Raw genomic sequence first — 72,089 nt, forward strand, 5'->3', positions numbered from 1 at the left:
GTCCGTCCAGCCACTCCTCCGTTTCTCCAGACACTCCTGTGTTTTTACCTGGCACGCCTGCGTTTTTTAGCACACTCCCTGAAAACGGCCAATTTCCGCCCAGAAACACCCACTTCCTGTCAATCACACTACGATCAGCAGAGCGATTGAAAAGCTTTGTTCGCCTGTGAGTAAAATTGCATAGTTTTGTGTGAAATTGCTTAGCGCATGCGCCCTGCTGTGCATACGCATGCGCAGAACTGCCGGATTTTAGCCTATTAGCAATTCTTTTAAAAATAGCAGCGAGCGAACAACTCGGAATGACCACCTATGCGCGATAACGGGGATCTTTTTAGAAAGGAGATTGGGCGTAATATATCATTTAAATACTGACCAAGGTTTTTTAACTTACCATGCCTTAGGACCTAGAATATTTCTAGTTATGCCCCTGGACCTGCTCATTGTAATGTGTTATAAAATGAACTGGAGGGCATTATAATGTTACATAATATGAACTGCGGCACTGTAATGTGGCACAGTATGAAGTGAAGGCATTATAGTGTGGCATAATATGGGTTTAGGTATGATACCCCGCCAAACAGGATACCTAATGTCATACCGACATCGGCACCCCGAGCGGTGGAAGTGCAACTAATCCCCTTGTGGGCTCGCTGCACTCGCGACACTGTGGGCTCAGTGGTGAGCTTCACTTGCCACAGGCACTATTTTACCTCTATGGTTGTTGTGGACACCCATAGAGGGGGAGTCACCTACCTCGCTGGTATACCGGAGGCGGTATGGTGCCTCCGTTGGGATCCTGACGATTGGTATGCTAAATGCATACCATAATATGAACTAGAGGGACTGTGTAAATTGGGGTACTGTGTTGCAATGTGTACTGGTGGCCCTACACTGTGAAATAATGTGAACTACGGCACTTCTATGGTTCAGAAAATGAACTAGGGCACTATTATGGGGCATAAAAGTTAGCAATTGCTGTGGAGAGGTGTCTCCCTAGAAGCATTGTGTCAAGGGCCCCTTCAAAATGCTGATATGGGGGGGCGTGGCTACACGGGACATGGAATAGTTGCTCTGTGTGGGCGCTCTCCACCATCCATATCCTGGACGTACATCCTAGAGGATTGATACCGCCAACTGTGGAGCAGTTTGCCTGGGGTTTTTAAACCTTTTCTCCTGCCCCTGAGAAATCCAACATGGCGCTGTGACTTCTGGTCCCCAGCCTTGACACCCGTCCATGTGCGTGCCTGCGGCCTCTGTGCGATGCTGTGTCCCTGCTGCTGAACCTCCGGAGAGCTGTTCGTGGCTACGTCCTGGGGTGGGAACCTGCGCTGAAGTGCAGCACCGGACATCGCTGTTGTGGAGGTCAGTGAGTCTGTCCCCTCTTGCTGATGTGCGCGCCGGAGCCTGGGGAGACCTGCTGGATTTGGCTATACTGTGACACTTGCTACACTCAGACAGGAGTGACTATCTTGCCAGCGACTATATACCTAGCTCTGAGTTGGCTCTGCCTGCAGGGCTGTTTAGGTACTTATCCTCTGCTCTACCTAGCCTTATTACTGGCTTCCTATATCACTGCCTCAGCATATATTATAAAGCACAAGTTCACTCACTGGTCATCTTCTTTATACTAGTCCTGTGCAGTACCTCCTTTCCAAAGACTCGAGTCTCCTGCTCTGAGGGGGAGGCGGTGTGATTTGCCCTTACACAGCCTCTGAGGACACTGACCCCGGACATCCTGGGGTGCAGTACCACGCTGCTGTGCGGGGCCAGGCATCACCACTGAGAGGGTCGGTGAATTTGACCCCCCCCCCCCCCCCCTTACTGGCTGTGTGCACTGGAGCCAGGGGAGACCTGGCAGACTCAGCTCCACTGGGACGCCTGCTGTACACGGGCAGGGAGTGGCGGGCTGCCATTTTATAAGTGACTCTGCACTGAGCTCTGATCTAGCTCTGCTCAGTTATCCTGGCTGCATAAGCTGTCAGCCCAGCAAACACTATATAGCAACAAGCTCCATTACTAAACATTTGCTCTGGACTAGTACTGCACCCTGTTCTCCTTTCAAAGCCTCTACTCCTATAATCTGAGGGGAAGGTACTGTGTTCTGCTTCTGCATAGTTTCTGATTTCTGATTCTGACCCGGCCTATTTGACTCTGGTGGCCATCATTGTAGTACTGGAACAACAGTCTTCTATTGGACATGCTTACCACTACCCTGCTACTCTGGTCTTGCTGTATTCCCTGATTTATTTTGCTTCAATATATCTAATTATGGTGAGAAACCACCACAAATCTGCTGTGGCCCGGCTCGCACAATTTACACATACTCCAGGGAGAAATGCTGCAACGCCGGACAGGGTGGAGATGCCTCACCCCAACCAGTCTTCGTCCTCGGTTGAAGCTTCCAATGATGTTTTGCAAAGGGTGCTGGAGGCTCTGGCGGCTAGCGAGTCTTGTCTCTCCGACAAAATCGGTCAGGTTCAAGCAGACTTAACCATAATACATCACGATATTAAAAAAGTCAGATAGCGGGTTGGTGAGGTTGAAACCCGTACTTCAACTTTAGAGGATAAAGTCTTACCGATGGGTGACACCTCCATGGATGGTCAGCTATCTGATATTAAAAGCAAAATGCTGGATATGGAGGGGAGACTTCGGAGGAACAATATTCGCTTTGTGGGGTTGCCAGAGAAGGAGGACGGTACTGACCCAGAGAAATCCCTTGAGACCTGGCTGACAAAATCCTTTGGTGCTGATTCTGTGATAAAGATAATAACTTCCACGGGTATTCCATCTTCACCGTTGAATGGGCTCACAGTATCCCTTTTCCTTCCTCTTCCTCCAGGTGCATCACCGCGCACCCTAATTGCAAAATTTCTGCATTACCATGACCGGGATGCTGTTCTGTCCTTGGTACGCACTAAAGGCCCATTGTTATGGAATGGTTCCAAAGTCTCTACGTTTCCAGACTTTGCACTGGACGTGCAGAAAGACCGCGCACAATCTATTCCAATTAAAAGGCGTCTTGGAGAACTTAATTTGCAATATGCAATGCTTTTTCCCTCTAGGCTTAGGGTAGTGGCTGATGGAGACGAAGTTCTTTGCCACTCCTCGTGAAGTTGCCCTTTGGCTGGACCGCTGGGCCCCAGCTAGAAGGGCTCTTGTGGCAGATCCTCTTTATATATAATGTTGTTACAGTTTTCTTGATACTTCTCTCTATTGATATTATCCTGGAAGGCTTGGGTGGTGTCTCCTCACTGTTCCTGTACGATGGTGGAGGACCTGCACCTTTGTCTTTTGGTCATAATATTTATTGCCTCTCTATGTTAGTTTAGTTTGGTTTTAATTTGTTTAGGGGGAATAACTTTTTGGGGATTAGGTATGCCACAGTTTGGTCAGGTATACAGGGTGGGGATGTAATTTGTTGTTTGTCTTTTTTGTTATTTGTACTGTATGTGGTGTGGTCCGTTTAAATATTTTTGGAGTTTGCATGTATGACCTGTGTAGGATACGTGGGACTGATCTTCTATATTTCACTATGTTGACGTATGGCCTTCGAGTTTTGTCCTGGAACATCCGGGGGTTAAATGATAAAGTTAAATGATCCCTTGTGCTTAGGCACTTTAAACAATATAGTGCGGACATTATCTGCCTTATGGAGACTCGCCTGGTCAGAGCAAAAGTTCTGGCTCTCAAAAAGCCATGGGTGGGATGGGCTTACCACGCCACTCATACCTCTCACTCTCAGGGTGTATCCATTCTAGTGCGAAGATCAGTTCCGTTTGTCCTTGATCAGGTACAAATAGACCAGTGGGGCCGGTATGTTTTTATGAAATGTCAGTTATACTCAATGTCCTTGCTTTTACTTGCTGTCTAAATTCCACCTCCTTTTTCCTCAGATGTTCTCAAGAAAGCAGCAGACTTTACTGCACTTTATCCTAATGTTCCTATCATGTGTATTGGCGACTTTAATAATGTCATTGACCCTGTTTTGGATAGAGTTAGTATGCTCTCTATCGCTCCCTTAGCATGACGGGGTGACTTTGCGCTCTTGTTGGAGATCTTGGGCCTGATAGATGCATGGAGAGCTCATCACCCGGACGCGCATCAGTATTCTTGTTTTTCCACTACATATTCGTCCTTTTCTAGGATAGACCAAGTCTTAACCACTAAATGTCTCCTACCATGAATAGTGAATGTCCTATATGTTACCTGGGGTATTTCGGATCACTCCCCGATAGTATTATGTTTAGATATGGGTGATGCTAGGAGTCAGTTATTTTGGAAGTTCAATTCTTTTTGGTTGACGAAAATGGGCACTGGAGCAGAGCTGGAGGAGTTATGTAGAGACTTTATGATGACAAATGAGGGCTCAAATTCCATTCATATACTGAGGGACACTTTCAAGGCATATTTACATGGCACCCTGATTAAATCAGTGGCAGTTTTAAAATCTGGCTACAAGCGACAGGAGCAGAAACTGGAGGCAACATGCAGGCAGTTGGAACTTCAGTATCTTACTGATGGTCTTGTCACTACTAAGGAGCATGCCCAAGCTGCGTGGAGCGACAGCCTGATGGATAAGGCTAAATATCGTTTGCTTTATACTCAACACTCGTACTATGCAACGGGAGACAGACCTGGTAGTTTTATGGCAAAATTGGCGGGTACTGATAGGGCCTCTACTACAGTGACTGCTATCTGCACTTGTAACAATGTAATTCATTTTACAACCCCTGACATTGTGGGATACTTTGTAGCATACTATCAGCAGCTCTACAGCTCTGGAATAACTTACAATGCCTCGGAAATGTTAACGTACTTGGCTGAGACCCCATTACCCACATTGTCCCCTGATGCAGTTGATTTTTTATATTCTCTTTTGACACTTCTTGAGTTAGAAGCTGCAATGAATTTGTTCCCTGGAGGTAAAGCTCCTGGGCTGGATGGGATACCCTTAGAACTTTATAAAAAAACATTTACCTTTTTATGTCCCTAAACTTCTAAATTTATTTTTTTACTTATTTGAACAGGGGACCCTGCCTATGGCAGAGGCCCTAATCATTGTCCACCTGAAACTGGATAAGGACCTGGAAAAAGTAGAATCTTACCGTCCAATTTCCCTGTTACTGACCGACATTAAGATTTTGGATAAAATATTAGCGACCAGGTTAAGTTCTGTAATTCTGCAGGTGATCCATGAGGAACAATCACGGTACATGCCGGGCTGATCAACCTTACCCAATCTACGACGACTCTATACTCATCTCCAGTCCCCTCGGAAGGACTCCTACTCCTCTGTTATTATGTCTTTGGATGCTGCTAAGGCATTTGATTAGGTGGAGTGGGGGTTCTTGTGGGGGGCATTGGATTGGTTCAGCATTGGACCTAATTTTAAAAAAATGGGTCCAGTTACTTTACTCTGCAACCACAGCTCGGGTTTCTGTCAATGGCTATGTCTCCTCAGTCTTTCCCCTGCGGAGAGGAATGAGACAGGGATGCCCTCTGTCTCCGATCCTCTTTGCACTTGCCATAGAGCTGTTAGCTTGTATTGTTAGATCGTCCCCACGGGTGGCGGGTTTCCAGCTGGGGGGCAGGACAGACAAAATTGTTCTTTATGCAGATGATATTCTTCTATTTATATCTGACTATTCCACTACTATGCCCCATGTTTTGGATATAATTAACACGTTTGGGAGATTTTCTGGTTTGTCTATTAATTGGGATAAGTCTTGTATCCTTCCATTTAGGGGTCTCTGTACTGCTGACCTGCCTGGGGGCTTGCCGCTTCGCTGGGTGGATTCTTTTAAATATTTGGCCATATGGGTAACTAATCAATCTTCACAATATACTGCCTTGAACATCCATCCACAATTAGACTATCTGCAATCACGTGTCAGAGTGTGGGGGAAATGGCCACTTACTGTCACTGGTAGAATTAATCTTATCAAAATGGTTGCATTGCCTTAACTGCTTTATATTCTTCAACACTCCCCTGTCTCCCTCCCCCAGAAACTATTTGCTACTATTGATGGTCTTTTATCTTCCCTAGTTTGGTCTAACCGCAGAGCTAGGATTAAATTGGATACACTGACAAGACCTTGTGACTTGGGCGGTCTCGCTCTTCCTAAATTTAGGTTATACTATCTGGCAGCTCAGTTGTCTCATCTGATACCCTGCGTTACCGACCCTAATGAGGATATGTTGATCTCCTGCCTCTTATTGACTACTCAAACAAATCTTTCCCAGTTACAGCTATTATTGAGTGACAATATCACTGTCCTTGCTATGCCACTTGTTACACAGGGTATCATGGTATGGAGGCAAGTACATCGTATGATGCAGGGGGTGGGTTGGGACCCTGACACTCCTTTAACCTACACTCGTGCCTTTCATGAATTTGTTTCTTTGCAAATGGTTCGGTGTGGGGACACTTGGGTATTTGTTCCATTGGTCACCTATATTTCTCGAGTACTTTTAAAACCTTTGAACGACTCAGAGTCGATTTTAACCTGTGCATGTCTCATTTTTACTGATATATACAACTCCGTCATGCGTGTGCGTCTCAGTTTGCTGCTGCACCACCTCTTCTACAAACATCTCCTGTTCACCTGCTCTTAAAAACCACTGGACAATCCAAGACCATTTCTACTCTTTCACTCTGAAACTCTTCCTAATCTTAGGTCCAAATGGGAAGCTGATTTAGGACCCATCACCCCAGATACTTGGGAGGAAGCTTTGGGGGCTTCTCGTACAGCTACAACTTCTGCTCGCTTCCAACAAATACATTTGTTTATCCTGCATCGTGTATATATTACTCCTATCCGCTTAGCTAGAATAGGTGGGCGTGATGACCGTAGGTGCCCGAAGTGTGCCTCATTAGATGCCACCTTCTGGCACTTGCTATGGTCTTGCCCAGTGGTATATGCCTTTTGGCAAGCTGTGATAAAGATAATAACTTCCACGGGTATTCCATCTTCACCGTTGAATGGGCTCACAGGATCCCTTTTCCTTCCTCTTCCTCCAGGTGCATCACCGCGCACCCTAATTGCAAAATTTCTGCATTACCATGACCGGGATGCTGTTCTGTCCTTGGTACGCACTAAAGGCCCATTGTTATGGAATGGTTCCAAAGTCTCTAAGTTTCCAGACTTTGCACTGGACGTGCAGAAAGACCGCGCACAATCTATTCCAATTAAAAGGCGTCTTGGAGAACTTAATTTGCAATATGCAATGCTTTTTCCCTCTAGGCTTAGGGTAGTGGCTGATGGGGAGACGAAGTTCTTTGCCACTCCTCGTGAAGTTGCCCTTTGGCTGGACCGCTGGGCCCCAGCTAGAAGGGCTCTTGTGGCAGATCCTCTTTATATATAATGTTGTTACAGTTTTCTTGATACTTCTCTCTATTGATATTATCCTGGAAGGCTTGGGTGGTGTCTCCTCACTGTTCCTGTACGATGGTGGAGGACCTGCACCTTTGTCTTTTGGTCATAATATTTATTGCCTCTCTATGTTAGTTTAGTTTGGTTTTAATTTGTTTAGGGGGAATAACTTTTTGGGGATTAGGTATGCCACAGTTTGGTCAGGTATACAGGGTGGGGTTGTAATTTGTTGTTTGTCTTTTTTGTTATTTGTACTGTATGTGGTGTGGTCCGTTTAAATATTTTTGGAGTTTGCATGTATGACCTGTGTAGGATACGTGGGACTGATCTTCTATATTTCACTATGTTGACATATGGCCTTCGAGTTTTGTCCTGGAACATCCGGGGGTTAAATGATAAAGTTAAACGATCCCTTGTGCTTAGGCACTTTAAACAATATAGTGCGGACATTATCTGCCTTATGGAGACTCGCCTGGTCAGAGCAAAAGTTCTGGCTCTCAAAAAGCCATGGGTGGGATGGGCTTACCACGCCACTCATACCTCTCACTTTCAGGGTGTATCCATTTTAGTGCGAAGATCAGTTCTGTTTGTCCTTGATCAGGTACAAATAGACCAGTGGGGCCGGTATGTTTTTATGAAATGTCAGTTATACTCAATGTCCTTGCTTTTACTTGCTGTCTAAATTTCACCTCCTTTTTCCTCAGATGTTCTCAAGAAAGCAGCAGACTTTACTGCACTTTATCCTAATGTTCCTATCATGTGTATTGGTGACTTTAATAATGTCCAGTTACTTTACTCTGCAACCACAGCTCGGGTTTCTGTCAATGGCTATGTCTCCTCAGTCTTTCCCCTGCGGAGAGGAATGAGACAGGGATGCCCTCTGTCTCCGATCCTCTTTGCACTTGCCATAGAGCTGTTAGCTTGTATTGTTAGATCGTCCCCACGGGTGGCGGGTTTCCCAGCTGGGGGGCAGGACAGACAAAATTGTTCTTAATGCAGATGATATTCTTCTATTTATATCTGACTATTCCACTACTATGCCCCATGTTTTGGATATAATTAACACGTTTGGGAGATTTTCTGGTTTGTCTATTAATTGGGATAAGTCTTGTATCCTTCCATTTAGGGGTCTCTGTACTGCCGACCTGCCTGGGGGCTTGCCGCTTCGCTGGGTGGATTCTTTTAAATATTTGGCCATATGGGTAACTAATCAATCTTCACAATATACTGCCTTGAACATCCATCCACAATTAGACTATCTGCAATCACGTGTCAGAGTGTGGGGGAAATGGCCACTTACTGTCACTGGTAGAATTAATCTTATCAAAATGGTTGCATTGCCTTAACTGCTTTATATTCTTCAACACTCCCCTGTCTCCCTCCCCCAGAAACTATTTGCTACTATTGATGGTCTTTTATCTTCCCTAGTTTGGTCTAACCGCAGAGCTAGGATTAAATTGGATACACTGACAAGACCTTGTGACTTGGGCGGTCTTGCTCTTCCTAAATTTAGGTTATATTGTCTGGCAGCTCAGTTGTCTCATCTGATACCCTGCGTTACCGACCCTAATGAGGATATGTTGATCTCCTGCCTCTTATTGACTACTCAAACAAATCTTTCCCAGTTACAGCTATTATTGAGTGACAATATCACTGTCCTTGCTATGCCACTTGTTACACAGGGTATCATGGTATGGAGGCAAGTACATCGTATGATGCAGGGGGTGGGTTGGGACCTTGACACTCCTTTAACCTACACTCGTGCCTTTCATGAATTTGTTTCTTTGCAAATGGTTCGGTGTGGGGACACTTGGGTATTTGTTCCATTGGTCACCTATATTTCTCGAGTACTTTTAAAACCTTTGAACGACTCAGAGTCGATTTTAACCTGTGCATGTCTCATTTTTACTGATATATACAACTCCGTCATGCATGTGCGTCTCAGTTTGCTGCTGCACCACCTCTTCTACAAACATCTCCTGTTCACCTGCTCTTAAAAACCACTGGACAATCCAAGACCATTTCTACTCTTTCACTCTGAAACTCTTCCTAATCTTAGGTCCAAATGGGAAGCTGATTTAGGACCCATCACCCCAGATACTTGGGAGGAAGCTTTGGGGGCTTCTGGTACAGCTACAACTTCTGCTCGCTTCCAACAAATACATTTGTTTATCCTGCATTGTGTATATATTACTCCTATCCGCTTAGCTAGAATAGGTGGGCGTGATGACCGTAGGTGCCCGAAGTGTGCCTCATTAGATGCCACCTTCTGGCACTTGCTATGGTCTTGCCCAGAGGTATATGCCTTTGGCAAGCTGTGATAAAGATAATAACTTCCACGGGTATTCCATCTGATATTTTTATACCATCTGTATGCATCCTTGCCATATTAGATGAGGAAATACTGGACGCATACTCTAGATGGTACATCTTTAACCTACGTGCTTTAGCTAAGGTACTGATAGCACGTTCCTGGATGGTGCCTACGGGCCCCAGTGTTAATCTGTGGACCCCCCTGGTGAATTCGGTTGTATCCCATGAAAAATATGTTTACATTTCTAGAAAGGCCCCTGATAAATTCTATAAACTGTAGGACAGATGGCTCTCTTCCCCGTTTCATCAGTGTCTCCATGTATCTGTAGTATAATACTGCCAGGTCCTCTTGTTGACTATATTGGTGGACATTGTGCCCCTTATTGTATGCAGCTACAGGCTACTACTTTTGTGGATGACCTTTGACTGTGTTTGTCTTCGTACCTTCACCTACTACGATATTACTATATATGTCTTCTCTACTTGTCTAATTTTGTTGGTTGATAAACTGAGACCACGCCATTGATATGTATTCTTTCTTTATGTTGTATTTTTTTCTTTATTGATTGTTTATGCGTATATAGGGGGTAATTCCAAGTTGATCGCAGCAGGATTTCTGTTAGCAATTGGGCAAAACCATGTGCACTGCAGGGGAGGCAGATATAACATGTGCAGAGAGAGTTAGATTTGGGTGGGCTATTTTGTTTCTGTGCAGGGTAAATACTGGCTGCTTTATTTTTACACTGCAAATTAGATTGCAGATTGAACACACCACACCCAAATCTAACTCTCTCTGCACATGTTAAATCTGCCTCCCCTGCAGTGCACATGGGCCCTCATTCCGAGTTGTTCGCTCGGTAAAAATCTTCGCATCGCAGCGATTTTCCGCTTAATGCGCATGCGCAATGTCCGCACTGCGACTGCGCCAAGTAAATTTGCTATGCAGTTAGGATTTTTACTCACGGCTTTTCATCGTTCTGGCGATCGTAATGTGATTGACAGGAAATGGGTGTTACTGGGCGGAAACAGGCCGTTTTATGGGCGTGTGGGAAAAAACGCTACCGTTTCCGGAAAAACCGCAGGAGTGGCCGGAGAAACGGAGGAGTGTCTGGGCGAACGCTGGGTGTGTTTGTGACGTCAAACCAGGAACGCCAAGCACTGAACTGATCGCAGATGCTGAGTAAGTCTGGAGCTACTCAGAAACTGCTACGAGGTGTGTAATCGCAATATTGCGAATAGATCGTTCGCAATTTTGAGATGCTAAGATTCACTCCCAGTAGGCGGCGGCTTAGCGTGAGCAACTCTGCTAAAATCCGCTTGCGAGCGAACAACTCGGAATGAGGGCCATGGTTTTGCCCAACTGCTAAAAAATTTCCTGCTGCGATCAACTTGGAATTACCCCCATAATACGGTTTACAATTTCTGCTTTACCATGGCATATGTTGTTGTTTGTTTGTTTTAAAACCAATAACAATTTATTGAATTTTAAAAAAAAATGCTGATATGGGGGACACAAAGTTATGGCTACGCCCCTGGCCTTAACACAAAACTATTTAACACAAAACTATTAAACAGTGGAAACACTGTATTTGGTCCTGTGCAGAGAGGGATGCTTTAAACATCCCGGGTGTCGGGATCCCGGATTTGACAGGGTCAAAATACAGATGCCGTAACTTCGACAGCCGGGATCCCGAACATTGTAAGCATAGCCACAGAGCTCTGACTACTGATGGGGGGGGGGGGGGGGGGGGGATTAGGCACCAGGGGGTGGGAGGTTAGGGTTAGTGCTGAAACACACTACCCGGCTTTTGCCGGACGGGAAAAAGCCGGACGGCTTTTTCCCATGCCGGCATTGTAGTTAACAGTGTGAGGGCTAGGGTCCCTTCACACTGCACGGCCCCGGCCCGGCTGCCGGGTTGCAGCCGGGTCTCACCACTGGAAGGTCCGGCGGCCGGGCCGTCTTTGGAGCCAGTAAACCATGTGTGTGAAGGGGAGCTTTCACACACAACAGTTTTTTCTGAAGCCGTGTCTGATGCTGCGCATGCGCACAGAATCACACACGGCTCAAAGCTGTCCTGTGTGAGCGACTCTGCCGGTTTCTCCCGGATGGCAAAAAGCCTGACAAAGTTTGTCCGGCTTTTTGCCATCCGGGAAAAACTGGAGTGTGTGTTACAGCCCTTAGGCTGCAGACAAACAGGGTTAGGCACCACCAAGGGCAGGTTAGGTTTAGGCACCAAGGGGGTCATTCCGAGTTGTTCGCTCAGTAAATTTTTTCGCATCGCAGCGATTTTCCGCTTAGTGCGCATGCGCAATGTCCGCACTGCGACTGCGCCAAGTAAATTTACTATGCAGTTAGGAATTTTACTCACGGTTTTTTCTTCGTTCTGGTGATCGTAATGTGATTGACAGGAAGTGGGTGTTTCTGGGCAGAAACAGGCCGTTTTATGGGTGTGTGCGAAAAAACGCTACCGTTTCTGGGAAAAACGCGGGAGTGGCTGAAGAAACGGAGGAGTGTCTGGGCGAACGCTGGGTGTGTTTGTGACGTCAAACCAGGAACGACAAGCACTGAATTGATCGCAGATGCCGAGTAAGTCTGGAGCTACTCAGAAACTGCTAAGAGGTGTGTGGTCGCAATTTTGAGAATCTTTCGTTCGCAATTTTAAGACGCTAAGATTCACTCCCAGTAGGCGGCGGCTTAGCGTGTGTAAAGCTGCTAAAAGCAGCTTGCGAGCGAACAACTCGGAATGAGGGCCCAAGAGCGGTGGGTTAGGGTTAGGCAGCGGGACAGGGGAGGTTAAGTTTAGGCATCACCAGAGTGAGGTTAGGCACTAAGAGGGAAGGTTAGTATTAGGCTGCGGGAAGAGAGGGTTAGGGACAGGGGTTAGAGTAGTTAAATCACCCCTGTTGGGATTTCATTCCTCGAGATGCCAGCGTAGGTATTTTGGCCGCCTGTATCCCTTCCGGCGGTTATACATTCTGAACCCTGTGGAGGTACAGAAGTATTGGTCCTTAGAACACACATATATATCCACCACGTTGGGAATTACTTTGGTTTGGACACCCGAGCTTTGCGGGATCTTATGTCATTTCCTGGCTCACCTTGCACTTCTAAAGGTAGGCGCCAGTGACGTGCGGTGGGGTGAGGCAGGTGAGGCAGAGCCTTTCCTGTCATACTTACATTTAAACCAGAGTTTTGACTGAATAAAAGATATGAAAAATACTGATAATTTGTTTGAAATATCTTCTTTGCATTATTCTAATAATTTTTATAGCCCAAACTCTGGAGTAAAAAGACTATGGCAGGGGAGGCAGTGCCTCACCTGCCTATCTTTTCCGCACCTCTCTGATCAAAACTCACCAGATTTCCAGGAGTTTATACTGCTGGACCTGTGTATAATGCCCAGATGTACCCTTTGGCTCATATATTGCGTGTAAATCTGGCTCTGGGGTTTGCCAGTGCCTCCTGAGCCATTTAGCTCACCGCACGTCCCTGGTAGGCGCCAACTATTGGCAAAGATTGCAGCAGCTGCAAAAAAATAAAAAGGTACCCTGACCCTTACCCTTCTGCTCCCTAGAATATCACATTTGTTCCATATGGACTGGCTGCAAATATCTTTTAACAAACATAAGGGAACAGAAATGTTCTTCGCCATCTGGCTTCCCCATGTCCACACTCTTTCTTCTCAAGTCAAAGACACTCTTCGTGCGGCAGTCCAACTCACAAATTGGTGCAATAAGGAAATCTCAATGAGCAAACAGCACCAATTGTGGTATTGAGGGAGAGGGAACACTGTAGCTTTGTATGGACTAAGAAGAATCAGCTACCAGTAGTATATTGCCGTAAACCCCAAAACATGCACTATATGGTCATCCCAGGGAGGTTCTCCTATGTCACCTGCATGCAGCCCGTAAACCCTGCCTCAGTGCTGCGAGTCCAGTCACTGCTGCTCCTGTGTGACAAACCACTGTGAAAATGGGGGGAAATTGAGTGACAGATTTTGTGGCAGTATGGTCTGATGGCAAATATGAAATGCTTTTGATTTAGTAAAGGTAGGCATAAAATTCCACCTACTTCAATATTGTCAGAATTGCGCACTTGAGAAATTTTCTGGTCTGAGGACAAAGCTGGTAAATTGGATGAAAGTTGGTCTAAGTGCAGGGGTTCTTAGCTCATTCTCAAGTGCCACCAACAGGTCATGTTTTTTTGATTTCTTTAATCATGCACAGATGAGAATCTATTTTAATTAATGGGCCAGTAGAGGCGGAGAACCAGTGGTCTAGTGTATTGCCAGCTTAAAAAGGTAAAAGACTGCGTCCTTATTCCTTGTCACATCCTTTTTTCCAAGTACATGGGGGACACTGGGAACCGTGGATATAGAGTGGAGCAAGAAGCTTGGGCACCAACTAGTTCATCTTCTCTACCCCTTCTCTTGCCCTGTGGACAAAATGAATGAAAGGAAAAAATCCCTTCCGCTGACGGGAGGAAAGCGGTCTTGGAAGCAGATACTGTAGCCATGAATTGAGCCAGTTTGGGCCGAAACAATATATCACCCAAGAAAGGTAAAGCTTCCAGAGCTTTTTGGAGACAGAGGGCCTGATTCAGATTTGGAAGAAAGGCAGAAACAGCACACAAGTTTGTATCTGAAACAAACCATTTTGCAATGCATGTAGAGGAAATACATTTACATTTTTTTATGTGCAGGGTAAATACTGTCTGCTTTTGCACATAGGGGGTAATTCAGACCTGATCATTGCTGTGCATTTTCGCACATCGGGCGATCAGATCTGAACTGCGCATGTCTATGCACAGGTGCGTCGGACGACTGCACCGGGCATCGGTGCCTAGCAACGGGATTGTGCAAAAAAAGCAATCACGTGGGCGATCGCAAGGTGATTGACAGGAAGAGGCCATTTGTGGATAGCAACTGACCATTTTACAGGAGTGTCTGGAAAAATGTAGGCGGGATCAGGCATCTTCAGGGAGGGTGTCTGACGTCAGCTCCGGCCCCAATCAGGATCATCACTAATACAATCGTAGCGGCAGAGTAAGTGCTGGGCTGAGCAGAGACTGCACAAAATCAGTTTGTGCAGCTCTGCTATACATCTGAACGTACACTTACACAGCGAATTTTCCCTCCCTCTTTAGGCGGCGACTATCTGAACACAGGGCAGCAAAAATCGTAATTCAGACCTAGTGATCAGGTCTGAATTACCCCCATAGTCCACAACTGTTAAAACAGGTTTATTTTACACTAATTTAGATTTCAGCTTGAACACACCCCACCCAAATCTAAAGGCCCCCATCCATTAGTGTGATATGGCCAGTTTTCATCCGTTCCCGTGCTCCTCATATCGGAGTCGCAGATCACCATGATTATTTATCACAATCGGAGGTAAAAAGGTGCACATCGAAGTGCATTTGTACACCTGCGAACCTATCGCAGGCAATAACTCGGAGGAGTCACTTGACTGGTACCTAGACACACCCATCCACACGCCCAGCAGCAGCAGAGGATCAGCAGCAGCACAGCACCCATTGGCAGCTTGGATTTTATTGGGTTTTTGTGCAAATCGGATCAAGTAGGTTCCAAGCACACATCACAACTATGGCTCTCATTCCGAGTTGATCGCTCACTGCCGATTTTCGCAGCGCAGCGATCAGGTAAAAAAAACGGCAAAACTGCGCATGCGTACGGGCCGCAGGCGACGTACTTTCACACAAAACAATGCAGTTTTACACAAGGTCTAGCGACTCTTTTCCGACGCTTTGTTGATTGGCGAGTGATTGACAGGAAGTGGGTGTTTCTGGGTGGTAACTGACCGTTTTCCGGGAGTGTGCTAAAAAACACAGGCGTGTCAGGTGAAAACGCAGGCGTGCCTAGGGAAACGGGGGAGTGGCTGGACGAACGCAGGGCGTGTTTGTGACGTCAAAGCAGGAACTAAACAGACTGCAGTGATCGCAAGGAAGGAGTAGGTCTGAAGCCACTCTGAAACTGCTTGGAAAAAATTCAGCTCTGCTCTGCTAACCTTTCGTTCGCACTTCTGCTAAGCTAAGATACACTCCCAGAGGGCGGCGGCTTAGCATTTGCACTGCTGCTCGGAATGAGGGCCAATATTCATAATAGCTGCATGTACATGTTTTAACACTGTCCACCATGTTTTTCACTGCATACTACCCACCATCACCCATATACCTCAGAGCACATATGCATTCTGTATTTATATGTGTCCCATTGCTGGTCCCAATGTGGGTTTAACCTGTTGATGCCCATTTTTATTACCCGCCACTGTACCCCTATTGTGCCCCATTGCTTACTGCTGCGCCAAAGTGGGTATAACCTGTTGATGCCCATCTTGATTGCCCGCCACTGTACCCCTATTGTGTCCCATTGCTTACTGCTGTCCCAAAGTGGGTTTAACCTGGTGATGCTTAATGATGACACAATGCTTTCAAAACTAGCTTTATTTGTAAACAAATTTTCAACCCTAAAAACATTTTAAAACCCTAATAAAACATCACTAAATACAAAAAACATAACATCTACATAAATAAAAATATAACATCTAACTTTCATAAATAAAAACATTTAACTATAACTAAAAGAATAACTAAAACGTATTATCCTTTTTGGTTTGGCCTGAGAAATGTCTTTAGATAAGAACCCTGATTTCATTAAAGGTTTCATTGAGCTCTTCCAGTCCAAGGAGTGTCTTTGGAAGGCAGAATCTAAGGACTATGCAAACAACAACAAGCGTGCTGAGGCCAATGAAGAGTTGGTCGAGTTCTGTAAGCCATTTTCTGCGGCCGCAAATGTTGAGTAGGTGAAAAAGAAGTGGCAGAACCTGAGAACCATGGGGGTCCTTCCGAGTTGTTCGCTCGTTGCCGAGTTTCGCTATAATGCGATTAGTCGCTTACTGCGCATGCGCAAGGTTCGCAGAGCGCATGCGCTTAGTTATTTTACACAAAAGTTAGGTATTTTACTCACGGCATAACAAAGCTTTTTCATCGCTGTGCTGATCGTAGTGTGATTGACAGGAAGTGGGTGTTTCTGGGCGGAAACTGGCCGTTTTATGGGAGTGTGCTGAAAAAACGCAGGCGTTCGAGTTGCAAAACGCAGGAGTGGCTGGAGAAACGGGGGAGTGGTTGGGCAAACGCTGGGTGTGTTTGTGACGTCAAACCAGGAACGAAAAGGACTGAGCTGGTCGCAATGGCTGAGTAAGTCTGGAGCTACTCAGAAACTGCTAAGAAATTTCTATTCGCAATTCTGCTAATCTTTTGTTCGCAATTCTGCTAAGCTAAGATACACTCCCAGAGGGAGTGCGGCATGCCCTGGATAGCCTATAATCATAAATCTTCCTCTCCTTTGATAGCCTTCTTTGCGGATAGGGCTTCATTATGTTTTCGTGGAGTACAAAGGCCTCATCCGCCACAAAAGCAAAATTTAGCCTGTGCCTCATTTCCCCCCATAGAAGGCAAATTCCTAGTCTTTGTGGTGAGTCTTTTGTAGAAGGCAGTTTTCTTCAGGAAGCCACCGTCCTAGGCCCAACCATTTTTCCCAACATCTATAAAAATAAACACATAATTGGCTTTGACCAACGCTATCAGAACGATGCTGAAGTACCCCGTTGAGTAATACAATGAACCGCTGCTGACAGGAGGGATAATGCGGATGTGTTTACCATCAATGGCGCCACCGCAATTATGGATATGCCACCTGGTTTCAAACTCCTCTGCGATGGCTTGCCACTCTTCCATATTTGCAGGGAACTAGAAAAAAAAAGATTAACACGTGTTAAATGTTTGTGTTTTTGACCCATAGATTTCCACTTCCGAGCACTATATGACTAGCATCCCAGACCTCAGCCTTCTTGCGGACCCTGAGGACTGATCCCAAGTGCCACCAACACTGCAAGAAAGCACTGCGCTTCAGCCTCTAGCTACCCTTCCCCAAGCTCCACGGAAGAGAGGATGGAAGAGAAAGCACACCCATGATGATGAGGAGGAGGCCCTGTGCTTTTAACAGGTTAAAAGGGCATTGTCAAATCGCCCCAACCTGTTTTACCAGTTTAAGACATACATTGCCACATCTATATGCTCTGCCCCTCACGATCAAGTGGACCACTTCGAGAGACTGGTCAATTAAATGGTCTTTCTGCTGAGGAGAGGCTGTTTAGATGATGACACAGTGATTGGTCACCGTTCTACTACTCTCTCTGCTTATCCCACCCAACTCCAGACTATTGATCACACCGAACCCCAGGCTATTCCTCCTACACAAGCCCAGCATACACCCCCACACACCTACTCTTCAGCTATTTATTCGGCTACACTGGAGGCAGATGACGATGTGCCCAATTATTCTGACTTTTATATATCTTTTATATTTTTACATTGAGGAGCGCAGCTGGGGGAGAAGGGATTGCTGAAGAGCATGCTCAGCCTCCGTCCCCATGACAAGATCAGCTGCTGCCAGGTGACACCTCCAATCCTCCACATAGTAATGCTGGTGAGCAGAGCGGCGCAGCCCAGTCTGTGGGGGAAGGAGGATGTAGAGCACAGCACTTGGCAGGCCAGCAATCCTCCATACAGTGCTCCTCGGGCAGCGCTGCAGCTAACTCGCAGTGATGGCTGGCGGGCAGCAGTGTGGCGTAGCCCGGCGGGTGCCTATGGAGATTTTTACGCTGCACAGCACATTGCACTGTGTGCAAAGCACCTCTCGTCCATACCTAGTTACGGCCCTGCACCATCTTCAGGGATGTCTCCCTAATCAGTTACACCATTGTAGAAAACATATGCAGGCTGGAGAAAGTCTGTCCCCTCTCTAGATTCCCCTATGGTGTTAATATTACAGTAAGACCATTAATTATTTACATTTTGATGATTTGAAAGAGGGCCATATTATGACACTAACCTGGGCATTTTGAAAGTAATAAAATAGGTTAGTGCTCAAAATTAAAAATAGGATTTTTGTATGTACTAGGGGTGAGCGCCGGGCCATTTTTATGGTTTTGTGTTTTTCATACCATGGGCAACAAATGTCTGTACTGTAGCCATAGTTAAACAAACTACATCCCCATCATCAAAATCCTCATCGTCAACATTCTCATTAGCGCCAGCTACACCAATATCCTCCTCGTCCTGGTGTACTTCTACAGTGACATCCTCAATCTTAATGTCAGCACGCTGACTGTTGCTGCTCCTCCCAACACTTGCAGAGGGCGTACAAATGGTGGAAGGAGCCTCTTCTTCCTGTACAGTATTGGAAAGGTCAGGCTTATACATAGCAACTGAAGACACACTTGGACACTCCTTGGGGGATTGGTGATATTTCTGAATGCACAGTTGGTTCCTGTGCCTTAAAAGGTTAATTTATTTAAACTCTTCTGCAGGAAGGAGGGCTTATATGATCACTGTGAGACGCAGAACCACCAGTCATAAACACAGGCAAAGGCCTTAGCCTTTCCATGACACTTTGTAGTGAATGGCATATTGCCAATTTTATGTTTCTTGGCAGCTAACTTTACTTTTTTTCAATGTTAGTTATCACTGTAAAATATTGCTTCTTTGATTTTACATGCCCTCTACGCCACTGGGCATCAGCCTTAGCAGATGACGTTGACAAACTTGCATTTTCAATGTCATAACTAGTGGAAGCAGCTTCAGCACTAATAGTAGGAAGTGGTTCCCGATCTTTCAATTGTTTGTCCTCCATTTCTATCAACACGAAGTGGGGTACAGCAACAGTGTCGCACAAATGAGTCAGAAATATATATAATAATTACACACTGGTTGACTTCACCGACAGCATTGCACAATACGTTTATGAAGTAGGAAATTATATACCGCCAATGCATCCATGAATGCTGCCTGAGGATCCCTGGTTCTTGATCCGAAGACCCTAAACTTGTGATTGTGTTGAGAGGCCACGAGATCCACATCTGGAAGACCCATCTGTACCAGGAGTTGAAAGACCTCGGGATGAAGAGCACACTCTCAGTCGTGAATATCCTGATGACTGAGGAAGTCTGCTTCCCAGTTGAGTAAGCACGGAATGAATACTGCCGATATGGCCGGTAGATAACATTCGGTCCAATGCAGAATCTAGGACACTTCTATCATCACCATGCGGCTGCGAGTGCTGCCTTGATGGTTGATATGAACCGCCACTGTGGCATTGTCCGACTGGACTTGACCTGGTCTGTTCTGTAGAAGAGGTAGAGTTAGGGTCAATACACTGAACACAGCTCTCAACTCCAGAACATTGATTAGAAGGTGAGATTCTTCCCTGGTCCAACGTCCCTGAAAAGAATGCTGCTCTGTCACCACTCCCCAGCTGTGGAGACTAGCATCCATTGTTAGCAGGACCCAGTTGGGGATCCAGAAAGGACAGCCCATGCACAGTCACTGGTCCTGGAGTCACCAGGTCAGTGCCAGAAGAACCTCCAGAGTCAAGGAGATCATATGAAATCTGATCCGATGAGGCAGCCCGTTCCACTTGGAGAGGATCAAACGTTGCAGAGTGCAGAAATGAAACTGAACGTACATGACCATGTCGAAAGACACCATCAGGCCAAGAATTTGCATCGCCGAGTGTACAGACACCCAGGGATGATAAAGGAAGGGTCGTATTCTGTTCTGTATTTTCAGAACCTTGTCTGGCAATAGATACAGTCTTTGGCCGTGAGTATCTAGGTGTGCCCCCAGGTGTACCATGCTTTGAGAAAGAACCAGGGAGGACTTTCTCCAATTTATCAGCTAACCGTGGGCCTGTAGGAAGGCCACAGTCAGTTGGAGATAACTGAGAACTTCCTGTGAGCTTGCCAGAATCAGCAAGTCGTTTAAGTATGGAAGAATCTGTACACCATGGCGACGGAGATGAGCCATCATAACGTCCATGACATACATAGTAACATAGTAGGGGAGGTTGAAAAAAAGACTAGTAGTCCATCGAGTTAAACCTGATTTATATTGCATTCCCTATTCTATTTAGGTTAAAAGGCTATATCCTCGTCTATCTTTTTCCGTTAGAAATTTGTCTAACCCATTTTTAAACGCATTGACTGAGTCCGCCATTACAAACTTCTCTGGCAGTGTATTCCATATTCATATTGCCCTTATAGTGTAGAATCCCTTTCTGCGCTGTGTACGCAATTTCCTCTCCTTAAGCCTTAGCGGGTATCTGTACGTTTTGTGTAGAGGTCTCTTAGTAAACAACTCACATAATAGGTTCGCATATCGGGGGTAATTCTGAGTTGATCACAGCAGCAAGTTTGTTAGCAATTGGGCAAAACCATGTGCACTGCAGGGGGGGCAGATGTAACATTTGCAGAGAGAGTTAGATTTGAGTGGGTTATATTGTTTCTGTGCAGGCTAAATACTGGCTGCTTTATTTTTACACTGCAATTTAGATTTCAGTTTGAATACACCCCACCCAAATCTCTCTCTCTCTGCACATGTTATATCTGTCCCCCCTGCAGTGCACATGGTCTTGTCCAAATGCTAACAAATATGCTGCTGCGATCAACTCAGAATTAGGCCCATTGCCCCTTTATATATTTGTAAATATGAATCATATCCCCTCTTAGTCATCTCATTTCTAGTGTAAACATATCTAATCTAGAAAGCCTCTCCTCATAGTCCAGTGTCTCCAACCCCTTAATCAATTTGGTAGCTCACCTCTGAACCTTTTGAAGTTCTAATATGTGTCTTTTATAGTGTGGTGCCCAGAAGTGTACACAATACTCAAGATGCGGCCGTACCAATGATTTGTATAGTGGCAGGACTACGCTCTCATCCCTTGTCTCAATTCCCCTTTTAATGCATGCTAACACCTTATTTGCCTTTGTTGCTGCACTTTCACATTGTGTGTTGCCGCTAAATCTACTATCAATGAACACCCCCAAATCCTTTTCTAATAGTTTCCCCTATTTTTTCCCCATTTAATTGGTAGGCTGCCTGTTTTTTCTTAGTCCAAAAGTGCATAACTTTACATTTTTCCTCATTAAACCTCATACACCATTTCATTGCCCAAACTTACAGTTTAAATAAATCGCTCTGGAGTCTCCACATCTGACTAGATTACCTTACATAATTTAGTATCGTCTGCAAAAATTTACACTCTGCTTTCTAGTCCTTCTCCTCAGATCCAAGCAGAATGCACAAGAGTCAGGGACACTGGAGAATGCACCATCTCATGGGGAGTGCAGGCACCTTGCTTGCTGAATGCACAGGAGGATTGGGAGACACCCAGCATCAAATGTCTCTGCAGGAGACAGGGAGCCACCAGACCCAGCCAGCCAGCCAGCCCTAAATTGTTTTTATTTACAGGACACTCCAGGCCGGGGGTCCGGAGATCCGCCACTTCCGGTTGCGGGTAGCTGGGTGGAGAGCCACTGTCGGAGGCCCGCACCATGTCTAGCAGCGCAGGCCGACGGCCAGTGATCCAAGCACTGCAGGTGAGGTGCAGGGGAGCGAGGCGCAGCCTCCAAGTCCGCCGCGGATGATTTGTTGCAGATATCTATCGGCAGAGAATAACGAGCTAGAGCCAGAATTTTTTACCCAGAATGGTCCAGGGCTCCCGCCTAATGGGGGTCATTCCAACCCGATCGCTCGCTGCAGTTTATCGCTGCGCAGAGATCGAGTCGAAACAGCGCAAGCGCAATGGCCGAACGGCGCATGCTGAATGGCCGAAGGCAGTCATTCCCTAGCAATCGCCTCTGCCTGACTGACAGGCAGAGGCGGTCGTTGGGCGGGAGGGGGTGCCATTTTGGGGGCGTGGCCAGACCATGCGGGGTCGGGCCGCAGCGGCTGCGTGACATCACACGCAGCCACTGCGACCAGGGGCAGCGACAAGCAACTCCCGGCCAGCCGCAAGAGCTGCGCTGGCTGGGAGTTACTCAACAAGTACAAAAGCATCGCCGCTGTGCGATGCTTTTGTACTTGTGCGGGAGGGGCCAAACAGACATGCGGGGCGGGCTAGCCCGGTGCTGGGCGTCCCCCTGCATGTCTGGGAACATGATCATAGCTGTGCTAAATTTAGCACAGCTACGATCAACTCAGAATGACCCCCAATATCCAGTAATTTAGTCTTAATTACCTTCTGCTTTTTAAACATATCAGTTTTCTTAGCCAACGTAGTGCGCTCCTCCTCATCCGTGAGCTGTAGAATCTGCTTTATAGCGTCCACAAGAGCAGGGACATCTACTACAGTAGGGGCTTCTTCCTCGGCAACACAGGAGTCTGTCAGAAAGAGCTATATGCTCCTCCTCCTCCTCCTCCTCTTCAGATAAAACATTAAAGAGCACAGTGGATTGGGAGGATGAGGTAGCCTTCTTATAATGACCAGAGACACGTCTGTGTCCTGTTGGAGCATTATGTCTAGTGAGGGACTGATACAGTTGTTGTAGTTGATTAGACAGATTCCGCCCAAGGCGGATTTACAATAGGTATCATATTAGGCAGTAACGCCACAAATGCGCCCATAGGGGGCGCAAGGCATTCCATCAGAGTACCCAACACTGTGGAAAAGGTTGACCATGGGAGTAGGAGCAGCAGACTGGCTAGGAGGTGTGTAACAATTAGCACAGAGACCATCATTTATCATATCCTCCTCAGTTAAACCTGCTGAACAAACTCTGCATGATAGTAACACAGGAGATTCAGCATGTTTGCAGCCCCTTTTGTTGGACATAGCAGTAAAGCGAAAAAAAGAAAAAAAAAAAGACTACAATAAATGCACTGAAATAAGTACAGGGCAGTAGGTGACTGAAACCGATAAAGATACTGATTTAAATAACGAGATTTATGGTAAGAACTTACCGTTGCTAAATCTCTGTCTGCGAGGTACACTGGGCTCCGCAGGGAATAACATTGGGGTGTAGAGTAGAGATGAGCGGGTTCGGTTCCTCGGAATCCGAACCCCCCCGAACTTCAGCCTTTTTACACGGGTCCGAGGCAGATTCGGATCTTCCCGCCTTGCTCGGTTAACCCGAGCGCGCCCGAACGTCATCATCCCGCTGTCGGATTCTCGCGAGGCTCGTATTCTATCGCGAGACTCGGATTCTATATAAGGAGCTGCGCGTCGCCGCCATTTTCACACGTGCATTGAGATTGATAGGGAGAGGATGTGGCAGGTATATATATTATATATACCTGCAGTAGTGATATATATATATTTTTTATATCATTATCATCTCTATACTAGCAGACGCAGTACGGTAGTCCACGGCTGTAGCTACCTCTGTGTCGTCAGTGCTCGTCCATAATTGTATACCTACCTGTGGTGGGTTTTTTTTTTCTATCTTCTTCATACTAGTAGTTTAGGAGTCTGCTGACAGTGTCCAGCAGGTCCGTCATTATATTATATATACCTGCAGTAGTGATATATATATATTTTTTTATATCATTATCATCTCTATACTAGCAGACGCAGTACGGTAGTCCACGGCTGTAGCTACCTCTGTGTCGTCAGTGCTCGTCCATAATTGTATACCTACCTGTGGTGGGGTTTTTTTTTCTATCTTCTTCATACTAGTAGTTTAGGAGTCTGCTGACAGTGTCCAGCAGGTCTGTCATTATATTATATATACCTGCAGTAGTGATATATATATATTTTTTATATCATTATCATCTCTATACTAGCAGACGCAGTACGGTAGTCCACGGCTGTAGCTACCTCTGTGTCGTCAGTGCTCGTCCATAATTGTATACCTACCTGTGGTGGGTTTTTTTTTTCTATCTTCTTCATACTAGTTTAGGAGTCTGCTGACAGTGTCCAGCAGGTCCGTCATTATATTATATATACCTGCAGTAGTGATATATATATATTTTTTATATCATTATCATCTCTATACTAGCAGACGCAGTACGGTAGTCCACGGCTGTAGCTACCTCTGTGTCGTCAGTGCTCGTCCATAATTGTATACCTACCTGTGGTGGGTTTTTTTTTTCTATCTTCTTCATACTAGTTTAGGAGTCTGCTGACAGTGTCCAGCAGGTCCGTCATTATATTATATATACCTGCAGTAGTGATATATATATATTTTTTATATCATTATCATCTCTATACTAGCAGACGCAGTACGGTAGTCCACGGCTGTAGCTACCTCTGTGTCGTCAGTGCTCGTCCATAATTGTATACCTACCTGTGGTGGGGTTTTTTTTTCTATCTTCTTCATACTAGTAGTTTAGGAGTCTGCTGACAGTGTCCAGCAGGTCCGTCATTATATTATATATACCTGCAGTAGTGATATATATATATATTTTATATCATTATCATCTCTATACTAGCAGACGCAGTACGGTAGTCCACGGCTGTAGCTACCTCTGTGTCGTCAGTGCTCGTCCATAATTGTATACCTACCTGTGGTGGGGTTTTTTTTCCTATCTTCTTCATACTAGTAGTTTAGGAGTCTGCTGACAGTGTCCAGCAGGTCCGTCATTGTATTATATATACCTGCAGTAGTGATATATATATATTTTTTATATCATTATCATCTCTATACTAGCAGACGCAGTACGGTAGTCCACGGCTGTAGCTACCTCTGTGTCGTCAGTGCTCGTCCATAATTGTACACCTACCTGTGGTGGGGTTTTTTTTTCTATCTTCTTCATACTAGTAGTTTAGGAGTCTGCTGACAGTGTCCAGCAGGTCCGTCATTATATTATATATACCTGCAGTAGTGATATATATATATTTTTTATATCATTATCATCTCTATACTAGCAGACGCAGTACGGTAGTCCACGGCTGTAGCTACCTCTGTGTCGTCAGTCACTCGTCATCCATAAGTATACTAGTATCCATCCATCTCCATTGTTTACCTGAGGTGCCTTTTAGTTGTGCCTATTAAAATATGGAGAACAAAAATGTTGAGGTTCCAAAAATAGGGAAAGATCAAGATCCACTTCCACCTCGTGCTGAAGCTGCTGCCACTAGTCATGGCAGAGACGATGAAATTCCATCAACGTCGTCTGCCAAGGCCGATGCCCAATGTCATAGTACAGAGCATGTAAAATCCAAAACACAAAATATCAGTAAAAAAAGGACTCAAAAATCTAAAATAAAATCGTCGGAGGAGAAGCGTAAACTTGCCAATATGCCATTTAGCACACGGAGTGGCAAGGAACGGCTGAGGCCCTGGCCTATGTTCATGGCTAGTGGTTCAGCTTCACATGAGGATGGAAGCACTCAGCCTCTCGCTAGAAAAATGAAAAGACTTAAGCTGGCAAAAGCACAGCAAAGAACTGTGCGTTCTTCGAAATCACAAATCCACAAGGAGAGTCCAATTGTGTCGGTTGCGATGCCTGACCTTCCCAACACTGGACGTGAAGAGCATGCGCCTTCCACCATTTGCACGCCCCCTGCAAGTGCTGGAAGGAGCACCCGCAGTCCAGTTCCTGATAGTCAGATTGAAGATGTCAGTGTTGAAGTACACCAGGATGAGGAGGATATGGGTGTTGCTGGCGCTGGGGAGGAAATTGTCAAGTCAAGCGGAACGCGACCTGTCAACATCTCCTCCTTCACATTCTCCCGCAACTGGGGGTGCGAGGAAAAGGCTCAGAATTCCGAGCCCACCCGCTGGCGGTGATGCAGGGCAGTCTGGAGCAACTGCTGATGCTGACATCTGGTCCGGACTGAAGGACCTGACAACGATTACGGACATGTCGTCTACTGTCACTGCATATGGTTCTCTCACCACTGAAAGAATGGTGGAGGATTATATGAGTGACCGCATCCAAGTAGGCACGTCAAACAGTCCGTACGTATACTGGCAGGAAAAAGAGGCAATTTGAAGGCCCTTGCACAAACTGGCTTTATTCTACCTAAGTTGCCCTCCCACAAGTGTGTACTCCGAAAGAGTGTTTAGTGCCGCCGCTCACCTTGCCAGCAATCGGCGTACGAGGTTACTTCCAGAAAATGTGGAGAAGATGATGTTCATTAAAATGAATTATAATCAATTCCTCCATGGAGACATTCACCAGCAGCAATTGCCTCCACAAAGTACACAGGGAGCTGTGATGGTGGATTCCAGTGGGGACGAATTGATAATCTGTGAGGAGGGGGATGTACACGGTGATGAATTGGAGGATGATGATGAGGTGGACATCTTGCCTCTGTAGAGCCAGTTTGTGCAAGGAGAGATTAATTGCTTCTTTTTTGGTGGGGGTCCAAACTAACCCGTCATTTCAGTCACAGTCGTGTGGCAGACCCTGTCACTGAAATGATGGGTTGGTTAAAGTGTGCATGTCCTGTTTATACAACATAAGGGTGGGTGGGAGGGCCCAAGGACAATTCCATCTTGCACCTCTTTTTTCTTTCATTTTTCTTTGCGTCATGTGCTGTTTGGGGAGTGTTTTTTGGAAGGGCCATCCTGCGTGACACTGCAGTGCCACTCCTAGATGGGCCAGGTGTTTGTGTCGGCCACTAGGGTCGCTTATCTTAGTCACACAGCTACCTCATTGCGCCTCTTTTTTTTCTTCTTTGCGTCATGTGCTGTTTGGGGAGTGTTTTTTGGAAGGGCCATCCTGCGTGACACTGCAGTGCCACTCCTAGATGGGCCAGGTGTTTGTGTCGGCCACTAGGGTCGCTTATCTTAGTCACACAGCTACCTCATTGCGCCTCTTTTTTTTCTTCTTTGCGTCATGTGCTGTTTGGGGAGTGTTTTTTGGAAGGGCCATCCTGCGTGACACTGCAGTGCCACTCCTAGATGGGCCAGGTGTTTGTGTCGGCCACTTGGGTCGCTGAGCTTAGTCACACAGCTACCTCATTGCGCCTCTTTTTTTCTTTGCGTCATGTGCTGTTTGGGGAGTGTTTTTTGGAAGGGCCATCCTGCGTGACACTGCAGTGCCACTCCTAGATGGGCCAGGTGTTTGTGTCGGCCACTTGGGTCGCTGAGCTTAGTCATCCAGCGACCTCGGTGCAAATTTTAGGACTAAAAATAATATTGTGAGGTGTTCAGAATAGACTGAAAATGAGTGGAAATTATGGTTATTGAGGTTAATAATACTTTGGGATCAAAATGACCCCCAAATTCTATGATTTAAGCTGTTTTTTAGGGTTTTTTGAAAAAAACACCCGAATCCGAACGAAAAAAATTCGGTGAGGTTTTGCCAAAACGCGTTCGAACCCAAAACACGGCCACGGAACCGAACCCAAAACCAAAACACAAAAAATTTCCGGTGCACATCTCTAGTGTAGAGTAGGATCTAGATCCGAGGCACCAACAGGCTCAAAGTTTTGACTGTTCCCAAGATGCATAGCGCTGCCTCCTCTATAACCCAGACACCGTGCACAGGAGCTAAGTTTTTGTTAACCAGTCCAATGCAGTAGCAGGTAAAAGAGACGACAATCGTTAGTAGCCACATACACCACACACTCACGACAGGAGAGGGTGTCAGCGGCTAATGCCCTTACCAACCCAAAGAAGTTAAGTGCGTCAGGGTGGACGCCCTGTGGAGCCCAGTGTACCTCACAGAAAGAGATTTAACAACGGTAAGTTCTTACCATAAATCTTGTTTTCTGCTGCGGGGTACACTGGGCTTCACAGGGAATAACATCGGGGATGTCCTAAAGCAGTTCCTTATGGGAGGGGACGCACTGTAGCGGGCACAAGAACCCGGCATCCAAAGGAAGCATCCTGGGAGGCGGAAGTATCGAAGGCATAGAACCTTATGAACGTGTTTACTCGAACCACGTAGCCACCTTGCACAATTGTGCAAGGGTCGCACCGCGGCGGGCCGCCCAAGAAGGTCCAACAGACCGAGTGGAATGGGCCTTAATGGAGCAGAAGCTGGAAGACCAGCCTGTACATAAGCATGTGCAATCACCATTCTAATCCATCTGGCCAAGGTCTGCTTATTAGCAGGCAAGCCGAATGGAAGCAGTTCTCTTCGCATAGATACGGAGAGCCCGTACCACATCCAAAGAAGAATACAACTCTGGAGAATTAAAGGCAGGAAACACAATCTCCTGGTTCAGGTGGAAAGAAGACACCACCAGGTGGAAAGAAGACACCACCTTAGGTAGGTAACCAGGGCGTGTTCTAAGAAATGCCCGATCACGGTGAAAAATCAGATAGGGGGACTTACAGGATAAGGCACCCAAGTCTGAAACGCGTCTAGCAGAGGCAATGGCTAGCAGAAACAAGACCTTAAGGCAGGCATTCCCAACCACGGTCCTCAGGGCACACTAACAGTGCAGGTTTTAGTGATATCCAGGCTTCAGCACAGGTGACTTAATTAGCAGCTCAGTTATTTTGATTTAACCATCTGTGCTGCAGCCTGGATATCACTAAAACCTGCACTGTTGGTGTGCCTTGAGGACCGTGGTTGGGAATGCCTGCCTTAAGGGAAAGCCACTTAAGATCTGCGGATGCAAGAGGTTCAAATGGAAATTCTTGCAAGGCCTCCAAGACTACCGACAAATCCCAAGGGGCCACATGTGGGACATAAGGAGGCTGAATGCGCAACACACAGTGAGTGAAGGTATGAACATCAGGCAGAGATGCAATTTTTCTCTCAAACCATACCGACAAGGCAGAAATATGAACCTTGAGGGAGGCTAGACGAAGACCTAAGTCCAGGCCTTGCTGTAGAAAAGCCAAAAGTTTGGCTGTACTAAACATGTAAGCGTCATGATTGTTATTTGCACACCAAGCAAAGTAAGAATTCCAGACCCTATGGTAAATCCGAGCAGAAGCTGGGCTACGGGCCGTCAACATAGTTTGAATGACCGCCTCCGAAAAACCTTTGGCCCTCAGTACGGAAGCTTCAAGAGCCACGCCGTCAAAGCCAGTCGGGCCAGATCCTGGTAGACACAAGGGCCCTGAACGAGGAGGTCTGGTCATTGTGGAAGTAGAAGGGGACGCGCTAGTGAGAGGCCCTGGAGGTCTGAGAACCAATGCCGTCTGGGTCTTGCGGGAGCAATCAGAAGTAGTATGCTGCCTTCTTGTTTGAACTTCCTTATCACTCTGGGCAGTAGAGACACTGGAGGGGACACATATGGCAACCGAAAGTTCCACGGGATTGCCAGTGCGTCCACGAACGCTGCTTGAGGATCCCTTGTTCTTGCTCCGAAGACCGGAACCTTGTGGTTGTGTCGAGACGCCATCAGATCTACATCCGGAGTACCCCACTTGTCCACGAGGAGTTGAAATACTTCTGGATGGAGGCTTCACTCCCTGGCGTGCACGTCCTCACGACTGAGGAAGTCCGCTTCCCAGTTGAGGACCCCCGGAATAAACACTGCCGATATGGCTGGTAGATGGCGTTCCGCCCACTGAAGTATCCTTGATACTTCCCTCATTGCCATGCGGCTTCGAGTGCCGCCTTGATGATATATGTACGCCACTGTGGTGGCGTTGGCCGAATGTACCTGAACAGGTCTGTTCTGAATTAGATGCTTGGCCAGGTTCAGCGTGTTGAACACCGCCCGCAGTTCCAGAATGTTTATTGGGAGGTGAGATTCCTCCTTGGCCCACCGACCCTGAAGGGAGTGTTGCTCCAACACCGCGCCCCAGCCTCTCAGACTGGCATCCATTGTCAGAAGGACCCAGTTGGAGATCCAGAAGGGACGACCCCCGCTCAAATGTCGGTCCTGCAGCCACCAGCTCAGTGACAGACGGACCTCCGGAGACAAGGAGATCATGTGAGACCTGATCCGGTGAGGCAGGCCGTCCCATTTGGCAAGAATCAGTTTCTGCAGAGGGCGTGAATGGAATTGAGCGTACTCCACCATGTTGAAAGTCGACACCATGAGACCTAGCACATGCATCACCGAATGTATTGACACTTGCGGACGAGATAGGAAGTATCGAAATTTGTCCTGAAGCTTCAGGACCTTCTCCTGAGACAAGAACCATGCTCTGCGCAGGGACCAGGGAAGATTTCTTCCAGTTGATGAGCCACCCATGGGCTTGCAGAAACTGGATAGTCAGATGCAGATGGAGTAGGAGAACTTCTGGGGAATTTGCCAGGATCAACAAGTCATCCAGATACGGTAGGATCCTGACCCCTTGATGGTGGAGTACAGCCGTCATTACCGCCATGACCTTGGTGAAGACTCAAGGAGCCGTGGTCAAGCCAAAAGGTAACACCCGATATTGGTAATGGAGGTTGCCCACAGCAAACCTCAGGTACTGCTGATACGACATTGCAACAGGAATATGCAGGTAAGCATCCTGTATGTCCAGGGAGACCATATAATCCCCAGGTTCCAAGGCCAGAACAATAGAGCGAAGGGTTTCCATATGAAACTTGGAAACCCTGACAAATTTGTTCAAGGACTAGAGGTCGAGAATGGGCTGGGAAGACCCATTCAGTTTCGGGACTAGAAACAGCGGTGAATAGTACCCCTTGCCTCTCCAAGCCAGAGGCACTTGTACCACAGAATGAAGAGTTTTTGCCCTCACCTGATCTGTCAGGCAAAATCGATGAGGGGGACGTTTCTTGAAGGATATGGCGTAACCTCGAGTGACGACTTCCCGTACCCAGGCATCGGAAGTGGTCTTCAACCATTACTGGGTAAACCCTAGAAGTCGCCCACCCCCCACCCTGGGATCCCCCAAGGGGAAGCCCGCCCCGTCATGCGGCAGGCTTGTCAGTTTTGGAAGCAGGCTGCCGGGCAGCCCAGGCCCGTTTGGGTTTGGGCTTAGTAGGTTTGGAAGTGCAACCGTGTGTCGGGTACGCCTGACCTTTTTGCTTTTCCCAGAGGATGAAAGGAACCAGAGGAAGTACTCTTAGCCTTCGGCGCCGAAGGAGCAGTACTAGGCAGGCATGCCGATTTAGCAGAAGCTAAGTCAGCCACTATCTTGTTGAGGTCTTCTCCAAAAAGAATGTCTCCCTTAAAAGGGAGCACCTCCAGGGTTTTCTTGGGAGTCCAGATCAACGGACCAGGACCGCAGCCAAAGAATCCGGCGAGCCACGATAGATATAGTAGAAGCCTTGGCCGCCAGAATACCGGCATCAGAAGCCGCCTCCTTCACATAATGTGAAGCTGTGACAATATACGACAGGCATTGTCTAGCGTGATCAGAAGCATTAGAAGGCAACTCTGCCTCCAACTCCTGGACCCACGCCTCAATGGCCTCTGCAGCCCAAGTTGCTGCAATAGTGGGCCTATGTGCAGCACCAGTTAGAGTGTAAATTGCCTTTAAATAACCCTCAACACAGTTATCCATCGGTTCCTTCAGAGATGTGACGGTAGTCACAGGCAGAGCTAAGGATACTACCAGCCGCGCCACTTGCAAATCCACTGGCGGGGGTGTTTCCCAATTTTTACTTAGCTCCACAGCAAGAGGATAGAGAGCCAGCATCTTCTTGTAAAGCAGGGGTGGGGAACCTCCGGCCCGCGGGCCGTGAAGCCGTTTGGTCCGGCCCACCAGCTTGTGTCAGTGAGACACGCTGCCGCTCAGTCCGGCGGCAGCGTGTCTCAGCTGTCAGAACAGGGAGGAGTGTGCGGATGTCGGGTGGGAGCGGCGGCGTGTTGTACTTCAAACCAGCCGCCGGTCCGTGAGCCAATCAGAGCTCGCGGACCGGCAGCCAATCAGGAGCTGCAGCTGCCAGTCCGCGAGCTCTGATTGTCTCTCGAACCGGCGGCTGGTTTGAAGTACTACACGCCGCCGCTCCCACCCGACAGCCGCGCTCTCCTCCGTGTCCCACGGTAAGCAGCACGGAGGGGAGAGGGGAGGGCATCTGTATACCTGGCACTGTGGGGGCATTTGTATACCTGGCACTGTGGGGGCATTTGTATACCTGGCACTGTGAGGGGCATTTGTATACCTGGCACTGTGGGGGCATCTGTATACCTGGCACTGTGGGGGCATCTGTATACCTGGCACTGTGAGGGGCATTTGTATACCTGGCACTGTGGGGGCATATGTATACCTGGCACTGTGGGGGGCATTTGTATACCTGGCACTGTGGTGGCATCTGTATACCTGGCACTGTGGGGACATCTGTATACCTGGCACTGTGAGGGGCATTTGTATACCTGGCACTGTGGGGGCATCTGTATACCTGGCACTGTGGGGACATCTGTATACCTGGCACTGTGAGGGGCATTTGTATACCTGGCACTGTGAGGGGCATTTGTATACCTGGCACTGTGAGGGGCATTTGTATACCTGGCACTGTGGGGGCATTTGTATACCTGGCACTGTGGGGGCAATTGTGGATCTGGCACCGCACTATTGGGGGCATATGTGTATCACATCCCATTTTAACTTGCCACACCCATTTTTTTGGCGCACACAGTACCTCTAAGGGGCAGACCTACTGGGGGGCAGGGTAATTTTTTAAGTTGAGAATTTTTGTATGGCCCCCGAAGGATTTTATAAATATCCAAATGGCCCTCGGTAGAAAAAAGGTTCCCCACCCCTGTTGTAAAGTGTGTATTTCTTACCTGGAGTTTCCCAGAATTCCTGACGTATGTACACTAAGTGGTCAGAGTGAGGTAAAACTTGCTTAACCACTTTCTTACGTTTGAACCTGTCCGGTTTCTTAGGAACGGCATCAGGCTCTGCGTCATCCTGATCGCCTCCAACAAGTCAGGAACATCTACCTGCGACCCAGCCACCCCATCAGAACTATCAGGATCAGAATCTGAGGGGTCAGTATAAACACCATCCTCATCAGATGAGGTGTCTGGCACAGTGGTGAACTGTGAGGAAGTAATGGCCCATTTAGATGACCCCTTGGTCTTAGGCGGGCGAGAGTCAGATTTCTTTTTAGACAGTGACTGGTTTAATTGCTGTAACTGACTGGATGTCACAACTGAGGGCCTGAGCTGACGGGAGGCAGCCTCAGTTGTAGGGGCTGAGATGTACCGGAACCTGGGAGGTTGTATCAGACCCCTGGACATGTAAGTAACATGAATAATAACTGCCCGAAGGCGTGACCACGACAACTTGGATAAAAGTCAATGATGTTTATTATGACAACTCCGCAACACAGCAGCAGTAAAAGAAAACGTAAAAGTCAGCAAAGAATAAATACAGTTCCTGGGTACTACAGGATGGCAGGAGCCACAGGGCACTGGTAGTGTGAGATAGTTCTTATGATCTTCTAGATGGAAAGTCCTTACCAGGCCCGACTGTAGCAATGGAGATAACCCAGGATTGTGCCAGCTGGTGTTCCAGGAAAAGCTGGGTTGCTGAAGATAAAACAGCTGCTGTGGATACTGGCTGGAACCAGACTGTTGTTAGCACGGAGTGGATACTGGCTGGAACCAGTTAAATAATAAATGAACTTGGGAGCGATGAAATATGAACTGAAATGTAGAACTTGAGAGCGGAGAAATAATAATACCGGTGGAGACTGGTAAAGTGTAGAAAGGACACCGGCCCTTTAAGGGAAGCTGTACTCTGCTGGAAGCTGAGCTGGAAGCAGGTAATGTTGTAGCTGGAAACAGATGAATCCACAATGGATTGGAGAGTCAGGCTACACCGCAGGTGGAATGCTGGTGCGGGTCTCTATGGTGGAAGTCTTGAGACAGGAGCTGGAACCTGGAAGACAATCACAGGAGAGAGACAAACAGGAACTAGGTTTGACAACCAAAGCACTGACGCCTTCCTTGCTCAGGCACAGTGTATTTATACCTGCAGCAAGGAAGGGATTGGCTAGGCAATTATGCAGATTATCAATACTGAGAACAGATTGGTGGAAATGATCAGCTGACAGAATCCAAGATGGCTGCGCCCATGCAGACACTTGGAGGGAAGTTTGGTTTGTAATCCATGTGGTAATGAAAACAGTAATGGCGGCGCCGGCCACCGGAGACAGGAGGCGCCAGGCTGACAGATGCACATCCAACCACGCGGACACAGCGGAGGCCGCGGCTGACGTAATCGCCACTCAGACACTCTGCATGCAGAAGTTCAGGGACGGCGGCGGAGGCCGCGGGAGACGCCATGCCAGGTGTAATATGGCGTTTACTGTGACAGCGTCCCAGAGTGACAGGAGAGGATACAGGAATGTACACATCAGGATAACAGATGGGATCCGGTCCTGGAGCGCTGAGCCAGCCTTAGGAGGCATCTGATGGGTAAGAAATGGCGTCCAGATACCCGGATCGTGACAGCACCCCCCCCTTTAGGAGTGGCCCCAGGACACTTCTTTGGCTTTTGAGGAAACTTGGAATGGAATCTCCGGACCAAGGCAGGAGCATGGACATCAGAAGCATTGGTCCATGAACGTTCCTCAGGACCATAACCCTTCCAGTCAATAAGATATTGTAGTTGACCGTAACGGTGACGTGAGTCCAGGATCTTGGCCACTTCATACTCAACGCCTCGTTGAGTTTGGACTTTCGGAGTTGGAGGAAGTGAGGAATGAAACCGATTCAAGATCAGCGGTTTCAACAGGGAAACATGGAATGTCCTGGGTATTTTTAAGAAGGGAGGCAACTGGAGTCTGTAAGCAACAGGATTGATGACTTGTTCAATCTTGAAAGGACCGATATAGCGAGGTGCAAACTTCATACTGGGAACTCTTAACCTCAAATTCTTCGTGGATAACCATACCCGATCACCCACCTTGAGAGCAGGAACTGCTCGACGCTTCTTATCCGCAAACTTCTTGTACCTGAACGATGCCTTGAGCAGAGCTGATCGTACGCTCTTCCAGATATTGGCAAACTGATGCAAGGTGATATCCACTGCGGGAACAGAAGTTGCTGGAAGCGGTTGGAACTCAGGGACTTTAGGGTGGAATCCAAAGTTAGTGAAGAATGGTGTTGAAGCAGATGAAGAATGATACTGGTTGTTATGACAGAACTCGGCCCAGGGAAGTAATTGAACCCAGTCATCTTGAGAGGAGGACACATAGATGCGGAGGAAGGCCTCCAAGTCCTGATTCACCCTCTCGGTTTGACCATTGGTCTGAGGATGGTAAGCCGTGGAAAACTTTAGCTTGACTTGGAGGACTTGACATAAACTTCGCCAGAATTTGGCTGTGAATTGAACTCCTCGATCTGAGATAATTTCTTCAGGAAGACCGTGGAGTCGGAAGATCTCTTGTATGAATACTTGAGCCAACTTGGAAGCTGACGGAAGACCGGTGAGAGGAATGAAGTGTGCCATCTTGGTGAACCGGTCAACTACCACCCAGATGGTATTGAACTTGTTGCACATGGGTAAGTCTGTAATGAAATCCATCGACAAGTGGGTCCATGGTCGACGGGGAACGGATAGTGGAACCAGTTGCCCCGCAGGCGACTGGCGGGATACTTTATGTTGGGCACACTTTGGGCAAGATGCAATAAACTCCAAGACGTCCTTTTTCAGAGTTGGCCACCAATAGGACCTAGAGATAAACTCCAGGGTTTTTTGGATACCTGTATGTCCGGCAAAACGGGAAGCATGGGCCCAATGCATGAGCTTCTTCCTTAGCATCGGCTTCACAAAACTTTTCCCTGATGGGGGCGTAGAGTCCATCCCTACCGTGGAGAATGCCAACGGATTTATAATAGGATGCTTGTCTGAAGACTCTGACTCATTTTCTTGCTCCCATGAGCGGGAAAGGGCATCGGCCTTGCGATTCTGAGAGCCCGGACAGAACTGGAGTTTAAAGTCGAACCTGGAAAAGAAAAGTGCCCATCTGGCCTGACGAGGGTTGAGACATTGTGCGCCCTTCAGGTATAAAAGGTTCTTGTGGTCTGTAAGTATGGTGATTGAATGAGAAGCTCCCTCCAACAGATACCTCCACTCTTCTAGAGCGAGCTTGATGGCTAGCAACTCCTGGTCGCCAATGGCATAGTTGCGCTCAGCTGGGGAGAACTTCCGGGAGAAGAAACTGCAAGGGTGTAAATGGCCATCTTTAGCCCTCTGAGATAACACCGCTCCTACTCCAACGGAGGAGGCATCCACCTCTAAGATGAAAGGAGAGTCGATGTCAGGCTGTTTCAGAACAGGCGCAGAGATGAACCTTTGTTTTAAAAGATGAAATGCTTGCATGGCTTCTTCAGACCACTTGGACGGGTTAGCACCCTTCTTAGTGAAAGCAGTAATAGGCGCCACAATGGTGGAAAAGTCTCGTATAAACTTTCGGTAATAGTTGGCGAACCCTAAGAACCTCTGGACCCCTTTGAGGGTTAAGGGTACCGGCCAATTTTGGATTGCTTGTAGTTTCTCAGGATCCATCTCTAGTCCGGAACCGGACACAATGTACCCTAGAAACGGAATGGACTTGACTTCAAAGACGCATTTTTCTAATTTGCAATAGAGATGATTGACACGGAGACGGGACAGAACCTCTTTAACCCAAAAACGATGTTCCTCTAAATCGTTGGCAAAAATGAGGATATCGTCTAGATAGACCACGACATGACGGTATAGAATGTCTCTGAAGATCTCATTGACAAAATGCTGGAAGACAGCTGGAGCATTGCTCAATCCGAAGGGCATGACGAGGTACTCATAATGTCCGTCACGGGTGTTAAAGGCGGTCTTCCACTCGTCACCCTCACGGATCCGGATGAGATTGTATGCACCTCGCAAGTCCAGCTTTGTAAAGATGGTAGCTCCGCTAACTCTGTCAAAGAGCTCAGTAATCAGGGGTAAAGGATAACGGTTCTTGATGGTAATGTCGTTCAAACCTCTGTAGTCGATGCACGGCCGCAGACCACCATCTTTCTTTTTTACAAAAAAGAAGCCTGCGCCGGCTGGAGAAGAAGAAGGTCGAATGAACCCCTTTGCTAGGTTCTCTTTAATATATTCCTCCATAGAATGCGTCTCAGGCAGAGACAACGGATAAGTTCGGCCTCGAGGTGGAACCTTCCCTGGAACGAGATCAATCGGACAGTCCCATTCTCTATGAGGAGGAAGGATATCAGCAGAAGCTTTACTGAACACATCCGTGAAATCTTGATATGGAGGAGGTGGAACATCAGACGACCTGGGGGAGGAAGAACAGACAGGCAATACTTTAAACAAACATGTCTCAGCACAGGAGGAACCCCATGCCAGGATTTGCGTAGTCGTCCAATCAATTGTAGGATTGTGAAGACGGAGCCATGGAAGGCCCAGGACCACAGGATGTGTGGCTCTTGGAATCACTAAAAAAGAAATAAGTTCGGAATGAAGAACTCCCACTCTCAGACGAACTGGTAGAGTCCTTAAAGAAATAACTGCATCAAAAATTTTGCTGCCATCCACGGCAGTTAAAGAAATGGACGAAGGAAGTCTCTCGGTGGGTAGGGACCACCGTTTAACATAGGCTTCGGTAATAAAGTTCCCAGCTGCTCCGGAATCAAGGAGGGCAATGACGTTCCGATAACGTTGAGCAACTTGAAGCGAGACTGGGAGATTACAATCTTGAGGAGATGGAGAGGAGATCATTACTCCTAGCCGGCCCTCTCCTTGGCGAGCTAGGATTTGGAGTTTCCCGGACGTTTGGGACAGGCATTAATGGTGTGAGACGGAGCTGCACAATAGAGACAGAGAAACTCGGAGAGACGTCTTCGGCGCTCAGCAGGAGTTAAACGGGAACGGCCAAGTTGCATGGGCTCATCTTTAGATGGTGACAGTTGACGAGGAGGAGGAGCAGAAGATTTTGGAGCAGATGATCTTCCACGCTCAGTTGCTCTCTCTCTGAAACGTAAATCAACTTTCGTGCAGAGTGAGATTAGCTCATCTAACTTAGAAGGTAAGTCTCTGGTAGCTAACTCATCTTTAATACGCTCAGATAAGCCATGCCAGAATGCAGCATACAGGGCCTCGTCGTTCCATGCCAGTTCGGATGCCAGGATCTGGAACTGTATCAGATATTGTCCTACAGTACGTGACCCCTGGCGTAAACGGAGAATCTCGGATGAAGCTGAGGTTACCCGGCCTGGCTCGTCGAAGATGCGCCTGAATGTTGACACGAAGGCAGTGTAGGAAGATAGCAGGGTGTCGGACCTCTCCCATAACGGTGATGCCCAATCAAGGGCTGAGCCACTGAGAAGAGAAATAATGTAGGCAATTTTTGTACGGTCACTGGGAAAATTGCCAGGTTGTAGCTCAAACTGAATCTCACACTGGTTGAGAAATCCCCTGCAGAATCTTGGAGATCCGTCAAATTTTGCTGGCGTTGGAAGATGAAGACGTGGAGCAGAAATGGGTAAGGTGGGTGGGGTTATAGCTGGAGTCACTGTGGTTGACGCACCAGACGCGCCTGATCCACGGAGAGTTGTCTGAATCCCATCCAGCCGAGTAGAGAGATCCTGGAGACAGCGGATGATGTGGCCCTGTGCAGCCTCCTGATGTTCTAGTCGGGCTGCCAGTTCTTGCATCGGCCTGGCCGCTTGATCCTGGTCTCCGGCTGGATTCATTAGGTCAGTGCTTACTGTCACAACTGAGGGCCTGAGCTGACGGGAGGCAGCCTCAGTTGTAGGGGCTGAGATGTACCGGAACCTGGGAGGTTGTATCAGACCCCTGGATATGTAAGTAACATGAATAATAACTGCCCGAAGGCGTGACCACGACAACTTGGATAAAAGTCAATGATGTTTATTATGACAACTCCGCAACACAGCAGCAGTAAAAGAAAACGTAAAAGTCAGCAAAGAATAAATACAGTTCCTGGGTACTACAGGATGGCAGGAGCCACAGGGCACTGGTAGTGTGAGATAGTTCTTATGATCTTCTAGATGGAAAGTCCTTACCAGGCCCGACTGTAGCAATGGAGATAACCCAGGATTGTGCCAGCTGGTGTTCCAGGAAAAGCTGGGTTGCTGAAGATAAAACAGCTGCTGTGGATACTGGCTGGAACCAGACTGTTGTTAGCACGGAGTGGATACTGGCTGGAACCAGTTAAATAATAAATGAACTTGGGAGCGATGAAATATGAACTGAAATGTAGAACTTGAGAGCGGAGAAATAATAATACCGGTGGAGAGTGGTAAAGTGTAGAAAGGACACCGGCCCTTTAAGGGAAGCTGTACTCTGCTGGAAGCTGAGCTGGAAGCAGGTAATGTTGTAGCTGGAAACAGATGAATCCACAATGGATTGGAGAGTCAGGCTACACCGCAGGTGGAATGCTGGTGCGGGTCTCTATGGTGGAAGTCTTGAGACAGGAGCTGGAACCTGGAAGACAATCACAGGAGAGAGACAAACAGGAACTAGGTTTGACAACCAAAGCACTGACGCCTTCCTTGCTCAGGCACAGTGTATTTATACCTGCAGCAAGGAAGGGATTGGCTAGGCAATTATGCAGATTATCAATACTGAGAACAGATTGGTGGAAATGATCAGCTGACAGAATCCAAGATGGCTGCGCCCATGCAGACACTTGGAGGGAAGTTTGGTTTGTAATCCATGTGGTAATGAAAACAGTAATGGCGGCGCCGGCCACCGGAGACAGGAGGCGCCAGGCTGACAGATGCACATCCAACCACGCGGACACAGCGGAGGCCGCGGCTGACGTAATCGCCACTCAGACACTCTGCATGCAGAAGTTCAGGGACGGCGGCGGAGGCCGCGGGAGACGCCATGCCAGGTGTAATATGGCGTTTACTGTGACAGCGTCCCAGAGTGACAGGAGAGGATACAGGAATGTACACATCAGGATAACAGATGGGATCCGGTCCTGGAGCGCTGAGCCAGCCTTAGGAGGCATCTGATGGGTAAGAAATGGCGTCCAGATACCCGGATCGTGACACTGGAGATTTGATCAGCCCAGTGCGGATTAACTGCAGGGACCATAATCTGTTGTACCGGCACAGGTGGTACTATAGGGGGCGTAAGTTTAGTTACAAGTGTAGTTAATATAGAGGAAAATGTAGCCCAAGGTGGGTCATTTTGAACCCCCGTTGCCACTATTCCACTGGGGGTAGGGAACCCCCAGAACCTGAACTCTGCTGCCAAGTTTTCCTCAAACATGCCTGCAGCGTCACCTCCACACACTGTGGGATCAGCTCCAGCTCTGTTGCCCCCTGTAGCTGACATAGCTAACAGCACAATCTCAGGCAACACAGTACAATATCAGCAGCAATATACCTGACAAGCACCCCCTGTGCAGCATATATATTCCGCAAACAGGGAATTCAAGAGGTATATGGTGACTAAAGATCACAAAGAAACATACACAATGAGTATATCTTGTGAGACGCCTATATCAGATAATAAACCTGACGCACTGAGCCCCCTCAGGTCATAGAATATAGGGATAGCAATCTGAGTGAGAGACACGAAATGGAGGTCACACAGCAGCTACATGCACACACACATATAGTCACACTGTACAATGCAGAAATTATGACATGCAATAAAACTGCACTGGACTAGCAATACAAAGTAATACTCAGTATGACTATATATTTAGTAGATATATCAATGCACAGTAAAGACTGGATGTATATCACAGGGTACTTGTACTATATAACCCTGACCAAATGCACTGTTTCTTAACTAACACTGTCAGCATACATGTAGAATACTTAAGTGTCTTGTAAAATGCACAGCGCTGACATGCAGTCGGCTTTACAAAGGAGGATTTGCCCAAACAGTCCCAGGAACAGTGATGCTCTGTGTAATGGCGCCTAAACACTGACTGGGAGATATATGCATCTCCAGGGCGGGACCATTATTGTAAATGGCACCCTGGGGCTGGGGGAGGGGCTACAGGTCCAAGCCTTATCCCCCTGCTGGACCTCACCACTGGTAATATGGGCTGTAATAAAAACGTTTTTTATGAGGAAAAAAATGACCTGTGCCTTTGCCCTGGTGGTTTAGTGGAGTCCCTGCGCGGCCACGCCAGACCTCGATTTCAGCGGGACCCGCCTAGGGGACCCACTTACCGCCTCCCTGAGTACGGCCACGCGATCCAGGAGAACTTTGGCGAGTGCGTGACTAACAGGGAGCAAACCGGAGCCTCCGCTATAAGTACCCGGCAACCAGGGCGCAGGAGTATACAGCGCCGCTGGGGGAGGTGATGGAGCTGCAGCAGGAGATGTCAGACTGACATCTATCACTGCTGCAGCCCTTGAAGTCTTCTATCTTTGCTTAGAAAGCTCACTCAGGGCTGCTGGAGCAGCCCACCTGTTGTATGCCTGCTTACTGCATGGCACAAACTACAAAACTGCGCTCCTGTGCACGGAGGCGGGTTTATAGAGGAGGCGGCAGGGGCGGAACTGTGGGAGGCAGTGGAGTCGGCTGCCGCCGGGCTCCTGACCACAAGGGGGCGCATCTCCTCCACTGTCTCCCGCAGCCTGAGAACTGCGCTGCTATTGTGGACGGAGGAGCAGTCACTGACACGGAAGCTGCCTCCTGTAGGGAGAGATGGCACTGGCTGCAGCTAGGGGGAGCTCCAGAGCACAGCTCCTCTTCTAGCCAGCCGAGGGAAGCTCTCTGCTCCGTCAGCCTGATGATGAAAGCCAAAGGTAGACACTGTGTGGGGGGTAGGGGAGAGGTGTATTTGGGGGGAAGCACTGTGTTTTGTGTGTGCTTGTTTTTAAGTGAGGTGTGTGTGTGTTTTTAATGAAAGTTGTGCATTCAAGTAAAAGGCATGTGTGTGAGTGATGTGTGTGTGTGTGTAAGTGAGAGACATGTGTATGTAAGTGAGAGGCATGTATGTGTGTGTAAGTGGGAGGCATGTGTATGTAAGAGAGACTTGTGTGTGTAAGTGAAAGAGACGTGTGTGTGTGTGTTTAAGTGAATGAGGCGTTTGTGTTTTTTTTATATATATATCTAGTGTTCACGCTAGGTGTCTGCACCTTTTTTTAGACAGATGAATCCCACCCTGCCCGTTTTTGTGCGCCCTACCAACCCGCCGTTTTCTGCCTGCCGTACCCCGCCACGCCGCCAGACCCAGCCGTGCGCCGCCGGACCCGGTAAGCACATGAGAGTCCCCCTGGGCTAAATTAACCTTGTAAGTATTTTGCAGCTGTAAACTTCAATCTCAGTGCTCTCTACCTGGTGCAGTGTGCCTCAGTGCTCTCTACCTGGTGCAGTGTGCCTCAGTGCTCTCTACCTGGTGCAGTGTGCCTCAGTGCTCTCTACCTGGTGCAGTGTGCCTCAGTGCTCTCTACCTGGTGCAGTGTGTCTCAGTGCTCTCTACCTGGTGCAGTGTGCCTCAGTGCTCTCTACCTGGTGCAGTGTGCCTCAGTGCTCTCTACCTGGTGCAGTGTGCCTCAGTGCTCTCTACCTGGTGCAGTGTGCCTCAGTGCTCTCTACCTGGTGCAGTGTGCCTCAGTGCTCTCTACCTGGTGCAATGTGTATAACGTGCTCTATCTGTCGCAGTGTGTAGGAGGTTCTATCTGGTGCAATGTGTATTAGGTGCACCACCGTGTTGTAATAAAGTGTTTGGCCCCTATTATGAAACAACGCCGCTAGATTTTTGGAGCGCGCCTTCGGCGCGCACTGTCCATGTTTTGGCCCATAGGTATGGGAGCACCAAGCATTATAGTATGTACCTAAGTTTGCCCATCCCTCCCCGTGATCAGCACCCTGCCGTAAAAAAAATCCTACAGTGAACACTAATTATATCGGCACACCACTGCGCCAAAGCATCTCCATCGAGACCTGCTGGCGGGTGAGGGAGCACTGTAGGTGTACTATAATGGTATGCTGGTGTCTGTTTTATTGTAATAACTGACTTGGTGTGCGTCCACTTTGTATGTGTATCTATATTACTACTGGGAAAGGTACCTGAGCACGCTGCTACTGTTCACCCTTAGTGCCGGATAGCTACATATGGTATGTGTGTGTATGTGTATATGTAGGGGGGCACCAACATTTATCATGCCTCCGGGCGACTGGGACGAACTTACGCCACTGGGAGGCGGCGCTATGCATCTTGGGAACACTCCAAGGCCTGTTGGTGCCTTGGATCAAGATCCTACTCTACACCCCAATGTTATTCCCTGTGGAGCCCAGTGTGCCCCGCAGCAGAAATATTCTGTGAGCTCTACCCCAAAGAGTACCATAGCCCAGGGTATAGAATAGCAGTGATCGTTATCGGAGATCGTTATCTAAGACAGTGTCCACGCCAGCACCGCAGTCCGTCTCCCCAGACCGCAATTTAGCTATGAGTCCTGCAGAGGGAAACCTCTTACCTGCTTCCCCAGCGCTGATCGCGCAGTCCCGGGTCCACACCATGTGCTAATAATCGTGGGTGTCCCCTGCTGCAAGTACCCATCTGAGAAGCTTCAGCCAGCAGGAGTTTCAGCGCCAGCTGGGAGGTGGAGCTGCAGTGCTGAACTCACTCTGCGGGCACCAACTCAAAACTGATGGCCTGTACTGGAGGCGGGGTTATAGAGGAGGGAAGCCGTGTGGGTGTGTATCGCTTGACTGGCGGTCAGCATCCTGACATTGAGATGCCATGTGGGGGGAGAGAGCACAATGAAGCCCCTTGCGGGCTCTGTGGTGAGTTGTGCGCACCGCAGGTTCTATTGCCACTCTATGGGTGTCGTGGACACCTACGAGTGGGAATAGTTCCTGTTGGTCATCAGGATTGTGAGGAGGCGGGATGTAGGTGTCGGTATTCATAACTACATCCAAGCCGTGCATCTTGGAGTTTGCTGAAAGCGTTAATTGTTTGGTGCCCAGATTCCTGATCCACCACCTACAACCCCAATGTTCCTTGTGGAACCCTATGTACCCTGCTGCAAATTTTTTTAATTTTTCCATGGTAACCCCCCTTTCTCTGTGAAAACACCACTTAAAGTCACCACATACTCTCACCAGTCAGCTGGTAAAGCATACTAGGACTTTAGTTTCTCAATAGCTGGACTGTTACAGGTTGATCAGTAGTGTACAACAGTGAAGCTGGGTACACACTAGGCAATATGTTGTCAGGCCGGCGTTCACATCAGCTAGTGTGTATGCACTATTGCACTAATCATTTGTGTCTTCTGATCGTCCTGCAATGCAGGCCGATCCAAAGATAGTCAGGGACAATGCTTCTGTATTTGGCCACTGAACGATATAAAGCTTGATAGTGTACTATATTGTTCAGCGTGCAGCAGACTCACATATTGGTCAAGATGTCGTCCATAATCTGGAATACCTTAGTGTGTACCCAAGTTTACAACCAATCTCAGCAGTTGAATCTACCAAAGAAAATAATAAAAATAAAATAATTTAAAAAAATATACGTTATGGTAAGAACTTACCGTTGATAACGTGATTTCTCTTATGTCCACAGGTATCCACAGGATAACATTGGGATATGCCGGAGCGACAGCGGAAATAGCACCAAATAGTCACGAGCTTTCTGGCCTCCCAGGATGCATCGGGGCTTCTCCATATAATCCCGCCCACTGACTCAGTCAAATCAGTTCTTTTCCACCGAATTTAGGCAGGAACATCAGGTAGAAACCTATTCAGGCGATAAGAACACACATGCACACCCTTCCATGCAAGAGGGAAGAGGTTTAGTGATTGTAAAGATCCTCAAATCAGGTGCATCAGGGTGGGACCCCTGTGGATACCTGTGGACATAAGAGAAATCACGTTATCAACGGTAAGTTCTTACCATAACGTATATTTCTCTGGCTGGGTCCACAGGTTATCCACAGGATAACATTGGGATTCCCAAAGCCAGTTTAGTGGTGGGGACGCTCCTGATTAGACAGGAGAATCTTTCGCCCGAATTCAGCATCATTAGAGGCAAAAGTATCCATGGCATAATGTTTAATGAAAGTGTTAATGGAAGACCATGTGGCTGCTGAAGCACCATGTTGTGCTGCCCATGAAGGACCTACCTTACCTGTAGAGTGTGCAGAGACATTAGCCGGAGTAGGGAGATGAGAATAAGTTGCTGAAATTACCATTCGGAGCCATCTTGCCAGCGTCTGTTTACTAGCAGGCCATCCTCTTCTATGAAATCCTTAGAGGATGAAGAGAGAATCTGTTTTTCTGATGGCACTAGTACAATCTATGAAGATTCTTAACGCCTGGACCACGTCCAGCGACGCTTCTCCTGCAGAAAGTCCCGATACCTGAAAAAGCTGGGACTACAATCTCCTCGTTAAGGTGAAACTTTAAAACCACCTTCGGAAGATAACCAGATCTAGTTCCAAGAACTACCTTATGTGGAAAAAATATTAGCAAAGGAGGCTTACACTACAGTGCTCCTAAATCTGACGCTCTTCTAGCTGGCGCCATTGCCAGTAGAAAGAGCACTTTAGCCGTTAACCATTTAAGATCTGCTCTCTTAAGTGGTTCAAACGGAGGTCCCTGAAGGATTTTAAGAACTAGATTCAAATCCCAGGGAGCTGAAGGAAGAACACATGGAGGTTGAATGTGTACAACTTCTGAAAGAAAGTACGCACATCCTGTTAGTCAGTCATTATCTGAAATCACATAGTTAAATGCTGATACTTAAACTCTCAAGGAAGCTACTTTCAACCTCTTCTCCAATCCTGCTTGAAGAAAATCCAAAATCCTGGATACTTTAAAAGATCTTGGATTCAAACTTCTTTCACTATACTAATGAATAAATACGAGCTTAAGAAGGTTTTCTTGCTCTAAGCATAGTTTGAATTACTTGTTTTGAAAATCCCCTTCTAGGATAGAGGTTTCAACAGCCACGCCGTCAAAGACAGACAATCCAGATGGCTGTGATAACAATGACCCTGCATTAGCAGATCTGGACGATGAGGGAGCAGTATTGGTGCTTCCATCATTACATCATTAGTAGATCTGTGTACCAATGCCTTCTGGGCCAAGCTAGAGCTATTAGAATTATGACTCCTTTTGCTTGCTTTATTTTTCTCACTACCCTGGGTAACAGGGATATTGGAGGGAACAGATATGCCAGATGAAGTTTCCAATTCACTGACAGTGCGTCTACAAGGATCGCTCCTGGATCCTTTGTTCTTGATCCGTATATTGGAACTTTGTTGTTTAGACGCGATGCCATGAGACCTATCTCTGGCAGACCCCATCTTTTTACTAGAGTCTGAAACACTTCTGGGTGTAATGCCCATTCGGTTTCCGGAATGGAGTGTCGACTGAGAAAATCCGCTTCCCAGTTCAGTACTCCTGGAACAAACACTGCTGACAATGCTGGATGATGGAGCTCTGCCCACTTTAGTATGTGAGTCACTTCCTCCATCAGTCTCTTGCTGTGAGTTCCTCCCTGATGATTGAGGTACGCTACCGCTGTTGCATTGTCTGAGCGGATCTGGACTGGTCTTCCTTGCAGACTGTCCTTTGCCTGAACTAGAGCCATATATATGGCCCTTATTTCTAACAGATTTATTGTCAGGCGACTTTCCCTTATGGTCCATTTTCCCTGGAACCAAAGGCTTTCGAGCACCGCTCCCCAGCCTTGAAGACTGGCATCTGTTGTCAGGACTTGCCCTTCTTTTATCCAAAAGGGTCTCCCCTTGTTTAAATGGTCTGTCTGTAGCCACCACGCTAGAGACCTTTTTACGTTTACCGGAAACTTTATCATCTGCTTTTTTATTGTCTGATGATTTCCGTTCCATTTGGTCAGAATAAGGTGCTGTAATGGTCTGGAGTGGAATTGCGCATATTCCACCATGTCGAATGTTGACACCATCAGACCCAACAGTCGCATTGCTGCATGGACTGACATTGTCTGAGTGTGCAACAACTCCTGAGTCATGACCTGCACCTTGGTTATCTTTTTCTCTGGCAAGAAAATTCTCTGTAGACCTGAGTCCAATATAGCCCCCAAATGAACCATCCGTTGTGACGGAATCAGAGACGACTTTTCCCAGTTTATGAGCCACCCGTGTCTTTGTAGACAAACTACTGTTTGTTGAAGGTGGCTCAAAAGCAATTCCTGCAAATGTGCTAGGATTAACAAGTCGCCGAGGTATGGAAATATTCTTATCCCCTGCTTGCGGAGATAAGCTGCCATAACTTTGGTAAACACACTGGGTGCTGTTGCTAGCCCGAAGGGCAAAGCTTGGAATAAACTATCAGTATATTTTTTGGATTGTGGGAGGAAACCGGAGTACCCGGAGGAAACCCACGCAAGTACGGGGAGAATATACAAACTCCACACAGTTAGGACAGTGGTGGGAATCGAACCCATGACCTCAGTTCTGTTATTTAGTAATGCTAACCATTACACTGTCTGTACTGCCTGGAGGATGGCAAACCTGAGGTAACATTGATTAGACCATGCTATAGGCACATGTAGGTAAGCATCCTGTATATCCAGAGATACCATTTAATCTCCTGGTTCCATGGCCAAAACTATGGAGCGTAACGTCTCCATGTGGAACCCTGGAACCCAAATGTATTTGTTTAACATTCTGAGATTGAGGATTGGTCGGAACTACCCATTTGGTTTCTGAATCAAGAAAAGATTGGAGTAAAAACCCTGTCCCCGTTGCAACGGGGGTACTGGGATAATTACACCAGACTGAAGCAATTTTTGAACTGCTTCTTGCAAGACCTTGGCTTTCGATTCTATTTGAGATGGGCTGGTACAAAAAACCCTTTGAGGAGGCTGCCTCCTGAAGGGGAAACCATAACCGAGAGATACCACCTTCTGCACCCAAGCATCTGTTGACGACTGTTGCCATATGTGTGCAAACTAAAGGAGTCGGCCCCCCACCCTGGAATCCTCCAGGCGGAGGCCCGTATCTTCAGGCTGATGGCTTCTGTTCAGGCTTGGAAGCTGGCTTTCTACTAGCCCCTTGCCATCGAAATGGACGAAATTTTGAACCCCTAGTCTTAGGATTATAACTAGCCGGAAATCTGACCTTTTTGGATTCAGCTTCCGATTCTAGAATATCTGACAATTGTTCTCCAAACAATATATTACCAGTGAAAGGCAATGCTTCCAACTCTTTCTTGGACTCTGCATCTGCTTTCCAAGTGCATAGCCAAACTGCTCTACGAGCGGCTACTGTCAAGGCTGATGCTTTAGAAGCAATCGTACCCATATAAATTGCTGCTTCTTCCAAATATTGGGCAGCTTGTCTTATACGGCCTAGATGAGACTCCTGCTCCCTGGTAGGAGGGGAGAGGCCATTCTCCAGTTCCTCCCCCATTCTACCATTGCCCTTGCCCTCCAGGCTAAAGCCATAGCATGCCTTGTCACTGCCCCTGAGAGAGAAAAAAAATATATATTTTTTTTTAAAGAAACTATCTACTCTTCTATCTCTGACATTATTTAGTGAAGTAGACGGCAATGGTAAAATAGATCTATGCACAAGTCGAACAACATGTGCATCTACTCTAGGAGGAACTTCTGTTTTTGAACAATCCGCAGCTGGAAAGGGATAGTAAGAAACCTGAAACAGTTAACAAAGCTGCTCCAGGCCAGGCTTGAACTTATACCCTTTAGCATTGCTCAACAGATACTGTCTCTGGAGCACTGTTTAAATACAGGTGCCTTAGATTTTGGCATTGCTTTGGCTGATTCTTCCAGAGACAGAATAGCCATCAATAAGGTCAGCTATATCTGATCATCATATGGGGTATTGGAATTCATCTTGTGTAATCTGTAACATGGATGTATCTACCCTGGTTTTAATAGCCTGGCTATTTATAAAAGCTGCCTGTATGGGTTAATAGTGTAACCTATTCCCGGGGGTAGAACTGCAGGTGCTAATTTTTGCCAGCAATTGCAGACAAGGTCTGTGCGACCACACCCCTCTAGCAGGGCGTTGCCCCTCATAAGTAAGATACTGAACTATTCCATGCAAAATCACTATACCAGATAAGCATGTTAAGGGTGTAGAGCCCTGATAAAAGTATCTTCGTCACTTTTGCCGCTCACAGACAAGGTAAATAATCAATTTTTACAAATACTACACTCTTTTGTGACTGAAAATCACTTATATAGATATAGAAGTGATGTCAATCTGACCACAATCCATGTACCTGATTTAAGGTTCAGAACAGAACTGACAACACTTATAAAAGTCAGCATACATACTAGCAGTCAGTCACATGTTAAAACATTAGACATTTTCATATGAGAATACAATCACCATTATATAACTTACAAGTAAGTGGGACAATTGCATTTCTGTTTTTAACTGGTTTTTTTAAACATAACATGCAGAAACAACAGTAACATACAGGTCTCATATGCAATATGTACCAAAATTAACAATTCATACTAACAAGTCGAGAGAATTTTAGTACTGTATAACCCTTCCTCCATAGAGCGGGATACAGGGAGACTCACCACACTTCCATATCTATCAATACGCTCGCAAGACGCTGAGTGGATTCAGACGCTACTGGTGTACACTGCCGTTCAATTAACTGATGAGAGACACGGATGCTCACTAACGGTCACAGACACTCAGTGAATGCTACGTGTATGCAGACGCTATGGCCTGCGACTCGGTCTAAGTGGCAACTCTAGTGTACACAACCGCAGCGTCTAAGCTGCGACCGAGTACCCTCGTGGTAGCGTCTGAGACGAAAGTGGTCATTTAGTTCATGGACGGGAGACGCGCGGAAACTGGTCATGAACTTGGGGGGAGGGGCGACCAGGAGAGCATCTAACTCCCCCTGTTGACTTAAACTTTAAGGATCGCGGCCTCAACCTAGTCCTGGCGCCTATGATCCCTAAAGCATAGCGCTGTCGTACCTAAGAGTGGTCGGCGCATCAACACACTGTTTGTAGTCTCCTCCAATACAGTGTAGCTGTGTCCGGACCCCCTAGTAAGAGGAAACCAATGACTTACCTTCTCCCCATGCTCCGGCCACAGCCTGGTTACGTCTGCTGGACCTGCTAGAATCATCCGACACAGACGCCTGTCGAGACAGCACTATACCGCGAAGGTAAGCATTGTTGCGACCCTGTGGAGAGTTGTTGGAGCGACTCTTTCTAATATGCGTTTAAGACGCTGTTAAGAAAAGTCACTCAAAAAAAAACATAGTAAGGCTATAAAAATAAAATAATAAAAGCTTCAGGCTGCTATTAACTGCAGCCCTGTGACCATGGTCCGGCTCCTGCTGCACCAAACAAAAAACTGATTTGACTGAGTCAGTTGGCGGGATTATATGGAGAAGCCCCGATGCATCCTGGGAGACCAGAAAGCTCGTGACTATTTGGTGCCATTTCCGCTGTCGCTCCGGCATATCCCAATGTTATCCTGTGGATAACCTGTGGACCCAGCCAGAGAAAATACATATATACACATATTTTTATATATATATATATATATATATATATATATATATATATATATAGATAGATAGATAGATAGATAGATACTGAAAAATCGGCGGCATGTACAGACTGAAACAGTAGGCTTACTTGCTACTTGCTACTTACTTGCTACTTGCTGAAGCAAGTAAGCCTACTGTTTCAGTCTGTGAGTGCCACCGATTTTTCTGTATCTATTGATGACGTGGAAGGCACCCAGCATGCTGTTATCTTGAATAGGGAGTGCCGAGCCTGTACGCTGTTATATATATATATATATATATATATATATATATATATATATATATATATATATATTTTAATCTGCCTTCCTGTGATTGTCACTTTCTGGTCAATGACTCAAATCCTTTACCAGTTTAAAATTTTATAATTTACATATTCTGAGAACATTGATCAATGTTATTTTGCAGCTGCTTCAAAGAAAAAGGAACCATGGGGCAGATGTATTAACTTGACAAAGGCATAAGATAGTGACAAACCGGTGATAAGTGCAAGGTGATAAATGCACCAGCCAATCAGCTCCAATATGTAAACTAACACTTAGGAGCCGATTGGCTGGTGCGTTTATCACCTTGCACTTATCACCGGTTTATCACTTCCTTATGCAGTCTCCAGGCTTAATACATCTGCCTCCATATTCTTTATGAATTTTCTTGCCCAGTATATCACGTGTTTCTGTAGCATCCATAAGGGATATTAGGGAAATTAGTACGATGGGGTATAGACGGGGTCCAAAGGAGCTGATGCACTTTAAATTTCTTGAACTGGGTGTGCTGGCTCCTCCCCTCTATGCCCCCGCCCACAGGCAGTTTAGAAAAAGGGCCCTCAGGAGAGGATGCATACTCTGGAGCTCCAGAGAATTTTCTTCAGTTTATTTTAATAATGTATTTGCATTATGCTGTTTGGGCAACAGCATACCTGCACCGTGGGAGTTAGAAGGGGACGGTTACCGGTCTCTTCAGGCATCAGAGCTGCTTTCCCGCTGCAGGAGCACCGTCCTGACAGGTAGTTGTACAGCAGGGCACTGCACCTTAGCTGTCACAATCGTAGCATGCCGCACACCCCTAACAGATGCCTGAAGGTGACAAGAGTGTCGAGTACAAACCAGGGGCCGTGCTAGGGGGTCCCCTGGGTCTTGGTGTGGCACAAACGCAGGGGTGGCATACGGGGGATCTGCTATAGCCCCCCTGTGTACACTGGCAGCGGTAGTGAAAACTAGCACCTATGTGATGTTTTTACACTTATATGGAGACTTTGTCTGGAGGAGCTGTGTGATATTTATACTGACACTCAGGAAAACTGGTACAGGGGTGTAGCAAAGGGGGAAAGCCGCTATAGTACACAATCTATGTCCTCAAAAAAAATAGGATTTTAATACCTACCGGTAAGTCCTTTTCTCCTAGTCCGTAGAGGATGTTGGGGTCCACTTCAGTACCATGGGGTATAGGCGGTTCCGCAGGAGCCATGGGCACTTTAAGACTTTTCAAGGGTGTGAACTGGCTCCTCCCTCTATGCCCCTCCTCCAGACCTCAGTATAGAAACTGTGCCCAGGGAGACGGACATTTCGAGGAAAGGATTTACTTTTAATTTAACGGTGAGATTCATACCAGCTCACACCTCAACCATGCCGCACAACATGGCATTCAACATAACACACGCCAACGGGCGTGAACAATTGCAGCAACATGCTGAAATAATCGTAACACAACATTAGTGGAAATACAAAATAACAACTGCAGGTAAAGTACGCACTGGGTCGGGTGCCCTGCATCCTTTACGGACTAGGAGAAAAGGATTTACCGATAGGTATTAAAATCCTATTTTCTTATACGTCCTAGAGGATGCTGGGGTCCACTTCAGTACCATGGTGTTATACCAAAGCTCCAGTACGGGCGGGAGAGTGCGGATGACCCTGCAGCACCGATTGACCAAACTTGAGGTCCTCATCGGCCAAGGTGTCAAACTTGTAAAATTTAGCAAATGTGTTTGACCCTGACCAAAGTTGTAAAGCCGAGACCCCCCGGGCAGATGCCCAGGATGAGCCCACCTTCCTAGTAGAATGGGCATTTACCAACTTCGGGAATCGGTAATCCTGCCGTGGAATGAGCGTACTGAATCGTCCCTCTGATCCAGCGCGCAATAGTCTGCTTAGAAGCAGGACACCCAATCTTGTTGGGAGCATACAGGACAAACAGAGCCTCTGTTTTTCTTATCTGAGCTGTTCTTGCGACATAAATTTTCAAAGCTCTAACCACATCAAGAGACTTTGACTCAGTGAAAGTGTCAGTAGCCACTGGCACCACAATAGGTTGGTTCATATGGAAAGACAAAACCACCTTTGGAAGAAATTGTTGGCGAGTTCTCAACTCTGCCCTATCTTCATGGAAGATCAGGTAAGGGCTCTTGTGAGACAAGGCCCCCAACTCAGACACCCGCCTTGCGGATGCCAAGGCCAAAAACATCACCACTTTCCAAGTGAGAAACTTCAATTCTATCTCCTGTAGAGGTTCAAACCAATCCGATTGAAGGAACTGCAACACCACATTAAGGTCCCATGGTGCCACTGGAGGCACAAATGGAGGCTGGATGTGCAGCACCCCTTTCACGAATGTCTGAACTTCTGGAAGGGAGGCCAGTTGTTTTTTCTCTGACGTCCTAGTGGATGCTGGGGACTCCGTAAGGACCATGGGGAATAGCGGCTCCGCAGGAGACTGGGCACAAAAGTAAAGCTTTAGGACTACCTGGTGTGCACTGGCTCCTCCCCCTATGACCCTCCTCCAAGCCTCAGTTAGATTTTTGTGCCCGAACGAGAAGGGTGCACACTAGGTGGCTCTCCTGAGCTGCTTAGTGAAAAGTTTAGTTTTAGGTTTTTTATGTTCAGTGAGACCTGCTGGCAACAGGCTCACTGCATCGAGGGACTAAGGGGAGAAGAAGCGAACTCACCTGCGTGCAGAGTGGATTGGGCTTCTTAGGCTACTGGACATTAGCTCCAGAGGGACCGATCACAGGCACAGCCATGGATAGGTCCCAGAGCCGCGCCGCCGACCCCCTTACAGAGCCAGAAGACAGAAGATGTCCGGAAAATCGGCGGCAGAAGACGTCCTGTCTTCAACAAGGTAGCGCACAGCACTGCAGCTGTGCGCCATTGCTCTCAGCACACTTCACACTCCGGTCACTGAGGGTGCAGGGCGCTGGGGGGGGGGCGCCCTGAGACGCAATAAAAACACCTTGGATGGCAAAAAATGCATCACATATAGCTCCTGGGCTATATGGATGAATTTAACCCCTGCCAGAATACACAGAAAAACGGGAGATAAGGCCGCCGAAAAGGGGGCGGAGCCTATCTCCTCAGCACACTGGCGCCATTTTCCCTCACAGCTCCGTTGGAGGGAAGCTCCCTGGCTCTCCCCTGCAGTCACTACACTACAGAAAGGGTTAAAAAAGAGAGGGGGGCACTAATTACGCGCAGTATTAAAAATACAGCAGCTATAAGGGGAAAAACACTTATATAAGGTTATCCCTGTATATATATATATAGCGCTCTGGTGTGTGCTGGCAAACTCTCCCTCTGTCTCCCCAAAGGGCTAGTGGGGTCCTGTCCTCTATCAGAGCATTCCCTGTGTGTGTGCTGTGTGTCGGTACGTTTGTGTCGACAGGTATGAGGAGAAAAATGATGTGGAGTCGGAGCAGATTGCCTGTAATAGTGATGTCACCCCCTAGGGGGTCGACACCTGAGTGGATAAACTGTTGGAAGGAATTACGTGACAGTGTCAGCTCTGTATAAAAGACAGTGGTTGACATGAGACAGCCGGCTATTCAGCTTGTGCCTGTCCAGACGTCTCATAGGCCGTCAGGGGCTCTAAAGCGCCCGTTACCTCAGATGGCAGATATAGACGCCGACACGGATACTGACTCCAGTGTCGACGGTGAAGAGACAAATGTGACTTCCAGTAGGGCCACACGTACATGATTGAGGCAATGAAAAATGTTTTACACATTTCTGATAATACGAGTACCACCAAAAAGGGGTATTATGTTCGGTGAGGAAAAACTACCTGTAGTTTTCCTGAATCTGAGAAATTAAATGAGGTGTGTGATGATGCGTGGGTTTCCCCCGATAACAACTGATAATTTCTAAAATGTTATTGGCATTATATCCTTTCCCGCCAGAGGTTAGGGTGCGTTGGGAAACACCCCCTAGGGTGGATAAAGCGCTCACACGCTTGTAAGAACAAGGGCTCTACCCTCTCCTGAGATGGCCGCCCTTAAGGATCCTGCTGATAGAAAGCAGGAGGGTATCCTAAAATGTATTTACACACATACTGGTGTTATACTGCGACCAGCAATCGCCTCAGCCTGGATGTGCAGTGCTGGGTTGGCGTGGTCGGATTCCCTGACTGAAAATATTGATACCCTAGATAGGGACAGTATATTATTGCCTATAGAGCATTTAAAAGATGCATTTCTATATATGCGTGATGCACAGCGGAATATCAAGTCTAAGTGCGTTGTCCATTTCTGCCAGTAGAGGGTTATGGACACGACAGTGGTCAGGTGATGCGGATTCCAAACGGCATTTGGAAGTATTGCCTTATTAAGGGAGGAGTTATTTGGGGTCGGTCTTTCAGACCTGGTGGCCACGGCAACAGCTGGGTAATCCACGTTTGTACCCCAGGTCGCCTCTCAACATAAGAAGACGCCGTATTATCAGGCGCAGTCCTTTCGTGGGCAAGCGGGCAAAAGGTTCCTCATTTCTGCCCCGTGACAGAGGGAGAGGAAAAAGGCTGCAGAAATCAGCCAGTTCCCAGGAACAGAAGCCCTCTCCCGCCTCTGCCAAGCCCTCAGTATGACGCTGGGGCTTTACAAGCAGAATCAGGCACGGTGGGGGCCCGTCTCAATGAATTTCAGCGCGCAGTGGGCTCACTCGCATTTAGACCCCTGGATCCTTCAGGTGATAATCAAGGTACCCCTCCTGCAACAGGGAACGGGGTATTATTCCACACTGTTGTGGTACCGAAGCCGGACGGCTCGGTGAGACCGATTCTTAATCTAAAATCTTGAACACTTACATACGGAGGTTCAAATTCAAGATTGAGTCACTCAGAGCAGTGATTGCGAACCTGGAAGAAGGGGACTACATGATGTCTCGGGACATCAAGGATGCTTACCTTCATGTCCAAATTTACCCTTCTCACCAAGGGTACCTCAGGTTTGTGGTACAGAACTGTCACTATCAGTTTCAGACGCTGCCGTATGGATGGTCCACGGCACCCCGGGTCTTTACCAAGGTAATGGCCGAAATGATGATACTCTTTCGAAGGAAGGGAATTTTAGTTATCCCTTACTTGGACGATTCCCTGATAAGGGTAAGATCCAGGGAACAGTTGGAGGTCGGTGTAGCACTATCTCCGGTAGTGTTGCGGCAGCACGATTGGATTCTCAATATTCCAAAATCGCAGCTGATTCCGACGACTAGTCTTCTGTTCCTAGGGATGATCCTGGACACAGTCCAGAAAAAGGTGTTTCTCCCGGAGGAGAAAGTCAGGGAGTTATCCGAGCTAGTCGGGAACCTCCTATAACCGAGCCAAGTCTCAGTACATCAATGAAAGGGTTCTGGGAAAAATGGTGGCTTCCTACGAAGCAATCCCATTCGGCAGATTCCACGCAAGAACTTTCCAGTGGGACCTGCTGGACAAATGGTCCGGGTCGCATCTTCAGATGCATCAGCGGATAACCCTGTCACCAAGCACAAGGGTGTCTCTCCTGTGGTGGTTGCAGAGTGCTCATCTTCTAGAGGGCCGCAGATTCGACATTCAGGACTGGGTCCTGGTGACCACGGATGCCAGCCTGCGAGGCTGGGGAGCAGTCACACAGGGAAGGAATTTCCAGAGCTTATGGTCAAGCCTGGAGACATCACTTCACATAAATATCCTGAAGCTAAGGGCCATTTACAATGCTCTAAGCTCAGCAAGACCTCTGCTTCAAGGTCACCCGGAGTTGATCCATTCGGACAACATCACGGCAGTCACCCACGTAAACAGACAGGGTGACACAAGAAGCAGGAGGGCAAGGCAGAAGCTGCAAGGATTCTTCGCTGGGCGGAAAATCATGTGATAGCACTGTCAGCAGTATTCATTCCGGGAGTGGACAACTGGGAAGCAGACTTCCTCAGCAGACACGACCCCCACCCGGGAGAGTGGGGACTTCACCCAGAAGTCTTCCACATGTTTGTAAAACTCGACAAGTATTGCGCCAGGTCAAGGGACCCTCAGGCAATAGCTGTAGACGCTCTGGTAACACAGTGGGTGTACCAGTCAGTGTATGTGTTCCCCCCTCTGCCTCTCATACCCAAGGTACTGAGAATTATAAGATGGAGAGGAGTAAGCACTATATTCGTGGCTCCGGATTGGCCAAGAAGGACTTGGTAACCGGAACTTCAAGAGATGCTCACGGAGGATCCGTGGCCTCTACCTCTAAGAAGGGACCTGCTCCAGCAAGGACCCTGTCTGTTCCAAGACTTACCGCGGCTGCGTTTGACGGCATGGCGGTTGAACGCCGGATCCTGAAGGAGAAAGGCATTCCGGATGAAGTCATTCCTTTCCTGATCAAAGCCAGAAAAGATATAACCGCAAAACATTATCACCGCATTTGGCGAAAATATGTTGCGTGGTGAGAGGCCAGTAAGGCCCCGACGGAGGAATTTTCAACTAGGTCGATTCCTACATTTCCTGCAAACAGGAGTGTCTATGGGCCTGAAATGGGGGTCCATTAAGGTTCAAATTTCGGCCCTGTCAATTTTCTTCCAAAAAGAACTAGCTTCAGTCCCTGAAGTTCAGACGTTTGTGAAAGGGGTACTGTATATACAGCCTCCTTTTGTGCCTCCAGTGGCACCTTGGGATCTAAATGTAGTTTTTGGGTTCCAAAAGTCACATTGGTTTGAACCACTTAAATATGTGGAGTTAAAATATCTCACATGGAAAGTGGTCATGCTGTTGGCCCTGGCCTGGGCCAGGTGCGTGTCAGAATGGGCGGCTTTATCCTGTAAAAGCCCTCATCTGATTTTCCATTCGGACAGGGCGGAATTGAGGACTTGTCCTCAGTTTCTCCCTAAGGTGGTTTTCAGCGTTTCACCTGAATCAACCTATTGTGGTGCCTGCGGCTACTAGGGACTTGGAGGACTCCAAGTTGCTAGACGTTGTCAGGGCCCTGGAAATATAGGTTTCCAGGATGGCTGGAGTCAGAAAATCTGACTCGTTGTTTATTCTGTATGCACCCAACAAGCTGGGTGCTCCTGCTTCAAAGCAGACTATTGCTCGTTGGATTTGTAGTACAATTCAGCTTGCACATTCTGTGGCAGGCCTGCCACAGCCAAAATCTGTAAAAGCCCATTCCACAAGGAAGGTGGGCTCATCTTGGGCGGCTGCCCGAGGGGTCTCGGCTTTACAACTTTGCCGAGCAGCTACTTGGTCAGGAGCAAATACGTTTGTAAAATTCTACAAATTTGATACCCTGGCTGAGGAGGACCTGGAGTTCTCTCATTTGGTGCTGCAGAGTCATCCGCACTCTCCCGCCCGTTTGGGAGCTTTGGTATATTCCCCATGGTCCTTACGGAGTCCCCAGCATCCACTAGGACGTCAGAGAAAATAAGAATTTACTTACCGATAATTCTATTTCTCGTAGTCCGTAGTGGATGCTGGGCGCCCATCCCAAGTGCGGATTGTCTGCAATACTGGTACATAGTTATTGTTACCAAAAAATCGGGTTATTGCTGTAGTGAGCCATCTTTTCTAGAGGCACCTCTGTTATCATGCTGTTAACTGGGTTTAGATCACAAGTTATATAGTGTGATTGGTGTGGCTGGTATGAGTCTTACCCGGGATTCAAAATCCTTCCTTATTGTGTACGCTCGTCCGGGCACAGTATCCTAACTGAGGCTTGGAGGAGGGTCATAGGGGGAGGAGCCAGTGCACACCAGGTAGTTCTAAAGCTTTACTTTTGTGCCCAGTCTCCTGCGGAGCCGCTATTCCCCATGGTCCTTACGGAGTCCCCAGCATCCACTACGGACTACGAGAAATAGAATTATCGGTAAGTAAATTCTTATTTTAAAGAAAACTGATAAGGCCGAAATCTGGACCTTGATTGAACCCAATCTTAGGCCCGCATCCACACCAGCCTGCAGAAAATGGAGAAAACGTCCCAACTAAAACTCCTCCGTAGGAGCTTTCTTGGATTCACACCAAGACACATATTTCCTCCAAATACGGTGGTAATGTTTAGACGTTACTCCTTTCATGGCCTTAATAAGAGTGGGGATGACTTCCTTGGGAATACCCTTTCGGGCTAGGATCCGGCGCTCAACAGCCATGCCATCAAAAGTAGCCGCGATAAGTCTTGATACACACACAGCCCCTGCTGCAGAAGGTCCTCGCGAGGAGGAAGAGGCTGAGGATCTTCTATCTTCAGTGGAAGTGGAGGGAAGACATATACCGACCGAAACACCCACTGTGTCACCTGTGCATCCACTGCTATTGCTTGAGGGTCTCTCGACCTGGAACAATATCTCTGAAGCTTCTTGTTGAGACGAGATGCCATCATGTCTACTTGAGGAACTCCCCCAAAGACTTGTCACCTCTGTGAAGACTTCTTGGTGGAGACCCCATTCTCCTGGATGGAGATCGTGTCAGCTGAGGAAGTCTGCTTCCCAGTTGTCCACTCCCGGAATGAAAATTGCTGAACCGAGCTCTTGCATGCCTTTCTGCCCAGAGGAGGATCTTTGGGGGTATTTGGGGACAATGTAACAGCAGTCGCGTACATAAACCGTCAAGGCAGAACGAAAAGCAGAGCGACGATGGCAGTGGTGACAAAGGGGGTAATTCCAAGTTGATCCCAGCAGGAAATTTTTTAACAGTTGGGCAAAACCATGTGCACTGCAGGGGGGGGGGGGGGGGGGGGCAGATATAACATGTGCAGAGAGAGTTAGATTTGGGTGGGTTATTTTGTTTTTGTGCAGGGTAAATACTGGCTGCTTTTTTTTACACTGCAATTTAGATTGCAGATTGAACACACCACACCCAAATATCTCTCTCTCTCTGCACATGTTATATCTGCCTCCCCTGCAGTGCACATGGTTTTGCCCAACTGCTAAAAAATTTCCTGCTGCGATCAACTTGGAATTACCCCCTTTGTCACCACTTACATCGTCGCTCTGCTTTTCGTTCTGCCTTGACGGTTTATGTACGCGACTGCTGTTACATTGTCCGACTGGATCTGCACGGGTTGATCTTGAAGATGTACCGCTTGTAGAAGGCCGTTGTAAATGGCTCTCAATTACAGAACGTTTATGTGAAGGCAGGTTTCCTGACTTGACCATTTTCCTTGGAAGCTTTCCCCCTGTGTGACTGCTCCCCAGCCTTGGAGACTTGCATCCATGGTTACTAGGACCCAGTCCTGAATCCCGAACCTTCGTCCCTCTAGTAGGTGAGAACTGTGTAGCCACTACAGGAGCGAAATCCTGGCTTTGGAGGACAGGATTATCTTCCGATGCATGTGTAGGTGGGATCCGGACCACTTGTCCAACAGGTCCCACTGGAATACTCTGGCATGGAATCGGCCAAACTGTATGGCCTCGTAGGCCGCCACCATTTTCCCCAACAACCGAATGCATTGATGTATTGACACTCTTGTTGGTTTCAAAATCTGTTTGACCATTCTCTGGATTTCCAGAGCCTTTTCTACTGGAAGAAATACTCTCTGTACTTCTGTGTCCAGTATCATCCCCAGAAAGGACAATCTTGTCGTCGGTTCCAATTGTAACTTCGGAAAATTCATGATCCAACCGTGTTGTTGGAGTACTGACAGGGAGAGTGCAATGTTCTGCACCAACCGTTCCCTGGATCTCGCTTTTATCAGGAGATCAACCAGGTAAGGAATTATATTGACTCCTTGTTGTCGCAGGAGGACCATCATCTCTGCCATCACCTTGGTGAATACTCTCGGTGCCGTGGAGAGCCCGAACGGCAACGTCTGGAACTGGTAATGGCAATCCTGTACTGCGAATCTCAGATAAACTTGGTGAGGAGGATAAATGGGGACATGTAAGTAAGCATCTTTTATGTCTAGTGACACCATGAAGTCTCCTTCCTCCAGACTGGAAATCACTGCCCTCAGAGATTCCATCTTAAACTTAAACCTTTTGAGGTAGAGATTCAGATTTTTCAGGTTTAAAATTGGTCTGACCGAGCCGTCCGGCTTCGGAACTACGAAAAGGCTTGAATAAAAACCTTCTCCTTGCTGTGACAAGGTTACCAGGACAATGACTTGATCCTGACATAATTTTTGAATTGCATCTGTTACTACTTCTCTGTCTGGAAGAGAAGCTGGCAAGGTCGATTTGAAAAATCGGCATGGGGGGACGTCTTGAAACTCCAGTTTGTATCCATGGGACACTACTTGTAAGACCCATGGGTCCAGGCCAGATTGAAGCCAGATCTGACTGAAGACTTTCAGACATGCTCCCACCCAAGCGGACTCCCGCAAGGGAGCCCCAGCGTCATGCTGCAGATTTGGCAGAAGTAGGGTTGATTTCTGCTCCTGCGATCCTGGAGACGCTGCAGATTTTTTTCCCTTTCCCCTTCCTCTACCTGCAAAAAAGAGGGGAACCTTTGGCCTATTTGTATTTGTTGGGCCGAAAGGACTGCATGTGAGAGTGGTGTCTTGTTCGCCGGTGCAGGAGCATAAGGCAAGAATGTCGACTTACCTGCGGTAGCAGCAGAGACTAACGCATCCAGCCCATCTCCAAACAAGGCCTCACCTTTATACGGGAGAGCCTCCATATTTCTTTTGGAATCAGCATCAGCATTCTACTGGCGAATCCACAACGCCCTCCGAGTTGATACTGCCATGGTAGCGGCTTTTGAACCAAAGAGTCTAATATCTTTCATCGCTTCTAGCATGTATGCAGCAGCGTCTTTGATATGACCTAACGTTAGGAGTATCTCATCTCTATCGTGTCAATTTCCGATGACAAGTTATCTGACCATTTTTCAATAGCCCTACTCACCCATGCGCAAGCAATGGTGGGCCTGAGCAATGTACCATTGGCCACATAAATAGATTTTAAAGTAGTCTCAAACTTGTGGTCTGCCGGCTCTTTCAGTGAAGCCGTCCCAGGTGCAGGAAGAATCACCTTTTTAGTTAACCTTGACAGGGCACTGTCTAATACGGGGGTTGACTCCCATATTTTCCTGTCCTCTGCCGGGAAAGGATAAGCAACCTGAATCCTTTTGGGAATCTGAAATTTCTTTTCAGGGTTTACCCAAACCCCCTCAAATAGAGTATTTAGCTCATGAGAGGGAGGGAAAGTTACATTAATTTTTCTTTCTTTATAAAAAATAAGCATTCTCCTGAGGTACAGGAGGGGCTTCCGTAAATTCCAAAACTTCCTTTATAGCAACAATCATGTATTGAATGCTTTTTGCCAATTTAGGATCTATCCCCCTGGAATCACTATCGTCGACACAGGAATCAGAGTACGTGTCGTTATCAGTATGTACTATTTGTGCAAATGGTCTCTTATGTGACCCAGAGGGGTCGCCTGCAGATGAAAAGGCAGAACTATGAAAAATCACATCTTCCACTGATTTTCTCCAGCTCTCTGCATGAGACTCAGACTTATCCAATCTCTTACTGATATGATTGACACTATCACGTAATTCTTTCACCCATTCAGGCTCGTGGTGTGTCGGCAGCGCCACCATATTACAACTCTGTGTCCCTAAAATGTCTCCCTCAGGGGAAGAGCTCCCTGCCTCAGACATGTCACACACGTGCACAACCACACCACAGAAACTCCGGGACTTATAGGGGACAGACCCACAGTAAAATCTGTCAGAAGGACACAGATAGGATTTGCCAGTTCACAACCCAGCGCCAGTAATAAATTGTCTGTGAAACACAAAATGCCCACTGACATGCAGCGCTTTTATAATGGTAATCACACAATATATAGCACCAGATTTCACTGTGCACCCTGTTTTGCACCCTAATACTTGGCTCAGCAGTGGAGGAGGACCAGCGTTCTTCTCTGCAGCCTGGAAGGAGAGAAAATGGCGCTGAGCAGTGTGCTGGCTGACTGAGGAGGAAGCCCCGCCCCCATAATGGCACGTTTCTCCTCAGCATTTATGAGGTAATTTTTTATACTGGCGGGGGTAGGACTGTGCCTCAGCATCTTATGCCCCTTTATTTGCCAGTTTTACTAGGTTTCATGCTGCCCAGGGCCCTCCTGAAAGTAAAAAACCTAACATAAGTCTTTTCAGAGAAACTCAGTAGAGCTCCCCTGGAGTGCATCCAGTCTGCCTGGGCACATTTTCTAAACTGAGGTCTGGAGGAGGGGCATAGAGGGAGGAGCCAGTTCACACCCTTGAAAAGTCTTAAAGTGCCCATGGCTCCTGCGGAACCGTCTATACCCCATGGTACTGAAGTGAACCCCAGCATCCTCTAGGACGTATAAGAAAGGATGTTACACCATGATAAAACAGATTGCAGTCTCACTGGGGCTGCTTAGCTTGGGTGTGCTGTTCCTTCCTCTCACATACAATAGCAAGCCTGCCTTACTGTATTACTTGTCTGTGTGTATATATGTGTTGTCTACTGTAAACATGGTAAAACACCAATTATGCAGTGTATCACACAAAATTCTCTCCCTCAACAACATGTTCCATATCATGAGAACAATGCATCCAGTCCTCACAACTCAGTGAGGGGGCTTGGGGTGTGGGGGTCAAGAGGCTTCCTGGCTAGGTGCCATAAAATCCATGATGACAGACATGTCATCTCACCTCACTGCTAGTTCTCTGAAGACAACTGCAGCAGGCTGTTGCACACCTAGCTGCAAGGGCAGATGATAAACACCCCCTCCCTAGAACAGGACCACTAAAACGTGGGTTACCTGCTGTACTCTCAGAATCTGATGAGGAGATAAGCAACTGGTTGGATAGCAGGGTACAGCGAGTAGTGGTCAACGGGAAATCCTCAACCTGGTGCCCAGTAGTCAGCGGAATACCACAAGGGTCCGTACTCGGACCACTCCTGTTAAACATATTTATCAATGACTTAGAAATAGGCCTGGAAAGCACAGTGTCAATCTTTGCAGATGATACTAAACTGTGTAAGGTAATAAACTCGGAATTGGATGTGGAGTCCTTGCAGAATGATCTATCTAAACTTGAACTCTGGGTGTCTAAATGGTAAATGAGGTTCAATACAGACAAATGCAAGGTTATGCATTTCGGGACTAAAAACAAACTCGCAGCCTACATATTAAATGGGGAACGCCTAGGTGAAACAGATTTTGAAAAAGATTTGGGGATACTCATTGATAATAGGCTTAATATTATACACAATGTCAAAGCGCAGTAAAGAAGGCAAGTAAGGTGCTAGCGTGCATAAGACGGGGAATTGAGTCAGGGGACTCTGATGTAATCCTGCCGGTGTATAAAGCATTGGTACGGCTGCACCTGGAATATTGTGTTCAGTTTTGGGCACCACTGTATAAAAAAAAAAAAGATATTGGTGAACTCGAAAGGGTTCAAAGACGAGCTACTAAATTGATAAAAGGCCTAGAGGGACTGGATTATGAGGAAAGGCTTACTAGGTTGAATATGTATACACTAGAAAAGAGGCGTCTAAGAGGAGATATTGGCCCTCATTCCGAGTTGTTCGCTCTGTAATTTTCTTCGCATCGCAGCGATTTTCCGCTAATTGCGCATGCGCAATGTTCGCACTGCGACTGCGCCAAGTAAATTTGCTATGAAGATTGGTATTTTACTCACGGCATTACAAGGTTTTTTCTTCGTTCTGGAGATCGGAGTATGATTGACAGGAAGTGCGTGTTTCTGGGCGGAAACTGGCCGTTTTATGGGAGTGTTTGAAAAAACGCTACCGTTTCTGGGAAAAACGCGGGAGTGGCTGGAGAAACGGAGGAGTGTCTGGGCGAACGCTGGGTGTGTTTGTGACGTCAAACCAGGAACGACAAGCACTGAACTGATCGCACTGGAAGAGTAAGTCTCGAGCTACTCAGAAACTGCACAGAGAAGTCTTTTCGCAATATTGCGAATCTTTCGTTCGCAATTTTGATAAGCTAAGATTCACTCCCAGTAGGCGGCGGCTTAGCGTGTGCAAAGCTGCTAAAAGCAGCTTGCGAGCGAACAACTCGGAATGACCACCATTGTTAATATCTTCAAATATGTAAAGGGACATCACAAAGAGTTATCAGAGGAATTATTTGTTAAAAGAACACAGTTTAGGACACGTGTGCACTCGCTGCGGCTGGAGGAAAGTTCCGAACGCAACAGAGGAAAGGGTTCTTCACTGTTAGGGCAATTAGGATGTGGCATTACCTGCCAGGGAAGGTGGTAATGGTGGACTCTGTCAATGGATTTAAAAAAGGAATGGATGCATTTCTGAATGAAAATGATATCCAAGGTTATAATACTTAAAATATCAACATGGTTAATCCAGAGGTTATATGAGTTATAGTAGTTAACTAGTCATAAAACATTATTCAGCGGGTATGTAGAATCATCACAACTTAATACAGGTTGAACACGATGGGCAATTTGCCTCTTTTCAACCTCAATTACTATGTTACTATGAGATACAGGGGGAGGGTGAGGAACTGGATGCTGTAACTGGGATTACCCCTTCTGTACAGGGTATTGAGCCCCTCATACTTGCTCCACGGGATGTGTTAAAACTACCTCTAGAGGACGCTGCAGCACAGTCCCTTTTATTAGCACAGAACAAAATCAGTGTCACTTTGCCTAATTCTGCACACCTGGATGACCTGTTTAAGATAGCCTGGAAAACTCCAAATAAGAAATACCAAGTGACAAAACGATTTATGCACACTTTCACATTTGCTCCTGAAGGCAGGAAAATCTGGGAAGAACCCCTGGCCGTAGACGCAGCCAGTCTCTCGCCTATCTAAAAAGGCAGTACTACCAGCTTCGGGCACCTTTACCATAAAGGACCCTGGGGAAAGGCAAATAGAGAGTAGACTGAAGTCTATTTACACAGCGGCTGGTATATCACAAAGACCGGTCATAATGGGTATCTCAAGGAGATGTGCAATATTAATGCTAGGACCACTGCTATGGTCGTGTCAGCGAGCAGAGCTTTGTGGTTGCATCAGTGGATAGCGGACACAGAGTTCAAGCACAGTGCAGAGTCTCTTCCTTTTTCAGGGTATTGGCTCTTTGGGGTTGAATTGGATGTGTGGATTTCTAAAGTTACTGCGGGGAAATCCACGTTTCTCCCATCGGGGACCCCGCCGGATAGACGTTCCTGCCCGGGGCCGTCTGCACAGGCCTTTTGGTCTAAACAAATTTAGATCTAGGGCCAGAGGTGCCTCCAATGCGGCTAGAGGCACCAGAGGTAAGACAAGAAAACCAGCAACCGCAGGTTCTCAGGAGAGTACCAGTTCAGCTTCCGCTAAGGCCTGAGCATGATTGTGCCCACCAGCCCGAGGGGATCTCTAGGAGGGAGTTCGGCTGAGTCACTTCAGCCGCATCTGGAAAAGCTCTTGCCAGGAAACCAGAGTAAAAGACCTCATTTCTCAGGGCTACAAGCTGGAGTTCGACGCTGCTCCTCCCCAATGATTTTTCAAATCAAGCTTATGAGCTTTGGAGGATACGCATATTATGCTGCAACAGGCCATCCTGAAGTTGGTCCAGTCCAAAGTCCAGTGCCACTGCAACAACAGGGAAATACTACTCAAACCAGTTCGTAGTACCAAAACCGGACCGTTCAGTAAGACCCATTTTAAATCTGAAATCCTTGAACCCTTACCTAAAAGGTTTTCAAGTTCAAGATGGAATTCTTGTGAGCAGTGATTGCAGGCCTGGAAAAACAGGAGTTCATGGTCTCACTGGATATAAAGGATGCCTATCTCCATATCCCGATTTGGCCACCTCACCAGGCTTACCTGCAGTTTGACCTGCTGAACGATCACTACCAGTTCCAGGAACTACCCTTAGGCCTGTCCACAGCTCCGTTCACAAAGGTGATGGCGGAGATGATGTTCCAACTCCAGGTCCAGGAGATCAATATTGTCCCTTATCTGGACGATCTCTTGCTAAAGGCAAGATCTAAGGAGCTTTTACTGCTTCATATAGACCACACTATCCAACTTCTGTCACACCATGGGTGGATCCTCAATTTACAGAAATCGCACCTGGAGCCAACTCAGCTGCTCCTGTTCCTGGGAATGTTGCTGGATACTGTGGCCCAGAAAGTGTTCCTCCCAGAGGACAAAGCGAGAACACTCCAGGAGATGGTCCAAATGGTTCTACGGCCTAGTCAACTATCCATCTTTGCAGAAGATTGTTGGGGGAAATGGTCACCTCATACGAGGCGATCCAGTCTGGAATGTTCCATGCCAGAACGTTTCAATTGGATCTCCGGAGCAAGTGGTCCGAATCACATCTTCAGATACACCGGATAATACGGCTGTCCCCTCAAGCCAGGAATTGGCTCCTGTGGTGGCTGCAGTCCAAACCTACTGGAGGGTCGAAGTTTCAGGATTCAGGTTTGGATCCTCCTCACAACAGATGCGACTCTGAGAGGATGGGAAGCTGTCACCCAGGGTGCTCAGCCCACAAAGCCCTACTTCTGATCAACATTCTGGAACTTCAGGCGATCTACAATGCTCTGCTTCAGGCCTCTCCTCAGGTATCACGCAATCCAAGTTCAGTCGGACACCACGGCGGTGGCGTACATAAAATCGATGAGGGACAAAAAGCAGGGCCTGTATGCGAGAGGTGTCAAAGGATACTCCTCTGGGCAGAAATAAATGCAAGAGCAATGTCTGCAATCTTCATTCCCAGAGTTGACAACCGAGTAGTCACGATCTTCACCCGGACGAGTTGGGGCTCCACCATCAGGTGTTCCAGCAGATCGATCGGTGGGGCTGCCCACAAATAGACATGATGGCTTCTTGACTCAACAAGAAGCTTCGCTGGTATTGCCCAGGGACCCTCAGACGAGGGCAGTAGATGCACTGATGTCGCCTTGGCCTTACCGCCTGGTCTACCTGTTTCCTCCGATTCCATTGATCCCAAGGGTGCAAAAACAAATCAGGAATCTAAGAGTCCAGGTAATTCTGACTGCCCCAGATTGGCCTCAGAGGGCGTGGTATGCAGATCTTCTGGACATGTCCGTCGAAGACTCGTGGCCTCTGCCAATGAGAAAAGATCTTCAACAAGTCTACACAGACTTACGGCGATGTCGTTTCAAGGCATGGAGGTTGAGCAGAACATCCTGGCTCACCATGGTTCAGGCCAGGAAGCCTGTGACGTCAAAACACTCATATCTGGAGAAGTTATGTTTCTTGGTGCGAGGAACGCACATATCCACCTGCAGAGCTCCACTTGGGACGTTTCTTACATTTCCTGCAGACTGGTGTGTATAAGGGTTTACGTCTGGGTTCCATTAAGGTCCAGATTTCAGCTCTCTCAATTTTCTTCCAAAAAAAAATGGCAGTGTTGCCAGAAGTACAGACCTTCTTGCAAGGGGCACTGCACATACAACCTCCTTTTGTGCCACCCACAGCACCCTGGGATTTAATGTAGTGTTGGAATTTCTAGTCCTTCTGGTTTAAACCTCTGAAGACTGTAGAAGACAAGTACCTCACATGGACGACTGTGATGTTACTGGTCCTGGCTTCTGCTAGGCTCGTCTCAGAATTGGGGCCCTATCGTGTAAAAGTCCCTAATTGGTCTTTTCCGAGGAGAGGAGAGCAGAGCTCAGGACTAAGCAGCAGTTCCTGCCAAAGGTAGTCTCTGCGTTCCACCTAAATCAACCTATTGTGGTTCTGGCACTTCTGCTCCTCCGGAGGCATTGGATGCTGTGCGAGCCTTTTAGATCTATCTCAAGAGAACAGCTCGGAACAGAAAGACGGATCCTTGTTTGTGCTCTATGATGTGCAGAAAAAGGGTTGCCCTGCTTCTAAGCAGTCCATTGCTCGTTTGCTTAGGCTTACTAAGCAATAGGCCTGTGTCAGCAGCTTTACTTGTTCCACAGTCTCTGAAGTCCCACTCTACGAGAGCAGTGGGGTCTTCCTGGGCAGCTGCCCGTGGAGTTTCAGCCTTGCAACTATGCCGAGCTGCTACCTGGTCGGGCAAGAACACCTTTGTGAAGTTCTACAGGTTTGACACCGAGTTTGGGCAGGCAGTTCTGCAGACGTCTCTGCACATTCCGGAAGCTTTGTGACGTCCCCATCATACTAATTCCCCAATATCCCTTATGGATGCTAGAGAAAATAGGATTTTAGTACCTACCGGTAAATCCTTTTCTCCTAGTCCGTAGAGGATGCTGGGGACTCCAAAAGGACCATTGGGTATAGACGGGATCCGCAGGAGCTTGGGCACACTGAAAAGACTTAAACTGGGTGTGAACTGGCTCCTCCCTCTATGCCCCTCCTCCAGACCTCAGTTAGACTTTGTGCCCAGGACTGACTGGACATTCACTAGGGGAGCTCTCCAGAGTTTCTCTAGAAAATACTTTTGTTAGGTTTTTTATTTTCAGGGAGTCCTGCTGGCTACAGGCTCCCTGCATCGTGGGACTGAGGGGAGAGAAGCAGACCTACTTCTACTTAGTTAAGGGCTCTGCTTTTTAGGCTACTGGACACCATCAGCTCCAGAGGGTTCGATCACTTGGTGCGCCTAGCTGCTTGTTCCCGGAGCCGCGCCGTCACCCCCCTCACAGAAGCCAGAAGAAAGAAGTCGGGTGAGTATGAGAAGAACAGAAGACTTCAGGACGGCAGAAGACTTCAGTAACCAGGTACAGCGCAGCGGTAACGCTGCGCTCCATGCTCCCACACACTATCACCAACGGCACTCACAGGGTGCAGGGCGCTGGGGGGGGTCCGGGAGCCGGCAGAAGCCGTTTCTCAGACCCCCGCCGGCATTTTCACATTTGGCGGGCTGAAGCGCGACGGGAAGGGGCGGAGCTTCACCGTGCGGCTCACAGCGCCATTTTCTCCTCCAACACGCGGCTGAAGGAGACGCTGACCCGGGACCTCCGCAGCTCCTCTCAAAGTAACGGGGAGCAAATCAGGGGGGAGGGGCGCAGTTTATGGTGCATTTTGATTGTATTTAAGCAGCGCTGGTCACATATATCCCTTGACGGGATATTTGGGCTCTGGGGTGTGAGCTGGCATACTCCCTCTGTGTCCTCTATCTGGGCTTCATTGTGGGCCTGTCCCCTAGCTGAGATATTCTGTGTGTGTCCGTGTGTCGATTATACGTGTCGGCATGTCTGAGGCTGAATGTTATTCACCTGTTCTAATCAAAGTCCCTCAGCAGGTTTTTACGCTTTCACCTCCAGCTGAGTTCTTACATGTTTTTCCCATTTTATACCCCCCTTCCCCCCCCCCATCCCCCGTTTATTTTCTTATTTTAATTTTGATTTTCCCATTGTGTGTTTATGTTCTGCTTCAAATTGTCTGGAAGCTTGTGCAGATCGGCTAGACCGTTACTTCTGCAAGACACAAAAATCCATTTTTTCTTTTGGCAGATCCTTCAGGTTAATGCATTTAATAAACTCTGCTTTAGATTTTTATTAACCGAATTTTTACCCCTTTCCTTCTCTTCAGGTTGGGTAGACGATGATTTGGCAGTCTGGGTCGTTGGCCACTCTTATGTGTACTGGGCAGCCAGGTTTTTGGCCTCGGAGGGGGCGCAGATGTTTCCTAGGGCTCATAGCGTTCGTTGGCTTGGTTGGCGGGGAATGATGTGGAAAGATCTGAAGAGTAGATTAGTCAGTCAGGCCAGCGAGCATGGAGTCCCTAGGGTACTAGTTGTCCATTTAGGTGGCAACGACCTGGGGAAGAGGACATCTTTGGAGCTGCGGTGGGCCATGATGAAGGATCTGGCCTGTGTGGCCGCAGCATGGACCAATTGTGTATTGGTGTTCTCAATGATGGTGCCAAGGTTGAGTTAGCGAGGTGTGGCGGACGGTCGCCTGATTGATGAGGCCAGGCAGAAGGTGAATGGGGCGGTGGCGAAGTGGGTGTTGTCCCACGGAGGCAAAGTGGTTCGCCACCCTAGGATTCGGTTTCGAGACAGTCACCTTTTTCGGCCTGATGGTGTGCATCTGTCCAATGAGGGGATGATGCTTTTCCTGGAGGATCTGTTTCTTGTGTTGCAGGAGTTAGGTTGAGGTTATGGTGGCGGTGCGAAGACTCTGGGGAGGAGTCTTTCGCTGTTGGCGGAAAAGAACGGCAGGTTGTAGTTTGTCTTGTTAGCTGTAGTGATTTACAGTTTGGTGTGGTTTAGGTGCACTCACCTCCATTGACTTTTAAGGCCGCTCGACCACCCGTCCGGGGGCAGCGGCATCACCCATCAGGGTGGGTAGTCACCGTGGGGGTTGAGTTGGGCACCTATTACCGATTTTATAGTTTGTATTTAAATTAGAATAGTTTTGAATTTTAACGTTTTAAGGTTAGCGTCAGTTTAATAGAGCCGTTCTTTTTTCTGCCACCATATGCCGGCTGAATCGGCATGTTAAATAAATTTTTCAATTTACAGGTTTACTAATGGTTAGGGTACAATAAATAGATAACAATTTTCTGCCAAATTCAAGTCTCCGTGTCATTATTTCTTGGTATTAAAGGTAATGAAGGCTTTACTTTTGAATAAGGGGTCCACAAATTATCACTAGGAGGTTTAATACATATACAGATATAACAATGCACAGTAAAGACTTAGTGTTCACTCTAGGTTGTTTTAGCAGGGTGCCGCACCCTGCCCGTTTTTTTAGAAGGCAAAACCCGCCCTGCTAGAACAGCCGCCCGCTTCCTGCCCTCCCAGCGTGTAAAGATGCCATGTGCATGCGCGCGGCATCCATTCACGCATTGGGAGAGAGCTGGGGGAAGCCCAGCACCGACGGAAGTGCTGGGCACGCCCCCAACAGTGCCGTCGAAGGCCACAGACGCCCTCTAGAGCAGCGTATGTGGGCCGCACCGCCCACTAAAATGACGGGGGGGGCACCCCCTAATTTGCATGGCCGCGCCCCCAAACTCCAGCATCCTAGAAGGAACACTAAAGACTGGATGTATATCACAGGGAACTTGTACTAAACAACCCTGAAGTTATGCACTTATTCTTAACTGACAAGTATTCTACATGTCATTTAGACCGTAAGTGTCCTGTAATGATGATGCAGGCAGCTTTACAGAGCAGACATTGCCCCACAGTCCCAGAATCAGCTCAGTTTGTGTGTAATGGCACCCAAACGCTGACAGGGAGTGA

The sequence above is a fragment of the Pseudophryne corroboree genome, chromosome 1, assembly GCF_028390025.1.
Source record: "Pseudophryne corroboree isolate aPseCor3 chromosome 1, aPseCor3.hap2, whole genome shotgun sequence".
Classification (NCBI taxonomy): domain Eukaryota; kingdom Metazoa; phylum Chordata; class Amphibia; order Anura; family Myobatrachidae; genus Pseudophryne; species Pseudophryne corroboree.